Consider the following 72,089-nt stretch of genomic DNA (forward strand, 5'->3'; position numbering starts at 1 on the left):
CCATAATTCCTTTCATCACAATGCTCCATGGCCCCTGTCATCACAATGTCCCATGACCCCTTTTATCTCAATGTTCCATGTCCCCTTTCATCACAATGCTCCATGACCATTGTCATCACAATGCTCTATGCCTCTATCATCACAATGCTACATGACCCCTGACATCGCAATGATCCATGACTCCTTTTATCACAATGCTCCATGATGCCTGTCATCACAATGTTCCATGGCCTTTATCTTCACAATTCTCCATGGCTCCTGTAATTACAGTGTTCCATAAACCCTTTCATCACAATGCTCCATGGCCCTTGTCATCACAATGTCCTATGACCCCTTTTATCTCAATGTTCCGTGTCCCCTTTCTTAACAATGTTCCATGACCACTTTCATCACAATGCTCCATAACCCATTTGATCACAATGCTCCTTGGCCCTTGTCATCACAATGCTCCAATGCGCTTTTCATCACAATGCTGCATGACCACTTGCCTCACAGTGCTCCATGACCACATTCATCAAAATGCCCCATAGCCATTGTCATCAATTTTCCCCTTGACCCCTTTCATCACAATGCTCCATGACCACTTTCATCACAATGTCCCATGCCCCTGTCATCACAATGCTCCATGATCCCTGTAATCACAGTGATCCATTCCCACTGTCATCACAATGTCCCATGCCCCCTTTCATCACAATGCCCCATGACCCCTGTCATCACAATGCTCCATGGCCCTTGTCATCACAATGCTCCATGACCCCTGTCCTCACAATTCTCTAGTACCACTTTCATCACAATGCTCCATGCCCTTTGTCATCACAATACTCCATGCACTTGTCATCAAATGTTCCATGGCCCCTGTAATCACAATGCTCCATACCTTTGTCATCTCAATGCTCCAGAACTCTTCTCATCACAATTCTCCATGCCTGTGTCATAACAATGCTCCATGAAAATGTCATCACTACGCTCCAGGACACTTGTCATCACAATGATCCATGACCACTTTCATCACACCGTTCCATAACCCATTTGATCACAATGTTCCATGGCCCCTGTCATCACAATGCTCCATGATCCCTGTAATCACAATGATCAATTCCCACTGTCATCACAATGTCCCATGCCCCCTTTCATCACAATGCCCCATGACCCCTGTCATCACAATGCTCCATGGCCCCTGTAATCACAATGCTCCATGCCTCTGTCATCACAATGCTCCAGAACTCTTCTCATCACAATTCTCCATGCCCGTGTCATCCCAGTTCTCCATGACAGTGTCATCACAATGCTCCCGGACTCTTGTCATCACAATGCTCCATGGCGCTTTTCATCACAATGCTCCATGACCACTTGCATGACAACGCTCCATAACCCATTTAATAACAATACTCCATGGCTCTTGTCATAACAAGGCACAATGACCCTTTCATCACAATGCTCCATGACCTCTGTCATCACAATGATCCATAACACCTTTCCGCACAATGCTCCATTACCCTTTTCTTCACAGTGCTCCATGCCACTTCTCATCACAATGCACCATGCCCTTGTCATCACGATGCTCCAGAAGTCATGTCATCACCAATGCTCCATGGCCCTTGTCATCAAAATGCTCCAGAAGTTATCTCATCACAAGGCTCCATGACCGTGTCCTCACAATGCTCAATGAGCACTGTCATCACAATGCTCCATGACCACTTTCATCACAATGCTCCACGCACCCTGTCATCACTATGCCCCATGATTCCTGTCATCACAATGCCTCATGGCCCTTGCCATCACAATGCTCCATGACCCTTGTCTTCACAATGCCCCATGACCCCTGCCATCACAATGCTCCATTATCCCTGTAATCACAAACATCCATGACCCCTTTCATCAAAATGCTCCAGTATCACATTCATCAAATTGCTCCATGCCCCTTTTCATCACAATGTTCCATATCCTTGTCATCACAATGCTCTATGGCCCCTGTAATCAATCACAAGGCTCCATGCCCTTGTCATCACAATACTCCAGCACACTTCTCAACACAATTCTCCATGCCCGTGTCATCCCAATGCTCCATGAAAATGTCATCACAATGCTCCAGGACTCTTGTCATCACAATGCTCCATGACACCTTTCATCACAATGCTCCATAGCTTGGTCATCACAATGCTCCATGTCGCCTCTAATCACAGTGCTTCATGAACCCGTTCATTAAAATGCTCCATGCCCACTGTCATCACAGTGCCCCATGACTCCTGTCATCACAATGCTCCATGACCCTTGTCATCACAAAGCTCCCTGGCCCTTGTCATCACAATTTCCGATGACCCCCTTTATCTCAAAGTTCCATGACACTTGTCATCACAATGCTCCATGAACCCTGTAATCACAATGATCCATGACAGTTTTCCTCACAATGCTCCATTACCCCTTTCGTCACAATGCTCCATGGCTTGGTCATCACAATGCACCATGCCTTTGTCATCACAATGCTCCATGATCCCTGTAATCACAATGCTCCATGCCCCCTGTCATCACAATGCCGCATGACTCCGGTTATCACAATGTTACATGCCCCTTGTCATCGCAATGCTCCATGAACCCTGTCATCACAGTGCTTCATGACCCTTGCCATCACAATGCTCCATGAACCCTATAATCTCAATGATCCATGACCCCTTTCATCACAATGCTCCATGACCACTTTCATCACACTTCTCCGTGTCCCTTGTCATCACAATGGTCCATGCCCTTGTCATCAAATGCTCCATGGCCCCTGTAATCACAAATCTCCATGCCCATGTCATCACAATGCTCCATGAAAATGCCATCACAATGCTCCAAGACTCTTGTCATCACAATACTCCATGGTGCTTTTCATCACAATGCTCCATGACCACTTTCTTCACAAAGCTCCATGACCATTGTCATCACAATGCTACATAACCCCTGACATCGCAATGATCCATGACCCCTTTCATCACAATGCTCAATGATGCCTGTCATCACAATGTTCCATGGCCTTTGTCTTCACATTTCTCCATGGCTACTGTAATTACAGTGCTCCATAATTCCTTTCATCACAATGCTCCATGGCCCCTGTCATCACAATGTCCCATGACCCCTTTTATCTCAATGCTCCATGTCCCCTTTCATCACAATGCTCCATGACCATTGTCATCACAATGCTCTATGCCTCTATCATCACAATGCTACATGACCCCTGACATCGCAATGATCCATGACTCCTTTTATCACAATGCTCCATGATGCCTGTCATCACAATGTTCCATGGCCTTTATCTTCACAGTTCTCCATGGCTCCTGTAATTACAGTGTTCCATAAACCCTTTCATCACAATGCTCCATGGCCCTTGTCATCACAATGTCCTATGACCCCTTTTATCTCAATGTTCCGTGTCCCCTTTCTTAACAATGTTCCATGACCACTTTCATCACAATGCTCCATAACCCATTTGATCACAGTGCTCCTTGGCCCTTGTCATCACAATGCTCCAATGCGCTTTTCATCACAATGCTGCATGAACACTTGCCTCACAGTGCTCCAAGACCACATTCATCAAAATGCCCCATAGCCATTGTCATCAATTTTCCCCTTGACCCCTTTCATCACAATGCTCCATGACCATTTTCATCACAATGGTCCATGCCCTTGTCATCAAATGCTCCATGGCCCCTGTAATCACAAATCTCCATGCCCATGTCATCACAATGCTCCATGAAAATGTCATCACAATGCTCCAAGACTCTTGTCATCGCAATACTCCATGGTGCTTTTCATCACAATGCTCCATGACCCCTTTCATCACAATGCTCCATGGCCCTTGTCATCACAATGTCCCTTGACCCCTTTTATCTCAATGCTCTATGTCCCCTTTCATCACAATCCTCCATGACCACATTCATCACAATCCTCGATAACCCATTTGATCACAATGCTCCATGGCTCTTGTCATCACAATGCTCCATAGCACTTTTCATCACAATTCTCCATGACCACTTTCTTCACAATGCTCCATGACCATTGTCATCACAATGCTACATGACCCCTGACATCGAAATGATCCATGACCCCTTTCATCACAATGCTCCATGACGCCTGTCATCACAATGTTCCATGGCCTTTATCTTCACAATTCTCCATGGCTCCTGTAATTACAGTGTTCCATAAACCCTTTCATCACAATGCTCCATGGCCCTTGTCATCACAATGTCCTATGACCCCTTTTATCTCAATGTTCCGTGTCCCCTTTCTTAACAATGTTCCATGACCACTTTCCTCACAATGCTCCATAACCCATTTGATCACAATGCTCCTTGGCCCTTGTCATCACAATGCTCCAATGTGCTTTTCATCACAATGCTGCATGACCACTTGCCTCACAGTGCTCCATGACCACATTCATCAAAATGCCCCATAGCCATTGTCATCAATTTTCCCCTTGACCCCTTTCATCACAATGCTCCATGACCACTTTCATCACAATGTCCCATGCCCCTGTCATCACAATGCTCCATGATCCCTGTAATCACAATGATCCATTCCCACTGTCATCACAATGTCCCATGCCCCCTTTCATCACAATGCCCCATGACCCCTGTCATCACAATGCTCCATGGCCCTTGTCATCACAATGCTCCATGACCCCTGTCATCCCAATTCTCTAGTACCGCTTTCATCACAATGCTCCATGCCCTTTGTCATCACAATACTCCATGCACTTGTCATCAAATGTTCCATGGCCCCTGTAATCACAATGCTCCATACCTTTGTCATCTCAATGCTCCAGAACTCTTCTCATCACAATTCTCCATGCCTGTGTCATAACAATGCTCCATGAAAATGTCATCACTACGCTCCAGGACACTTGTCATCACAATGATCCATGACCACTTTCATCACACCGTTCCATAAACCATTTGATCACAATGTTCCATGGCCCTTGTCATCACAATGCTCCATGACACCTTTCATCACAATGCTCAACGATCCTTGTCATCACAATGTCCCATGACCCATTTTATCTCAATGCTCCATGACCCCTTTTATCACAATGGTCTATGACCATTGTCATCACAATGCTCAATGCCCCTATCATCACAATGCTCCATGACCCCTGTCATCTCAGTGATCCCTGACCCCTTTCATCACAATGCTCCGTGATGCCTGTCATCACAATGTTCCATGGCCTTTGTCATCAGAATGCTCCATGGCCCCTGTAATCACAGTGTTCCATGACCCCTATTATCACAAGTACAGATGACCACTGTCATCACTATTCTCCATGGCCCTTGTCATCTCTATGCTCCATGACCCTGTCATCACAATGCTCCATGACCCTTGTCATCACAATGCTCTTTGATCCCTGTAATCACAATGATCCATGTACCATTTCCTCACAATGCTCCAATACCTCTTTCATCACAATGCTCCATGCCACTTGTCATCACAATGTTCCATGCCCTTGCCATCGCAATGCTCAATGGCCCGTTTCCTCACAACGCTCCAGTCACCCATTTATCTCAAGGCTGCATGCCAATGCTCATCACAATGCTACTTGCCCTTGTAATCACAATGATCCATGATCCCTTTCATCACAATGCTCCATGACACCTTTCATCACAATGCTCCATGGCCCCTGTAATCACAATGCTCCATGACCACTTTCATCACAACGCTCCATAAACCACTTAATCACAATGTTCCATGGCTCTTGTCATAACAAGGCCCAATGAAACTTTTCATCACAATGCTCCATGACCCCTTTCATCAGAATACTCCATGGTTTTGTCATCACAATGCTCCATGTCGTATGTAATCACATTGCTCCATGAACCCGTTCATTACAATGCTCCATGCCCACTGTCATCACAAATCCCCGTGACCACTGTCATCACAATGCTCCATGGCCGTTGTCATCTCAAAGCTCCATGACCCCTGTCATAACAGTGATCCATAACACCTTTCCTCACAATGCTCCATTAACCGTTTCATCACAATTCTCCATGCCACTTGTCATCACAATGCTCCATGCACTTGTCATCACAGTGCTCCATGGCCCATTTCCTAACAATGCTCCAGTACCCCTTTCATCACAGGGCTCCATGCCACTTGTCATCACAATGCCCCAGGACCCCTCTAATCACAATGCTCCATGGTGCTTTTCATCACAATGCCCCATCACCCCTGTCATCACAATGCTCCATGGCCCTTGTCATCATAATGCTATGTGACTTCTGTCATCACAATGCTCCATGAACCTTGTCATCACAAGCTCCATGATCCTTGTAATCACAATGCTCAATGCCCTTGTCATCACAATGCTCCAGAACTCTTCTCATCACAATTCTCCATGCCCGTGTCATCACAATGCTCCATGAAAAAATGTCATCACAATGCTCCAGGACTCTTGTCATCACAATACTCCATGGCGCATTTCATCACAATTATCTATGACCACTTTCATCACAACGCTCCATGAACTCTTTCATCACAATGCTCCATGGCCCTTGTCATTACAATGTCCCATGACCCCATTTATCTCAGTGCTCCATGACCACTTTCATCACAATGCTCCATAACCCATTTGATCACAATGCTCCATGGCCCTTGTCATCACAATGCTACATAACCCCTGACATCGCAATGATCCATGACCCCTTTCATCACAATGCTCAATGATGCCTGTCATCACAATGTTCCATGGCCTTTGTCTTCACATTTCTCCATGGCTACTGTAATTACAGTGCTCCATAATTCCTTTCATCACAATGCTCCATGGCCCCTGTCATCACAATGTCCCATGACCCCTTTTATCTCATTGCTCCATGTCCCCTTTCATCACAATGCTCCATGACCATTGTCATCACAATGCTCTATGCCTCTATCATCACAATGCTACATGACCCCTGACATCGCAATGATCCATGACTCCTTTTATCACAATGCTCCATGATGCCTGTCATCACAATGTCCTATGACCCCTTTTATCTCAATGTTCCGTGTCCCCTTTCTTAACAATGTTCCATGACCACTTTCATCACAATGCTCCATAACCCATTTGATCACAATGCTCCTTGGCCCTTGTCATCACAATGCTCCAATGCGCTTTTCATCACAATGCTGCATGAACACTTGCCTCACAGTGCTCCAAGACCACATTCATCAAAATGCCCCATAGCCATTGTCATCAATTTTCCCCTTGACCCCTTTCATCACAATGCTCCATGACCATTTTCATCACAATGGTCCATGCCCTTGTCATCAAATGCTCCATGGCCCCTGTAATCACAAATCTCCATGCCCATGTCATCACAATGCTCCATGAAAATGTCATCACAATGCTCCAAGACTCTTGTCATCACAATACTCCATGGTGCTTTTCATCACAATGCTCCATGACCCCTTTCATCACAATGCTCCATGGCCCTTGTCATCACAATGTCCCTTGACCCCTTTTATCTCAATGCTCTATGTCCCCTTTCATCACAATCCTCCATGACCACATTCATCACAATCCTCGATAACCCATTTGATCACAATGCTCCATGGCTCTTGTCATCACAATGCTCCATAGCACTTTTCATCACAATTCTCCATGACCACTTTCTTCACAATGCTCCATGACCATTGTCATCACAATGCTACATGACCCCTGACATCGAAATGATCCATGACCCCTTTCATCACAATGCTCCATGACGCCTGTCATCACAATGTTCCATGGCCTTTATCTTCACAATTCTCCATGGCTCCTGTAATTACAGTGTTCCATAAACCCTTTCATCACAATGCTCCATGGCCCTTGTCATCACAATGTCCTATGACCCCTTTTATCTCAATGTTCCGTGTCCCCTTTCTTAACAATGTTCCATGACCACTTTCCTCACAATGCTCCATAACCCATTTGATCACAATGCTCCTTGGCCCTTATCATCACAATGCTCCAATGTGCTTTTCATCACAATGCTGCATGACCACTTGCCTCACAGTGCTCCATGATCACATTCATCAAAATGCCCCATAGCCATTGTCATCAATTTTCCCCTTGACCCCTTTCATCACAATGCTCCATGACCACTTTCATCACAATGTCCCATGCCCCTGTCATTACAATGCTCCATGATCCCTGTAATCACAGTGATCCATTCCCACTGTCATCACAATGTCCCATGCCCCCTTTCATCACAATGCCCCATGACCCCTGTCATCACAATGCTCCATGGCCCTTGTCATCACAATGCTCCATGACCCCTGTCCTCACAATTCTCTAGTACCACTTTCATCACAATGCTCCATGCCCTTTGTCATCACAATACTCCATGCACTTGTCATCAAATGTTCCATGGCCCCTGTAATCACAATGCTCCATACCTTTGTCATCTCAATGCTCCAGAACTCTTCTCATCACAATTCTCCATGCCTGTGTCATAACAATGCTCCATGAAAATGTCATCACTACGCTCCAGGACACTTGTCATCACAATGATCCATGACCACTTTCATCACACCGTTCCATAACCCATTTGATCACAATGTTCCATGGCCCCTGTCATCACAATGCTCCATGATCCCTGTAATCACAATGATCAATTCCCACTGTCATCACAATGTCCCATGCCCCCTTTCATCACAATGCCCCATGACCCCTGTCATCACAATGCTCCATGGCCCCTGTAATCACAATGCTCCATGCCTCTGTCATCACAATGCTCCAGAACTCTTCTCATCACAATTCTCCATGCCCGTGTCATCCCAGTTCTCCATGACAGTGTCATCAGAATGCTCCTGGACTCTTGTCATCACAATGCTCCATGGCGCTTTTCATCACAATGCTCCATGACCACTTGCATCACAACGCTCCATAACCCATTTAATAACAATACTCCATGGCTCTTGTCATAACAAGGCACAATGACCCTTTCATCACAATGCTCCATGACCTCTGTCATCACAATGATCCATAACACCTTTCCGCACAATGCTCCATTACCCTTTTCTTCACAGTGCTCCATGCCACTTCTCATCACAATGCACCATGCCCTTGTCATCACGATGCTCCAGAAGTCATGTCATCACCAATGCTCCATGGCCCTTGTCATCAAAATGCTCCAGAAGTTATCTCATCACAAGGCTCCATGACCGTGTCCTCACAATGCTCAATGAGCACTGTCATCACAATGCTCCATGACCACTTTCATCACAATGCTCCACGCACCCTGTCATCACTATGCCCCATGATTCCTGTCATCACAATGCCTCATGGCCCTTGCCATCACAATGCTCCATGACCCTTGTCTTCACAATGCCCCATGACCCCTGCCATCACAATGCTCCATGATCCCTGTAATCACAAACATCCATGACCCCTTTCATCAAAATGCTCCAGTATCACATTCATCAAATTGCTCCATGCCCCTTTTCATCACAATGTTCCATATCCTTGTCATCACAATGCTCTATGGCCCCTGTAATCACAAGGCTCCATGCCCTTGTCATCACAATACTCCAGCACACTTCTCAACACAATTCTCCATGCCCGTGTCATCCCAATGCTCCATGAAAATGTCATCACAATGCTCCAGGACTCTTGTCATCACAATGCTCCATGACACCTTTCATCACAATGCTCCATGGCTTGGTCATCACAATGCTCCATGTCGCCTCTAATCACAGTGCTTCATGAACCCGTTCATTAAAATGCTCCATGCCCACTGTCATCACAGTGCCCCATGACTCCTGTCATCACAATGCTCCATGACCCTTGTCATCACAAAGCTCCCTGGCCCTTGTCATCACAATTTCCGATGACCCCCTTTATCTCAAAGTTCCATGACACTTGTCATCACAATGCTCCATGAACCCTGTAATCACAATGATCCATGACAGTTTTCCTCACAATGCTCCATTACCCCTTTCGTCACAATGCTCCATGGCTTGGTCATCACAATGCACCATGCCTTTGTCATCACAATGCTCCATGATCCCTGTAATCACAATGATCCATGACCCCTTTCCTCACAATGCTCCAGGACGCCTTTCATCACAATGATCCATGCCGCTTTTCATCACAATGCTCCATGCCCCCTGTCATCACAATGCCGCATGACTCCGGTTATCACAATGTTACATGCCCCTTGTCATCGCAATGCTCCATGAACCCTGTCATCACAGTGCTTCATGACCCTTGCCATCACAATGCTCCATGAACCCTATAATCTCAATGATCCATGACCCCTTTCATCACAATGCTCCATGACCACTTTCATCACACTTCTCCGTGTCCCTTGTCATCACAATGGTCCATGCCCTTGTCATCAAATGCTCCATGGCCCCTGTAATCACAAATCTCCATGCCCATGTCATCACAATGCTCCATGAAAATGCCATCACAATGCTCCAAGACTCTTGTCATCACAATACTCCATGGTGCTTTTCATCACAATGCTCCATGACCACTTTCTTCACAAAGCTCCATGACCATTGTCATCACAATGCTACATAACCCCTGACATCGCAATGATCCATGACCCCTTTCATCACAATGCTCAATGATGCCTGTCATCACAATGTTCCATGGCCTTTGTCTTCACATTTCTCCATGGCTACTGTAATTACAGTGCTCCATAATTCCTTTCATCACAATGCTCCATGGCCCCTGTCATCACAATGTCCCATGACCCCTTTTATCTCAATGCTCCATGTCCCCTTTCATCACAATGCTCCATGACCATTGTCATCACAATGCTCTATGCCTCTATCATCACAATGCTACATGACCCCTGACATCGCAATGATCCATGACTCCTTTTATCACAATGCTCCATGATGCCTGTCATCACAATGTTCCATGGCCTTTATCTTCACAATTCTCCATGGCTCCTGTAATTACAGTGTTCCATAAACCCTTTCATCACAATGCTCCATGGCCCTTGTCATCACAATGTCCTATGACCCCTTTTATCTCAATGTTCCGTGTCCCCTTTCTTAACAATGTTCCATGACCACTTTCATCACAATGCTCCATAACCCATTTGATCACAATGCTCCTTGGCCCTTGTCATCACAATGCTCCAATGCGCTTTTCATCACAATGCTGCATGAACACTTGCCTCACAGTGCTCCAAGACCACATTCATCAAAATGCCCCATAGCCATTGTCATCAATTTTCCCCTTGACCCCTTTCATCACAATGCTCCATGACCATTTTCATCACAATGGTCCATGCCCTTGTCATCAAATGCTCCATGGCCCCTGTAATCACAAATCTCCATGCCCATGTCATCACAATGCTCCATGAAAATGTCATCACAATGCTCCAAGACTCTTGTCATCGCAATACTCCATGGTGCTTTTCATCACAATGCTCCATGACCCCTTTCATCACAATGCTCCATGGCCCTTGTCATCACAATGTCCCTTGACCCCTTTTATCTCAATGCTCTATGTCCCCTTTCATCACAATCCTCCATGACCACATTCATCACAATCCTCGATAACCCATTTGATCACAATGCTCCATGGCTCTTGTCATCACAATGCTCCATAGCACTTTTCATCACAATTCTCCATGACCACTTTCTTCACAATGCTCCATGACCATTGTCATCACAATGCTACATGACCCCTGACATCGAAATGATCCATGACCCCTTTCATCACAATGCTCCATGACGCCTGTCATCACAATGTTCCATGGCCTTTATCTTCACAATTCTCCATGGCTCCTGTAATTACAGTGTTCCATAAACCCTTTCATCACAATGCTCCATGGCCCTTGTCATCACAATGTCCTATGACCCCTTTTATCTCAATGTTCCGTGTCCCCTTTCTTAACAATGTTCCATGACCACTTTCCTCACAATGCTCCATAACCCATTTGATCACAATGCTCCTTGGCCCTTGTCATCACAATGCTCCAATGTGCTTTTCATCACAATGCTGCATGACCACTTGCCTCACAGTGCTCCATGATCACATTCATCAAAATGCCCCATAGCCATTGTCATCAATTTTCCCCTTGACCCCTTTCATCACAATGCTCCATGACCACATTCATCACAATGTCCCATGCCCCTGTCATTACAATGCTCCATGATCCCTGTAATCACAGTGATCCATTCCCACTGTCATCACAATGTCCCATGCCCCCTTTCATCACAATGCCCCATGACCCCTGTCATCACAATGCTCCATGGCCCTTGTCATCACAATGCTCCATGACCCCTGTCCTCACAATTCTCTAGTACCACTTTCATCACAATGCTCCATGCCCTTTGTCATCACAATACTCCATGCACTTGTCATCAAATGTTCCATGGCCCCTGTAATCACAATGCTCCATACCTTTGTCATCTCAATGCTCCAGAACTCTTCTCATCACAATTCTCCATGCCTGTGTCATAACAATGCTCCATGAAAATGTCATCACTACGCTCCAGGACACTTGTCATCACAATGATCCATGACCACTTTCATCACACCGTTCCATAACCCATTTGATCACAATGTTCCATGGCCCCTGTCATCACAATGCTCCATGATCCCTGTAATCACAATGATCAATTCCCACTGTCATCACAATGTCCCATGCCCCCTTTCATCACAATGCCCCATGACCCCTGTCATCACAATGCTCCATGGCCCCTGTAATCACAATGCTCCATGCCTCTGTCATCACAATGCTCCAGAACTCTTCTCATCACAATTCTCCATGCCCGTGTCATCCCAGTTCTCCATGACAGTGTCATCAGAATGCTCCTGGACTCTTGTCATCACAATGCTCCATGGCGCTTTTCATCACAATGCTCCATGACCACTTGCATCACAACGCTCCATAACCCATTTAATAACAATACTCCATGGCTCTTGTCATAACAAGGCACAATGACCCTTTCATCACAATGCTCCATGACCTCTGTCATCACAATGATCCATAACACCTTTCCGCACAATGCTCCATTACCCTTTTCTTCACAGTGCTCCATGCCACTTCTCATCACAATGCACCATGCCCTTGTCATCACGATGCTCCAGAAGTCATGTCATCACCAATGCTCCATGGCCCTTGTCATCAAAATGCTCCAGAAGTTATCTCATCACAAGGCTCCATGACCGTGTCCTCACAATGCTCAATGAGCACTGTCATCACAATGCTCCATGACCACTTTCATCACAATGCTCCACGCACCCTGTCATCACTATGCCCCATGATTCCTGTCATCACAATGCCTCATGGCCCTTGCCATCACAATGCTCCATGACCCTTGTCTTCACAATGCCCCATGACCCCTGCCATCACAATGCTCCATGATCCCTGTAATCACAAACATCCATGACCCCTTTCATCAAAATGCTCCAGTATCACATTCATCAAATTGCTCCATGCCCCTTTTCATCACAATGTTCCATATCCTTGTCATCACAATGCTCTATGGCCCCTGTAATCACAAGGCTCCATGCCCTTGTCATCACAATACTCCAGCACACTTCTCAACACAATTCTCCATGCCCGTGTCATCCCAATGCTCCATGAAAATGTCATCACAATGCTCCAGGACTCTTGTCATCACAATGCTCCATGACACCTTTCATCACAATGCTCCATGGCTTGGTCATCACAATGCTCCATGTCGCCTCTAATCACAGTGCTTCATGAACCCGTTCATTAAAATGCTCCATGCCCACTGTCATCACAGTGCCCCATGACTCCTGTCATCACAATGCTCCATGACCCTTGTCATCACAAAGCTCCCTGGCCCTTGTCATCACAATTTCCGATGACCCCCTTTATCTCAAAGTTCCATGACACTTGTCATCACAATGCTCCATGAACCCTGTAATCACAATGATCCATGACAGTTTTCCTCACAATGCTCCATTACCCCTTTCGTCACAATGCTCCATGGCTTGGTCATCACAATGCACCATGCCTTTGTCATCACAATGCTCCATGATCCCTGTAATCACAATGATCCATGACCCCTTTCCTCACAATGCTCCAGGACGCCTTTCATCACAATGATCCATGCCGCTTTTCATCACAATGCTCCATGCCCCCTGTCATCACAATGCCGCATGACTCCGGTTATCACAATGTTACATGCCCCTTGTCATCGCAATGCTCCATGAACCCTGTCATCACAGTGCTTCATGACCCTTGCCATCACAATGCTCCATGAACCCTATAATCTCAATGATCCATGACCCCTTTCATCACAATGCTCCATGACCACTTTCATCACACTTCTCCGTGTCCCTTGTCATCACAATGGTCCATGCCCTTGTCATCAAATGCTCCATGGCCCCTGTAATCACAAATCTCCATGCCCATGTCATCACAATGCTCCATGAAAATGCCATCACAATGCTCCAAGACTCTTGTCATCACAATACTCCATGGTGCTTTTCATCACAATGCTCCATGACCACTTTCTTCACAAAGCTCCATGACCATTGTCATCACAATGCTACATAACCCCTGACATCGCAATGATCCATGACCCCTTTCATCACAATGCTCAATGATGCCTGTCATCACAATGTTCCATGGCCTTTGTCTTCACATTTCTCCATGGCTACTGTAATTACAGTGCTCCATAATTCCTTTCATCACAATGCTCCATGGCCCCTGTCATCACAATGTCCCATGACCCCTTTTATCTCATTGCTCCATGTCCCCTTTCATCACAATGCTCCATGACCATTGTCATCACAATGCTCTATGCCTCTATCATCACAATGCTACATGACCCCTGACATCGCAATGATCCATGACTCCTTTTATCACAATGCTCCATGATGCCTGTCATCACAATGTTCCATGGCCTTTATCTTCACAATTCTCCATGGCTCCTGTAATTACAGTGTTCCATAAACCCTTTCATCACAATGCTCCATGGCCCTTGTCATCACAATGTCCTATGACCCCTTTTATCTCAATGTTCCGTGTCCCCTTTCTTAACAATGTTCCATGACCACTTTCATCACAATGCTCCATAACCCATTTGATCACAATGCTCCTTGGCCCTTGTCATCACAATGCTCCAATGCGCTTTTCATCACAATGCTGCATGAACACTTGCCTCACAGTGCTCCAAGACCACATTCATCAAAATGCCCCATAGCCATTGTCATCAATTTTCCCCTTGACCCCTTTCATCACAATGCTCCATGACCATTTTCATCACAATGGTCCATGCCCTTGTCATCAAATGCTCCATGGCCCCTGTAATCACAAATCTCCATGCCCATGTCATCACAATGCTCCATGAAAATGTCATCACAATGCTCCAAGACTCTTGTCATCGCAATACTCCATGGTGCTTTTCATCACAATGCTCCATGACCCCTTTCATCACAATGCTCCATGGCCCTTGTCATCACAATGTCCCTTGACCCCTTTTATCTCAATGCTCTATGTCCCCTTTCATCACAATCCTCCATGACCACATTCATCACAATCCTCGATAACCCATTTGATCACAATGCTCCATGGCTCTTGTCATCACAATGCTCCATAGCACTTTTCATCACAATTCTCCATGACCACTTTCTTCACAATGCTCCATGACCATTGTCATCACAATGCTACATGACCCCTGACATCGAAATGATCCATGACCCCTTTCATCACAATGCTCCATGACGCCTGTCATCACAATGTTCCATGGCCTTTATCTTCACAATTCTCCATGGCTCCTGTAATTACAGTGTTCCATAAACCCTTTCATCACAATGCTCCATGGCCCTTGTCATCACAATGTCCTATGACCCCTTTTATCTCAATGTTCCGTGTCCCCTTTCTTAACAATGTTCCATGACCACTTTCCTCACAATGCTCCATAACCCATTTGATCACAATGCTCCTTGGCCCTTGTCATCACAATGCTCCAATGTGCTTTTCATCACAATGCTGCATGACCACTTGCCTCACAGTGCTCCATGACCACATTCATCAAAATGCCCCATAGCCATTGTCATCAATTTTCCCCTTGACCCCTTTCATCACAATGCTCCATGACCACTTTCATCACAATGTCCCATGCCCCTGTCATCACAATGCTCCATGATCCCTGTAATCACAATGATCCATTCCCACTGTCATCACAATGTCCCATGCCCCCTTTCATCACAATGCCCCATGACCCCTGTCATCACAATGCTCCATGGCCCTTGTCATCACAATGCTCCATGACCCCTGTCATCACAATTCTCTAGTACCGCTTTCATCACAATGCTCCATGCCCTTTGTCATCACAATACTCCATGCACTTGTCATCAAATGTTCCATGGCCCCTGTAATCACAATGCTCCATACCTTTGTCATCTCAATGCTCCAGAACTCTTCTCATCACAATTCTCCATGCCTGTGTCATAACAATGCTCCATGAAAATGTCATCACTACGCTCCAGGACACTTGTCATCACAATGATCCATGACCACTTTCATCACACCGTTCCATAAACCATTTGATCACAATGTTCCATGGCCCTTGTCATCACAATGCTCCATGACACCTTTCATCACAATGCTCAACGATCCTTGTCATCACAATGTCCCATGACCCATTTTATCTCAATGCTCCATGACCCCTTTTATCACAATGGTCTATGACCATTGTCATCACAATGCTCAATGCCCCTATCATCACAATGCTCCATGACCCCTGTCATCTCAGTGATCCCTGACCCCTTTCATCACAATGCTCCGTGATGCCTGTCATCACAATGTTCCATGGCCTTTGTCATCAGAATGCTCCATGGCCCCTGTAATCACAGTGTTCCATGACCCCTATTATCACAAGTACAGATGACCACTGTCATCACTATTCTCCATGGCCCTTGTCATCTCTATGCTCCATGACCCTGTCATCACAATGCTCCATGACCCTTGTCATCACAATGCTCTTTGATCCCTGTAATCACAATGATCCATGTACCATTTCCTCACAATGCTCCAATACCTCTTTCATCACAATGCTCCATGCCACTTGTCATCACAATGTTCCATGCCCTTGCCATCGCAATGCTCAATGGCCCGTTTCCTCACAACGCTCCAGTCACCCATTTATCTCAAGGCTGCATGCCAATGCTCATCACAATGCTACTTGCCCTTGTAATCACAATGATCCATGATCCCTTTCATCACAATGCTCCATGACACCTTTCATCACAATGCTCCATGGCCCCTGTAATCACAATGCTCCATGACCACTTTCATCACAACGCTCCATAAACCACTTAATCACAATGTTCCATGGCTCTTGTCATAACAAGGCCCAATGAAACTTTTCATCACAATGCTCCATGACCCCTTTCATCAGAATACTCCATGGTTTTGTCATCACAATGCTCCATGTCGTATGCAATCACATTGCTCCATGAACCCGTTCATTACAATGCTCCATGCCCACTGTCATCACAAATCCCCGTGACCACTGTCATCACAATGCTCCATGGCCGTTGTCATCTCAAAGCTCCATGACCCCTGTCATAACAGTGATCCATAACACCTTTCCTCACAATGCTCCATTAACCGTTTCATCACAATTCTCCATGCCACTTGTCATCACAATGCTCCATGCACTTGTCATCACAGTGCTCCATGGCCCATTTCCTAACAATGCTCCAGTACCCCTTTCATCACAGGGCTCCATGCCACTTGTCATCACAATGCCCCAGGACCCCTCTAATCACAATGCTCCATGGTGCTTTTCATCACAATGCCCCATCACCCCTGTCATCACAATGCTCCATGGCCCTTGTCATCATAATGCTATGTGACTTCTGTCATCACAATGCTCCATGAACCTTGTCATCACAAGCTCCATGATCCTTGTAATCACAATGCTCCATGCCCTTGTCATCACAATGCTCCAGAACTCTTCTCATCACAATTCTCCATGCCCGTGTCATCACAATGCTCCATGAAAAAATGTCATCACAATGCTCCAGGACTCTTGTCATCACAATACTCCATGGCGCATTTCATCACAATTATCTATGACCACTTTCATCACAACGCTCCATGAACTCTTTCATCACAATGCTCCATGGCCCTTGTCATTACAATGTCCCATGACCCCTTTTATCTCAGTGCTCCATGACCACTTTCATCACAATGCTCCATAACCCATTTGATCACAATGCTCCATGGCCCTTGTCATCACAATGTCCCATGACCCACTTTACCTCAATGCTCCATGACCCCTTTCATCACTATGCTCCATGACCATTGTCATCACAATTCTCCATGGCCCTATCATCACAATGCTCCATGACCCCTGTGATCACAATGCTCCATGGCCCTTTTCATCACAATGCTCCATGAACCCTGTCATCACAATGCTCCATGATCGCTGTAATCACAATGATCCATGACATCTTTCCTCACAATTCTCCAGTACGCCTCTCGTCACAATGCTCCACTCCTCTTTTCATCACAATGCTGAATGCAGTTGTCATCACAATGCTCCATGGCCCCTGTAATCACAATTCTCCATGCCCTTGTCATCCAAAAGCTCCAGAAGTCATGTCATCACAATGCTACATTCCCTTGTCATCAAATGCTCCATGACCCTTGTTGTCACAATGTCCCATGACCCATTTTATCTCAAAGCTCCATGACCCCTTTCATCACAATGGTCTATGAGCAGTGTCATCACAATGCTCCATGCCCCTATCATCAAAATGTTCCATGACCCCTGTAATCGCAATGCTCCATGGCTTTTGTCATCACAATGTTCCCTGCCCCTATCATCGCAATGCTCCATGACCACTGTCATCACAATGCCCAATAACCTCTCATCACAATGCTCCATGATACCTGTCATCACAATGCACCATGACCCTTGTCATCACAATGCTCCATGATCCCTGTAATCACAACGATCCATGTACCATTTCCTCACAATGCTCCAATACTACTTTCATCACAATGCTCCATGCCACTTGTCATCACAATGCTCAATGGCCTGTTTCCTCACAATGCTCCAGTATCCCATTCATCACAAGGCTCCATGCCAATGGTCATCACAATGCTACATGCCCTGGTCATCACAATGACCCATGATCCCTTTAATCACAATGCTCCATGACACCTTTCATCACAATGCTCCATGGCCCCTGTAATCACAATGCTCCATGCCTCTGTCATCACAATGCTCCAGAACTCTTCTCATCACAATTCTCCATGCCCGTGTCATCCCAGTTCTCCATGACAGTGTCATCAGAATGCTCCCGGACTCTTGTCATCACAATGCTCCATGGCGCTTTTCATCACAATGCTCCATGACCACTTGCATCACAACGCTCCATAACCCATTTAATAACAATACTCCATGGCTCTTGTCATAACAAGGCACAATGACCCTTTCATCACAATGCTCCATGACCTCTGTCATCACAATGATCCATAACACCTTTCTGCACAATGCTCCATTACCCTTTTCTTCACAGTGCTCCATGCCACTTCTCATCACAATGCACCATGCCCTTGTCATCACGATGCTCCAGAAGTCATGTCATCACCAATGCTCCATGGCCCTTGTCATCAAAATGCTCCAGAAGTTATCTAATCACAAGGCTCCATGACCGTGTCCTCACAATGCTCAATGAGCACTGTCATCACAATGCTCCATGACCACTTTCATCACAATGCTCCACGCACCCTGTCATCACTATGCCCCATGATTCCTGTCATCACAATGCCTCATGGCCCTTGCCATCACAATGCTCCATGACCCTTGTCTTCACAATGCCCCATGACCCCTGCCATCACAATGCTCCATGATCCCTGTAATCACAAACATCCATGACCCCTTTCATCAAAATGCTCCAGTATCACATTCATCAAATTGCTCCATGCCCCTTTTCATCACAATGTTCCATATCCTTGTCATCACAATGCTCTATGGCCCCTGTAATCACAAGGCTCCATGCCCTTGTCATCACAATACTCCAGCACACTTCTCAACACAATTCTCCATGCCCGTGTCATCCCAATGCTCCATGAAAATGTCATCACAATGCTCCAGGACTCTTGTCATCACAATGCTCCATGACACCTTTCATCACAATGCTCCATGGCTTGGTCATCACAATGCTCCATGTCGCCTCTAATCACAGTGCTTCATGAACCCGTTCATTAAAATGCTCCATGCCCACTGTCATCACAGTGCCCCATGACTCCTGTCATCACAATGCTCCATGACCCTTGTCATCACAAAGCTCCCTGGCCCTTGTCATCACAATTTCCGATGACCCCCTTTATCTCAAAGTTCCATGACACTTGTCATCACAATGCTCCATGAACCCTGTAATTACAATGCTCCATGAACCCTTTAATCACAATGATCCATGACAGTTTTCCTCACAATGCTCCATTACCCCTTTCGTCACAATGCTCCATGGCTTGGTCATCACAATGCACCATGCCTTTGTCATCACAATGCTCCATGATCCCTGTAATCACAATGATCCATGACCCCTTTCCTCACAATGCTCCAGGACGCCTTTCATCACAATGATCCATGCCACGTTTCATCACAATGCTCCATGCCCCCTGTCATCACAATGCCGCATGACTCCGGTTATCACAATGTTACATGCCCCTTGTCATCGCAATGCTCCATGAACCCTGTCATCACAGTGCTTCATGACCCTTGCCATCACAATGCTCCATGAACCCTATAATCTCAATGATCCATGACCCCTTTCATCACAATGCTCCATGACCACTTTCATCACACTTCTCCGTGTCCCTTGTCATCACAATGGTCCATGTCCTTGTCATCAAATGCTCCATGGCCCCTGTAATCACAAATCTCCATGCCCATGTCATCACAATGCTCCATGAAAATGCCATCAAAATGCTCCAAGACTCTTGTCATCACAATACTCCATGGTGCTTTTCATCACAATGCTCCATGACCACTTTCTTCACAAAGCTCCATGACCATTGTCATCACAATGCTACATAACCCCTGATATCGCAATGATCCATGACCCCTTTCATCACAATGCTCAATGATGCCTGTCATCACAATGTTCCATGGCCTTTGTCTTCACATTTCTCCATGGCTACTGTAATTACAGTGCTCCATAATTCCTTTCATCACAATGCTCCATGGCCCCTGTCATCACAATGTCCCATGACCCCTTTTATCTCAATGCTCCATGTCCCCTTTCATCACAATGCTCCATGACCATTGTCATCACAATGCTCTATGCCTCTATCATCACAATGCTACATGACCCCTGACATCGCAATGATCCATGACTCCTTTTATCACAATGCTCCATGATGCCTGTCATCACAATGTTCCATGGCCTTTATCTTCACAATTCTCCATGGCTCCTGTAATTACAGTGTTCCATAAACCCTTTCATCACAATGCTCCATGGCCCTTGTCATCACAATGTCCTATGACCCCTTTTATCTCAATGTTCCGTGTCCCCTTTCTTAACAATGTTCCATGACCACTTTCATCACAATGCTCCATAACCCATTTGATCACAGTGCTCCTTGGCCCTTGTCATCACAATGCTCCAATGCGCTTTTCATCACAATGCTGCATGAACACTTGCCTCACAGTGCTCCAAGACCACATTCATCAAAATGCCCCATAGCCATTGTCATCAATTTTCCCCTTGACCCCTTTCATCACAATGCTCCATGACCATTTTCATCACAATGGTCCATGCCCTTGTCATCAAATGCTCCATGGCCCCTGTAATCACAAATCTCCATGCCCATGTCATCACAATGCTCCATGAAAATGTCATCACAATGCTCCAAGACTCTTGTCATCGCAATACTCCATGGTGCTTTTCATCACAATGCTCCATGACCCCTTTCATCACAATGCTCCATGGCCCTTGTCATCACAATGTCCCTTGACCCCTTTTATCTCAATGCTCTATGTCCCCTTTCATCACAATCCTCCATGACCACATTCATCACAATCCTCGATAACCCATTTGATCACAATGCTCCATGGCTCTTGTCATCACAATGCTCCATAGCACTTTTCATCACAATTCTCCATGACCACTTTCTTCACAATGCTCCATGACCATTGTCATCACAATGCTACATGACCCCTGACATCGAAATGATCCATGACCCCTTTCATCACAATGCTCCATGACGCCTGTCATCACAATGTTCCATGGCCTTTATCTTCACAATTCTCCATGGCTCCTGTAATTACAGTGTTCCATAAACCCTTTCATCACAATGCTCCATGGCCCTTGTCATCACAATGTCCTATGACCCCTTTTATCTCAATGTTCCGTGTCCCCTTTCTTAACAATGTTCCATGACCACTTTCCTCACAATGCTCCATAACCCATTTGATCACAATGCTCCTTGGCCCTTGTCATCACAATGCTCCAATGTGCTTTTCATCACAATGCTGCATGACCACTTGCCTCACAGTGCTCCATGACCACATTCATCAAAATGCCCCATAGCCATTGTCATCAATTTTCCCCTTGACCCCTTTCATCACAATGCTCCATGACCACTTTCATCACAATGTCCCATGCCCCTGTCATCACAATGCTCCATGATCCCTGTAATCACAATGATCCATTCCCACTGTCATCACAATGTCCCATGCCCCCTTTCATCACAATGCCCCATGACCCCTGTCATCACAATGCTCCATGGCCCTTGTCATCACAATGCTCCATGACCCCTGTCATCCCAATTCTCTAGTACCGCTTTCATCACAATGCTCCATGCCCTTTGTCATCACAATACTCCATGCACTTGTCATCAAATGTTCCATGGCCCCTGTAATCACAATGCTCCATACCTTTGTCATCTCAATGCTCCAGAACTCTTCTCATCACAATTCTCCATGCCTGTGTCATAACAATGCTCCATGAAAATGTCATCACTACGCTCCAGGACACTTGTCATCACAATGATCCATGACCACTTTCATCACACCGTTCCATAACCCATTTGATCACAATGTTCCATGGCCCTTGTCATCACAATGCTCCATGACACCTTTCATCACAATGCTCAACGATCCTTGTCATCACAATGTCCCATGACCCATTTTATCTCAATGCTCCATGACCCCTTTTATCACAATGGTCTATGACCATTGTCATCACAATGCTCAATGCCCCTATCATCACAATGCTCCATGACCCCTGTCATCTCAGTGATCCCTGACCCCTTTCATCACAATGCTCCGTGATGCCTGTCATCACAATGTTCCATGGCCTTTGTCATCAGAATGCTCCATGGCCCCTGTAATCACAGTGTTCCATGACCCCTATTATCACAAGTACAGATGACCACGGTCATCACTATTCTCCATGGCCCTTGTCATCTCTATGCTCCATGACCCTGTCATCACAATGCTCCATGACCCTTGTCATCACAATGCTCTTTGATCCCTGTAATCACAATGATCCATGTACCATTTCCTCACAATGCTCCAATACCTCTTTCATCACAATGCTCCATGCCACTTGTCATCACAATGTTCCATGCCCTTGCCATCGCAATGCTCAATGGCCCGTTTCCTCACAACGCTCCAGTCACCCATTTATCTCAAGGCTGCATGCCAATGCTCATCACAATGCTACTTGCCCTTGTAATCACAATGATCCATGATCCCTTTCATCACAATGCTCCATGACACCTTTCATCACAATGCTCCATGGCCCCTGTAATCACAATGCTCCATGACCACTTTCATCACAACGCTCCATAAACCACTTAATCACAATGTTCCATGGCTCTTGTCATAACAAGGCCCAATGAAACTTTTCATCACAATGCTCCATGACCCCTTTCATCAGAATACTCCATGGTTTTGTCATCACAATGCTCCATGTCGTATGTAATCACATTGCTCCATGAACCCGTTCATTACAATGCTCCATGCCCACTGTCATCACAAATCCCCGTGACCACTGTCATCACAATGCTCCATGGCCGTTGTCATCTCAAAGCTCCATGACCCCTGTCATAACAGTGATCCATAACACCTTTCCTCACAATGCTCCATTAACCGTTTCATCACAATTCTCCATGCCACTTGTCATCACAATGCTCCATGCACTTGTCATCACAGTGCTCCATGGCCCATTTCCTAACAATGCTCCAGTACCCCTTTCATCACAGGGCTCCATGCCACTTGTCATCACAATGCCCCAGGACCCCTCTAATCACAATGCTCCATGGTGCTTTTCATCACAATGCCCCATCACCCCTGTCATCACAATGCTCCATGAACCTTGTCATCACAAGCTCCATGATCCTTGTAATCACAATGCTCCATGCCCTTGTCATCACAATGCTCCAGAACTCTTCTCATCACAATTCTCCATGCCCGTGTCATCACAATGCTCCATGAAAATGTCATCACAATGCTCCAGGACTCTTGTCATCACAATACTCCATGGCGCATTTCATCACAATTATCTATGACCACTTTCATTACAACGCTCCATGAACTCTTTCATCACAATGCTCCATGGCCCTTGTCATTACAATGTCCCATGACCCCTTTTATCTCAGTGCTCCATGACCACTTTCATCACAATGTTCCATAACCCATTTGATCACAATGCTCCATGGCCCTTGTCATAACAATGTCCCATGACCCACTTTACCTCAATGCTCCATGACCCCTTTCATCACTATGCTCCATGACCATTGTCATCACAATTCTCCATGGCCCTATCATCACAATGCTCCATGACCCCTGTGATCACAATGCTCCATGGCCCTTTTCATCACAATGCTCCATGAACCCTGTCATCACAATGCTCCATGATCGCTGTAATCACAATGGTCCATGACATCTTTCCTCACAATTCTCCAGTACGCCTCTCGTCACAATGCTCCACTCCTCTTTTCATCACAATGCTGAATGCAGTTGTCATCACAATGCTCCATGGCCCCTGTAATCACAATTCTCCATGCCCTTGTCATCCAAAAGCTCCAGAAGTCATGTCATCACAATGCTACATTCCCTTGTCATCAAATGCTCCATGACCCTTGTTGTCACAATGTCCCATGACCCATTTTATCTCAAAGCTCCATGACCCCTTTCATCACAATGGTCTATGAGCAGTGTCATCACAATGCTCCATGCCCCTATCATCAAAATGTTCCATGACCCCTGTAATCGCAATGCTCCATGGCTTTTGTCATCACAATGTTCCCTGCCCCTATCATCGCAATGCTCCATGACCACTGTCATCACAATGCCCAATAACCTCTCATCACAATGCTCCATGATACCTGTCATCACAATGCACCATGACCCTTGTCATCACAATGCTCCATGATCCCTGTAATCACAACGATCCATGTACCATTTCCTCACAATGCTCCAATACTACTTTCATCACAATGCTCCATGCCACTTGTCATCACAATGCTCAATGGCCTGTTTCCTCACAATGCTCCAGTATCCCATTCATCACAAGGCTCCATGCCAATGGTCATCACAATGCTACATGCCCTGGTCATCACAATGACCCATGATCCCTTTAATCACAATGCTCCATGACACCTTTCATCACAATGCTCCATGGCCCCTGTAATCACAATGCTCCATGCCTCTGTCATCACAATGCTCCAGAACTCTTCTCATCACAATTCTCCATGCCCGTGTCATCCCAGTTCTCCATGACAGTGTCATCAGAATGCTCCCGGACTCTTGTCATCACAATGCTCCATGGCGCTTTTCATCACAATGCTCCATGACCACTTGCATCACAACGCTCCATAACCCATTTAATAACAATACTCCATGGCTCTTGTCATAACAAGGCACAATGACCCTTTCATCACAATGCTCCATGACCTCTGTCATCACAATGATCCATAACACCTTTCCGCACAATGCTCCATTACCCTTTTCTTCACAGTGCTCCATGCCACTTCTCATCACAATGCACCATGCCCTTGTCATCACGATGCTCCAGAAGTCATGTCATCACCAATGCTCCATGGCCCTTGTCATCAAAATGCTCCAGAAGTTATCTCATCACAAGGCTCCATGACCGTGTCCTCACAATGCTCAATGAGCACTGTCATCACAATGCTCCATGACCACTTTCATCACAATGCTCCACGCACCCTGTCATCACTATGCCCCATGATTCCTGTCATCACAATGCCTCATGGCCCTTGCCATCACAATGCTCCATGACCCTTGTCTTCACAATGCCCCATGACCCCTGCCATCACAATGCTCCATGATCCCTGTAATCACAAACATCCATGACCCCTTTCATCAAAATGCTCCAGTATCACATTCATCAAATTGCTCCATGCCCCTTTTCATCACAATGTTCCATATCCTTGTCATCACAATGCTCTATGGCCCCTGTAATCACAAGGCTCCATGCCCTTGTCATCACAATACTCCAGCACACTTCTCAACACAATTCTCCATGCCCGTGTCATCCCAATGCTCCATGAAAATGTCATCACAATGCTCCAGGACTCTTGTCATCACAATGCTCCATGACACCTTTCATCACAATGCTCCATGGCTTGGTCATCACAATGCTCCATGTCGCCTCTAATCACAGTGCTTCATGAACCCGTTCATTAAAATGCTCCATGCCCACTGTCATCACAGTGCCCCATGACTCCTGTCATCACAATGCTCCATGACCCTTGTCATCACAAAGCTCCCTGGCCCTTGTCATCACAATTTCCGATGACCCCCTTTATCTCAAAGTTCCATGACACTTGTCATCACAATGCTCCATGAACCCTGTAATCACAATGATCCATGACAGTTTTCCTCACAATGCTCCATTACCCCTTTCGTCACAATGCTCCATGGCTTGGTCATCACAATGCACTATGCCTTTGTCATCACAATGCTCCATGATCCCTGTAATCACAATGCTCCATGCCCCCTGTCATCACAATGCCGCATGACTCCGGTTATCACAATGTTACATGCCCCTTGTCATCGCAATGCTCCATGAACCCTGTCATCACAGTGCTTCATGACCCTTGCCATCACAATGCTCCATGAACCCTATAATCTCAATGATCCATGACCCCTTTCATCACAATGCTCCATGACCACTTTCATCACACTTCTCCGTGTCCCTTGTCATCACAATGGTCCATGCCCTTGTCATCAAATGCTCCATGGCCCCTGTAATCACAAATCTCCATGCCCATGTCATCACAATGCTCCATGAAAATGCCATCACAATGCTCCAAGACTCTTGTCATCACAATACTCCATGGTGCTTTTCATCACAATGCTCCATGACCACTTTCTTCACAAAGCTCCATGACCATTGTCATCACAATGCTACATAACCCCTGACATCGCAATGATCCATGACCCCTTTCATCACAATGCTCAATGATGCCTGTCATCACAATGTTCCATGGCCTTTGTCTTCACATTTCTCCATGGCTACTGTAATTACAGTGCTCCATAATTCCTTTCATCACAATGCTCCATGGCCCCTGTCATCACAATGTCCCATGACCCCTTTTATCTCATTGCTCCATGTCCCCTTTCATCACAATGCTCCATGACCATTGTCATCACAATGCTCTATGCCTCTATCATCACAATGCTACATGACCCCTGACATCGCAATGATCCATGACTCCTTTTATCACAATGCTCCATGATGCCTGTCATCACAATGTTCCATGGCCTTTATCTTCACAATTCTCCATGGCTCCTGTAATTACAGTGTTCCATAAACCCTTTCATCACAATGCTCCATGGCCCTTGTCATCACAATGTCCTATGACCCCTTTTATCTCAATGTTCCGTGTCCCCTTTCTTAACAATGTTCCATGACCACTTTCATCACAATGCTCCATAACCCATTTGATCACAGTGCTCCTTGGCCCTTGTCATCACAATGCTCCAATGCGCTTTTCATCACAATGCTGCATGAACACTTGCCTCACAGTGCTCCAAGACCACATTCATCAAAATGCCCCATAGCCATTGTCATCAATTTTCCCCTTGACCCCTTTCATCACAATGCTCCATGACCATTTTCATCACAATGGTCCATGCCCTTGTCATCAAATGCTCCATGGCCCCTGTAATCACAAATCTCCATGCCCATGTCATCACAATGCTCCATGAAAATGTCATCACAATGCTCCAAGACTCTTGTCATCGCAATACTCCATGGTGCTTTTCATCACAATGCTCCATGACCCCTTTCATCACAATGCTCCATGGCCCTTGTCATCACAATGTCCCTTGACCCCTTTTATCTCAATGCTCTATGTCCCCTTTCATCACAATCCTCCATGACCACATTCATCACAATCCTCGATAACCCATTTGATCACAATGCTCCATGGCTCTTGTCATCACAATGCTCCATAGCACTTTTCATCACAATTCTCCATGACCACTTTCTTCACAATGCTCCATGACCATTGTCATCACAATGCTACATGACCCCTGACATCGAAATGATCCATGACCCCTTTCATCACAATGCTCCATGACGCCTGTCATCACAATGTTCCATGGCCTTTATCTTCACAATTCTCCATGGCTCCTGTAATTACAGTGTTCCATAAACCCTTTCATCACAATGCTCCATGGCCCTTGTCATCACAATGTCCTATGACCCCTTTTATCTCAATGTTCCGTGTCCCCTTTCTTAACAATGTTCCATGACCACTTTCCTCACAATGCTCCATAACCCATTTGATCACAATGCTCCTTGGCCCTTGTCATCACAATGCTCCAATGTGCTTTTCATCACAATGCTGCATGACCACTTGCCTCACAGTGCTCCATGACCACATTCATCAAAATGCCCCATAGCCATTGTCATCAATTTTCCCCTTGACCCCTTTCATCACAATGCTCCATGACCACTTTCATCACAATGTCCCATGCCCCTGTCATCACAATGCTCCATGATCCCTGTAATCACAATGATCCATTCCCACTGTCATCACAATGTCCCATGCCCCCTTTCATCACAATGCCCCATGACCCCTGTCATCACAATGCTCCATGGCCCTTGTCATCACAATGCTCCATGACCCCTGTCATCCCAATTCTCTAGTACCGCTTTCATCACAATGCTCCATGCCCTTTGTCATCACAATACTCCATGCACTTGTCATCAAATGTTCCATGGCCCCTGTAATCACAATGCTCCATACCTTTGTCATCTCAATGCTCCAGAACTCTTCTCATCACAATTCTCCATGCCTGTGTCATAACAATGCTCCATGAAAATGTCATCACTACGCTCCAGGACACTTGTCATCACAATGATCCATGACCACTTTCATCACACCGTTCCATAACCCATTTGATCACAATGTTCCATGGCCCTTGTCATCACAATGCTCCATGACACCTTTCATCACAATGCTCAACGATCCTTGTCATCACAATGTCCCATGACCCATTTTATCTCAATGCTCCATGACCCCTTTTATCACAATGGTCTATGACCATTGTCATCACAATGCTCAATGCCCCTATCATCACAATGCTCCATGACCCCTGTCATCTCAGTGATCCCTGACCCCTTTCATCACAATGCTCCGTGATGCCTGTCATCACAATGTTCCATGGCCTTTGTCATCAGAATGCTCCATGGCCCCTGTAATCACAGTGTTCCATGACCCCTATTATCACAAGTACAGATGACCACGGTCATCACTATTCTCCATGGCCCTTGTCATCTCTATGCTCCATGACCCTGTCATCACAATGCTCCATGACCCTTGTCATCACAATGCTCTTTGATCCCTGTAATCACAATGATCCATGTACCATTTCCTCACAATGCTCCAATACCTCTTTCATCACAATGCTCCATGCCACTTGTCATCACAATGTTCCATGCCCTTGCCATCGCAATGCTCAATGGCCCGTTTCCTCACAACGCTCCAGTCACCCATTTATCTCAAGGCTGCATGCCAATGCTCATCACAATGCTACTTGCCCTTGTAATCACAATGATCCATGATCCCTTTCATCACAATGCTCCATGACACCTTTCATCACAATGCTCCATGGCCCCTGTAATCACAATGCTCCATGACCACTTTCATCACAACGCTCCATAAACCACTTAATCACAATGTTCCATGGCTCTTGTCATAACAAGGCCCAATGAAACTTTTCATCACAATGCTCCATGACCCCTTTCATCAGAATACTCCATGGTTTTGTCATCACAATGCTCCATGTCGTATGTAATCACATTGCTCCATGAACCCGTTCATTACAATGCTCCATGCCCACTGTCATCACAAATCCCCGTGACCACTGTCATCACAATGCTCCATGGCCGTTGTCATCTCAAAGCTCCATGACCCCTGTCATAACAGTGATCCATAACACCTTTCCTCACAATGCTCCATTAACCGTTTCATCACAATTCTCCATGCCACTTGTCATCACAATGCTCCATGCACTTGTCATCACAGTGCTCCATGGCCCATTTCCTAACAATGCTCCAGTACCCCTTTCATCACAGGGCTCCATGCCACTTGTCATCACAATGCCCCAGGACCCCTCTAATCACAATGCTCCATGGTGCTTTTCATCACAATGCCCCATCACCCCTGTCATCACAATGCTCCATGGCCCTTGTCATCATAATGCTATGTGACTTCTGTCATCACAATGCTCCATGAACCTTGTCATCACAAGCTCCATGATCCTTGTAATCACAATGCTCCATGCCCTTGTCATCACAATGCTCCAGAACTCTTCTCATCACAATTCTCCATGCCCGTGTCATCACAATGCTCCATGAAAAAATGTCATCACAATGCTCCAGGACTCTTGTCATCACAATACTCCATGGCGCATTTCATCACAATTATCTATGACCACTTTCATCACAACGCTCCATGAACTCTTTCATCACAATGCTCCATGGCCCTTGTCATTACAATGTCCCATGACCCCTTTTATCTCAGTGCTCCATGACCACTTTCATCACAATGATCCATAACCCATTTGATCACAATGCTCCATGGCCCTTGTCATCACAATGTCCCATGACCCACTTTACCTCAATGCTCCATGACCCCTTTCATCACTATGCTCCATGACCATTGTCATCACAATTCTCCATGGCCCTATCATCACAATGCTCCATGGCCCTTTTCATCACAATGCTCCATGAACCCTGTCATCACAATGCTCCATGATCGCTGTAATCACAATGATCCATGACATCTTTCCTCACAATTCTCCAGTACGCCTCTCGTCACAATGCTCCACTCCTCTTTTCATCACAATGCTGAATGCAGTTGTCATCACAATGCTCCATGGCCCCTGTAATCACAATTCTCCATGCCCTTGTCATCCAAAAGCTCCAGAAGTCATGTCATCACAATGCTACATTCCCTTGTCATCAAATGCTCCATGACCCTTGTTGTCACAATGTCCCATGACCCATTTTATCTCAAAGCTCCATGACCCCTTTCATCACAATGGTCTATGAACAGTGTCATCACAATGCTCCATGCCCCTATCATCAAAATGTTCCATGACCCCTGTAATCGCAATGCTCCATGGCTTTTGTCATCACAATGTTCCCTGCCCCTATCATCGCAATGCTCCATGACCACTGTCATCACAATGCCCAATAACCTCTCATCACAATGCTCCATGATACCTGTCATCACAATGCACCATGACCCTTGTCATCACAATGCTCCATGATCCCTGTAATCACAACGATCCATGTACCATTTCCTCACAATGCTCCAATACTACTTTCATCACAATGCTCCATGCCACTTGTCATCACAATGCTCAATGGCCTGTTTCCTCACAATGCTCCAGTATCCCATTCATCACAAGGCTCCATGCCAATGGTCATCACAATGCTACATGCCCTGGTCATCACAATGACCCATGATCCCTTTAATCACAATGCTCCATGACACCTTTCATCACAATGCTCCATGGCCCCTGTAATCACAATGCTCCATGCCTCTGTCATCACAATGCTCCAGAACTCTTCTCATCACAATTCTCCATGCCCGTGTCATCCCAGTTCTCCATGACAGTGTCATCACAATGCTCCATGGCGCTTTTCATCACAATGCTCCATGACCACTTGCATCACAACGCTCCATAACCCATTTAAAAACAATACTCCATGGCTCTTGTCATAACAAGGCACAATGACCCTTTCATCACAATGCTCCATGACCTCTGTCATCACAATGATCCATAACACCTTTCCGCACAATGCTCCATTACCCTTTTCTTCACAGTGCTCCATGCCACTTCTCATCACAATGCACCATGCCCTTGTCATCACGATGCTCCAGAAGTCATGTCATCACCAATGCTCCATGGCCCTTGTCATCAAAATGCTCCAGAAGTTATCTCATCACAAGGCTCCATGACCGTGTCCTCACAATGCTCAATGAGCACTGTCATCACAATGCTCCATGACCACTTTCATCACAATGCTCCACGCACCCTGTCATCACTATGCCCCATGATTCCTGTCATCACAATGCCTCATGGCCCTTGCCATCACAATGCTCCATGACCCTTGTCTTCACAATGCCCCATGACCCCTGCCATCACAATGCTCCATGATCCCTGTAATCACAAACATCCATGACCCCTTTCATCAAAATGCTCCAGTATCACATTCATCAAATTGCTCCATGCCCCTTTTCATCACAATGTTCCATATCCTTGTCATCACAATGCTCTATGGCCCCTGTAATCAATCACAAGGCTCCATGCCCTTGTCATCACAATACTCCAGCACACTTCTCAACACAATTCTCCATGCCCGTGTCATCCCAATGCTCCATGAAAATGCCATCACAATGCTCCAGGACTCTTGTCATCACAATGCTCCATGACACCTTTCATCACAATGCTCCATGGCTTGGTCATCACAATGCTCCATGTCGCCTCTAATCACAGTGCTTCATGAACCCGTTCATTAAAATGCTCCATGCCCACTGTCATCACAGTGCCCCATGACTCCTGTCATCACAATGCTCCATGACCCTTGTCATCACAAAGCTCCCTGGCCCTTGTCATCACAATTTCCGATGACCCCCTTTATCTCAAAGTTCCATGACACTTGTCATCACAATGCTCCATGAACCCTGTAATCACAATGATCCATGACAGTTTTCCTCACAATGCTCCATTACCCCTTTCGTCACAATGCTCCATGGCTTGGTCATCACAATGCACCATGCCTTTGTCATCACAATGCTCCATGATCCCTGTAATCACAATGCTCCATGCCCCCTGTCATCACAATGCCGCATGACTCCGGTTATCACAATGTTACATGCCCCTTGTCATCGCAATGCTCCATGAACCCTGTCATCACAGTGCTTCATGACCCTTGCCATCACAATGCTCCATGAACCCTATAATCTCAATGATCCATGACCCCTTTCATCACAATGCTCCATGACCACTTTCATCACACTTCTCCGTGTCCCTTGTCATCACAATGGTCCATGCCCTTGTCATCAAATGCTCCATGGCCCCTGTAATCACAAATCTCCATGCCCATGTCATCACAATGCTCCATGAAAATGCCATCACAATGCTCCAAGACTCTTGTCATCACAATACTCCATGGTGCTTTTCATCACAATGCTCCATGACCACTTTCTTCACAAAGCTCCATGACCATTGTCATCACAATGCTACATAACCCCTGACATCGCAATGATCCATGACCCCTTTCATCACAATGCTCAATGATGCCTGTCATCACAATGTTCCATGGCCTTTGTCTTCACATTTCTCCATGGCTACTGTAATTACAGTGCTCCATAATTCCTTTCATCACAATGCTCCATGGCCCCTGTCATCACAATGTCCCATGACCCCTTTTATCTCATTGCTCCATGTCCCCTTTCATCACAATGCTCCATGACCATTGTCATCACAATGCTCTATGCCTCTATCATCACAATGCTACATGACCCCTGACATCGCAATGATCCATGACTCCTTTTATCACAATGCTCCATGATGCCTGTCATCACAATGTTCCATGGCCTTTATCTTCACAATTCTCCATGGCTCCTGTAATTACAGTGTTCCATAAACCCTTTCATCACAATGCTCCATGGCCCTTGTCATCACAATGTCCTATGACCCCTTTTATCTCAATGTTCCGTGTCCCCTTTCTTAACAATGTTCCATGACCACTTTCATCACAATGCTCCATAACCCATTTGATCACAGTGCTCCTTGGCCCTTGTCATCACAATGCTCCAATGCGCTTTTCATCACAATGCTGCATGAACACTTGCCTCACAGTGCTCCAAGACCACATTCATCAAAATGCCCCATAGCCATTGTCATCAATTTTCCCCTTGACCCCTTTCATCACAATGCTCCATGACCATTTTCATCACAATGGTCCATGCCCTTGTCATCAAATGCTCCATGGCCCCTGTAATCACAAATCTCCATGCCCATGTCATCACAATGCTCCATGAAAATGTCATCACAATGCTCCAAGACTCTTGTCATCGCAACACTCCATGGTGCTTTTCATCACAATGCTCCATGACCCCTTTCATCACAATGCTCCATGGCCCTTGTCATCACAATGTCCCTTGACCCCTTTTATCTCAATGCTCTATGTCCCCTTTCATCACAATCCTCCATGACCACATTCATCACAATCCTCGATAACCCATTTGATCACAATGCTCCATGGCTCTTGTCATCACAATGCTCCATAGCACTTTTCATCACAATTCTCCATGACCACTTTCTTCACAATGCTCCATGACCATTGTCATCACAATGCTACATGACCCCTGACATCGAAATGATCCATGACCCCTTTCATCACAATGCTCCATGACGCCTGTCATCACAATGTTCCATGGCCTTTATCTTCACAATTCTCCATGGCTCCTGTAATTACAGTGTTCCATAAACCCTTTCATCACAATGCTCCATGGCCCTTGTCATCACAATGTCCTATGACCCCTTTTATCTCAATGTTCCGTGTCCCCTTTCTTAACAATGTTCCATGACCACTTTCCTCACAATGCTCCATAACCCATTTGATCACAATGCTCCTTGGCCCTTGTCATCACAATGCTCCAATGTGCTTTTCATCACAATGCTGCATGACCACTTGCCTCACAGTGCTCCATGACCACATTCATCAAAATGCCCCATAGCCATTGTCATCAATTTTCCCCTTGACCCCTTTCATCACAATGCTCCATGACCACTTTCATCACAATGTCCCATGCCCCTGTCATCACAATGCTCCATGATCCCTGTAATCACAATGATCCATTCCCACTGTCATCACAATGTCCCATGCCCCCTTTCATCACAATGCCCCATGACCCCTGTCATCACAATGCTCCATGGCCCTTGTCATCACAATGCTCCATGACCCCTGTCATCCCAATTCTCTAGTACCGCTTTCATCACAATGCTCCATGCCCTTTGTCATCACAATACTCCATGCACTTGTCATCAAATGTTCCATGGCCCCTGTAATCACAATGCTCCATACCTTTGTCATCTCAATGCTCCAGAACTCTTCTCATCACAATTCTCCATGCCTGTGTCATAACAATGCTCCATGAAAATGTCATCACTACGCTCCAGGACACTTGTCATCACAATGATCCATGACCACTTTCATCACACCGTTCCATAACCCATTTGATCACAATGTTCCATGGCCCTTGTCATCACAATGCTCCATGACACCTTTCATCACAATGCTCAACGATCCTTGTCATCACAATGTCCCATGACCCATTTTATCTCAATGCTCCATGACCCCTTTTATCACAATGGTCTATGACCATTGTCATCACAATGCTCAATGCCCCTATCATCACAATGCTCCATGACCCCTGTCATCTCAGTGATCCCTGACCCCTTTCATCACAATGCTCCGTGATGCCTGTCATCACAATGTTCCATGGCCTTTGTCATCAGAATGCTCCATGGCCCCTGTAATCACAGTGTTCCATGACCCCTATTATCACAAGTACAGATGACCACGGTCATCACTATTCTCCATGGCCCTTGTCATCTCTATGCTCCATGACCCTGTCATCACAATGCTCCATGACCCTTGTCATCACAATGCTCTTTGATCCCTGTAATCACAATGATCCATGTACCATTTCCTCACAATGCTCCAATACCTCTTTCATCACAATGCTCCATGCCACTTGTCATCACAATGTTCCATGCCCTTGCCATCGCAATGCTCAATGGCCCGTTTCCTCACAACGCTCCAGTCACCCATTTATCTCAAGGCTGCATGCCAATGCTCATCACAATGCTACTTGCCCTTGTAATCACAATGATCCATGATCCCTTTCATCACAATGCTCCATGACACCTTTCATCACAATGCTCCATGGCCCCTGTAATCACAATGCTCCATGACCACTTTCATCACAACGCTCCATAAACCACTTAATCACAATGTTCCATGGCTCTTGTCATAACAAGGCCCAATGAAACTTTTCATCACAATGCTCCATGACCCCTTTCATCAGAATACTCCATGGTTTTGTCATCACAATGCTCCATGTCGTATGTAATCACATTGCTCCATGAACCCGTTCATTACAATGCTCCATGCCCACTGTCATCACAAATCCCCGTGACCACTGTCATCACAATGCTCCATGGCCGTTGTCATCTCAAAGCTCCATGACCCCTGTCATAACAGTGATCCATAACACCTTTCCTCACAATGCTCCATTAACCGTTTCATCACAATTCTCCATGCCACTTGTCATCACAATGCTCCATGCACTTGTCATCACAGTGCTCCATGGCCCATTTCCTAACAATGCTCCAGTACCCCTTTCATCACAGGGCTCCATGCCACTTGTCATCACAATGCCCCAGGACCCCTCTAATCACAATGCTCCATGGTGCTTTTCATCACAATGCCCCATCACCCCTGTCATCACAATGCTCCATGGCCCTTGTCATCATAATGCTATGTGACTTCTGTCATCACAATGCTCCATGAACCTTGTCATCACAAGCTCCATGATCCTTGTAATCACAATGCTCCATGCCCTTGTCATCACAATGCTCCAGAACTCTTCTCATCACAATTCTCCATGCCCGTGTCATCACAATGCTCCATGAAAAAATGTCATCACAATGCTCCAGGACTCTTGTCATCACAATACTCCATGGCGCATTTCATCACAATTATCTATGACCACTTTCATCACAACGCTCCATGAACTCTTTCATCACAATGCTCCATGGCCCTTGTCATTACAATGTCCCATGACCCCTTTTATCTCAGTGCTCCATGACCACTTTCATCACAATGATCCATAACCCATTTGATCACAATGCTCCATGGCCCTTGTCATCACAATGTCCCATGACCCACTTTACCTCAATGCTCCATGACCCCTTTCATCACTATGCTCCATGACCATTGTCATCACAATTCTCCATGGCCCTATCATCACAATGCTCCATGGCCCTTTTCATCACAATGCTCCATGAACCCTGTCATCACAATGCTCCATGATCGCTGTAATCACAATGATCCATGACATCTTTCCTCACAATTCTCCAGTACGCCTCTCGTCACAATGCTCCACTCCTCTTTTCATCACAATGCTGAATGCAGTTGTCATCACAATGCTCCATGGCCCCTGTAATCACAATTCTCCATGCCCTTGTCATCCAAAAGCTCCAGAAGTCATGTCATCACAATGCTACATTCCCTTGTCATCAAATGCTCCATGACCCTTGTTGTCACAATGTCCCATGACCCATTTTATCTCAAAGCTCCATGACCCCTTTCATCACAATGGTCTATGAGCAGTGTCATCACAATGCTCCATGCCCCTATCATCAAAATGTTCCATGACCCCTGTAATCGCAATGCTCCATGGCTTTTGTCATCACAATGTTCCCTGCCCCTATCATCGCAATGCTCCATGACCACTGTCATCACAATGCCCAATAACCTCTCATCACAATGCTCCATGATACCTGTCATCACAATGCACCATGACCCTTGTCATCACAATGCTCCATGATCCCTGTAATCACAACGATCCATGTACCATTTCCTCACAATGCTCCAATACTACTTTCATCACAATGCTCCATGCCACTTGTCATCACAATGCTCAATGGCCTGTTTCCTCACAATGCTCCAGTATCCCATTCATCACAAGGCTCCATGCCAATGGTCATCACAATGCTACATGCCCTGGTCATCACAATGACCCATGATCCCTTTAATCACAATGCTCCATGACACCTTTCATCACAATGCTCCATGGCCCCTGTAATCACAATGCTCCATGCCTCTGTCATCACCAATGCTCCATGGCCCTTGTCATCAAAATGCTCCAGAAGTTATCTCATCACAAGGCTCCATGACCGTGTCCTCACAATGCTCAATGAGCACTGTCATCACAATGCTCCATGACCACTTTCATCACAATGCTCCACGCACCCTGTCATCACTATGCCCCATGATTCCTGTCATCACAATGCCTCATGGCCCTTGCCATCACAATGCTCCATGACCCTTGTCTTCACAATGCCCCATGACCCCTGCCATCACAATGCTCCATGATCCCTGTAATCACAAACATCCATGACCCCTTTCATCAAAATGCTCCAGTATCACATTCATCAAATTGCTCCATGCCCCTTTTCATCACAATGTTCCATATCCTTGTCATCACAATGCTCTATGGCCCCTGTAATCACAAGGCTCCATGCCCTTGTCATCACAATACTCCAGCACACTTCTCAACACAATTCTCCATGCCCGTGTCATCCCAATGCTCCATGAAAATGTCATCACAATGCTCCAGGACTCTTGTCATCACAATGCTCCATGACACCTTTCATCACAATGCTCCATGGCTTGGTCATCACAATGCTCCATGTCGCCTCTAATCACAGTGCTTCATGAACCCGTTCATTAAAATGCTCCATGCCCACTGTAATCACAGTGCCCCATGACTCCTGTCATCACAATGCTCCATGACCCTTGTCATCACAAAGCTCCCTGGCCCTTGTCATCACAATTTCCGATGACCCTCTTTATCTCAAAGTTCCATGACACTTGTCATCACAATGCTCCATGAACCCTGTAATCACAATGATCCATGACAGTTTTCCGCACAATGCTCCATTACCCCTTTCATCACAATGCTCCATGGCTTGGTCATCACAATGCACCATGCCTTTGTCATCACAATGCTCCATGATCCCTGTAATCACAATGATCCATGACCCCTGTCATCACAATGCCGCATGACTCCGGTTATCACAATGTTACATGCCCCTTGTCATCGCAATGCTCCATGAACCCTGTCATCACAGTGCTCATGACCCTTGCCATCACAATGCTCCATGAACCCTATAATCTCAATGATCCATGACCCCTTTCATCACAATGCTCCATGACCACTTTCATCACACTTCTCCGTGTCCCTTGTCATCACAATGGTCCATGCCCTTGTCATCAAATGCTCCATGGCCCCTGTAATCACAAATCTCCATGCCCATGTCATCACAATGCTCCATGAAAATGCCATCACAATGCTCCAAGACTCTTGTCATCACAATACTCCATGGTGCTTTTCATCACAATGCTCCATGACCACTTTCTTCACAAAGCTCCATGACCATTGTCATCACAATGCTACATAACCCCTGACATCGCAATGATCCATGACCCCTTTCATCACAATGCTCAATGATGCCTGTCATCACAATGTTCCATGGCCTTTGTCTTCACATTTCTCCATGGCTACTGTAATTACAGTGCTCCATAATTCCTTTCATCACAATGCTCCATGGCCCCTGTCATCACAATGTCCCATGACCCCTTTTATCTCATTGCTCCATGTCCCCTTTCATCACAATGCTCCATGACCATTGTCATCACAATGCTCTATGCCTCTATCATCACAATGCTACATGACCCCTGACATCGCAATGATCCATGACTCCTTTTATCACAATGCTCCATGATGCCTGTCATCACAATGTCCCTTGACCCCTTTTATCTCAATGCTCTATGTCCCCTTTCATCACAATCCTCCATGACCACATTCATCACAATCCTCGATAACCCATTTGATCACAATGCTCCATGGCTCTTGTCATCACAATGCTCCATAGCACTTTTCATCACAATTCTCCATGACCACTTTCTTCACAATGCTCCATGACCATTGTCATCACAATGCTACATGACCCCTGACATTGAAATGATCCATGACCCCTTTCATCACAATGCTCCATGACGCCTGTCATCACAATGTTCCATGGCCTTTATCTTCACAATTCTCCATGGCTCCTGTAATTACAGTGTTCCATAAACCCTTTCATCACAATGCTCCATGGCCCTTGTCATCACAATGTCCTATGACCCCTTTTATCTCAATGTTCCGTGTCCCCTTTCTTAACAATGTTCCATGACCACTTTCCTCACAATGCTCCATAACCCATTTGATCACAATGCTCCTTGGCCCTTATCATCACAATGCTCCAATGTGCTTTTCATCACAATGCTGCATGACCACTTGCCTCACAGTGCTCCATGACCACATTCATCAAAATGCCCCATAGCCATTGTCATCAATTTTCCCCTTGACCCCTTTCATCACAATGCTCCATGACCACTTTCATCACAATGTCCCATGCCCCTGTCATCACAATGCTCCATGATCCCTGTAATCACAGTGATCCATTCCCACTGTCATCACAATGTCCCATGCCCCCTTTCATCACAATGCCCCATGACCCCTGTCATCACAATGCTCCATGGCCCTTGTCATCACAATGCTCCATGACCCCTGTCCTCACAATTCTCTAGTACCACTTTCATCACAATGCTCCATGCCCTTTGTCATCACAATACTCCATGCACTTGTCATCAAATGTTCCATGGCCCCTGTAATCACAATGCTCCATACCTTTGTCATCTCAATGCTCCAGAACTCTTCTCATCACAATTCTCCATGCCTGTGTCATAACAATGCTCCATGAAAATGTCATCACTACGCTCCAGGACACTTGTCATCACAATGATCCATGACCACTTTCATCACACCGTTCCATAACCCATTTGATCACAATGTTCCATGGCCCCTGTCATCACAATGCTCCATGATCCCTGTAATCACAATGATCAATTCCCACTGTCATCACAATGTCCCATGCCCCCTTTCATCACAATGCCCCATGACCCCTGTCATCACAATGCTCCATGGCCCCTGTAATCACAATGCTCCATGCCTCTGTCATCACAATGCTCCAGAACTCTTCTCATCACAATTCTCCATGCCCGTGTCATCCCAGTTCTCCATGACAGTGTCATCAGAATGCTCGCGGACTCTTGTCATCACAATGCTCCATGGCGCTTTTCATCACAATGCTCCATGACCACTTGCATCACAACGCTCCATAACCCATTTAATAACAATACTCCATGGCTCTTGTCATAACAAGGCACAATGACCCTTTCATCACAATGCTCCATGACCTCTGTCATCACAATGATCCATAACACCTTTCCGCACAATGCTCCATTACCCTTTTCTTCACAGTGCTCCATGCCACTTCTCATCACAATGCACCATGCCCTTGTCATCACGATGCTCCAGAAGTCATGTCATCACCAATGCTCCATGGCCCTTGTCATCAAAATGCTCCAGAAGTTATCTCATCACAAGGCTCCATGACCGTGTCCTCACAATGCTCAATGAGCACTGTCATCACAATGCTCCATGACCACTTTCATCACAATGCTCCACGCACCCTGTCATCACTATGCCCCATGATTCCTGTCATCACAATGCCTCATGGCCCTTGCCATCACAATGCTCCATGACCCTTGTCTTCACAATGCCCCATGACCCCTGCCATCACAATGCTCCATGATCCCTGTAATCACAAACATCCATGACCCCTTTCATCAAAATGCTCCAGTATCACATTCATCAAATTGCTCCATGCCCCTTTTCATCACAATGTTCCATATCCTTGTCATCACAATGCTCTATGGCCCCTGTAATCAATCACAAGGCTCCATGCCCTTGTCATCACAATACTCCAGCACACTTCTCAACACAATTCTCCATGCCCGTGTCATCCCAATGCTCCATGAAAATGTCATCACAATGCTCCAGGACTCTTGTCATCACAATGCTCCATGACACCTTTCATCACAATGCTCCATAGCTTGGTCATCACAATGCTCCATGTCGCCTCTAATCACAGTGCTTCATGAACCCGTTCATTAAAATGCTCCATGCCCACTGTCATCACAGTGCCCCATGACTCCTGTCATCACAATGCTCCATGACCCTTTTCATCACAAAGCTCCCTGGCCCTTGTCATCACAATTTCCGATGACCCCCTTTATCTCAAAGTTCCATGACACTTGTCATCACAATGCTCCATGAACCCTGTAATCACAATGATCCATGACAGTTTTCCTCACAATGCTCCATTACCCCTTTCGTCACAATGCTCCATGGCTTGGTCATCACAATGCACCATGCCTTTGTCATCACAATGCTCCATGATCCCTGTAATCACAATGCTCCATGCCCCCTGTCATCACAATGCCGCATGACTCCGGTTATCACAATGTTACATGCCCCTTGTCATCGCAATGCTCCATGAACCCTGTCATCACAGTGCTTCATGACCCTTGCCATCACAATGCTCCATGAACCCTATAATCTCAATGATCCATGACCCCTTTCATCACAATGCTCCATGACCACTTTCATCACACTTCTCCGTGTCCCTTGTCATCACAATGGTCCATGCCCTTGTCATCAAATGCTCCATGGCCCCTGTAATCACAAATCTCCATGCCCATGTCATCACAATGCTCCATGAAAATGCCATCACAATGCTCCAAGACTCTTGTCATCACAATACTCCATGGTGCTTTTCATCACAATGCTCCATGACCACTTTCTTCACAAAGCTCCATGACCATTGTCATCACAATGCTACATAACCCCTGACATCGCAATGATCCATGACCCCTTTCATCACAATGCTCAATGATGCCTGTCATCACAATGTTCCATGGCCTTTGTCTTCACATTTCTCCATGGCTACTGTAATTACAGTGCTCCATAATTCCTTTCATCACAATGCTCCATGGCCCCTGTCATCACAATGTCCCATGACCCCTTTTATCTCATTGCTCCATGTCCCCTTTCATCACAATGCTCCATGACCATTGTCATCACAATGCTCTATGCCTCTATCATCACAATGCTACATGACCCCTGACATCGCAATGATCCATGACTCCTTTTATCACAATGCTCCATGATGCCTGTCATCACAATGTTCCATGGCCTTTATCTTCACAGTTCTCCATGGCTCCTGTAATTACAGTGTTCCATAAACCCTTTCATCACAATGCTCCATGGCCCTTGTCATCACAATGTCCTATGACCCCTTTTATCTCAATGTTCCGTGTCCCCTTTCTTAACAATGTTCCATGACCACTTTCATCACAATGCTCCATAACCCATTTGATCACAGTGCTCCTTGGCCCTTGTCATCACAATGCTCCAATGCGCTTTTCATCACAATGCTGCATGAACACTTGCCTCACAGTGCTCCAAGACCACATTCATCAAAATGCCCCATAGCCATTGTCATCAATTTTCCCCTTGACCCCTTTCATCACAATGCTCCATGACCATTTTCATCACAATGGTCCATGCCCTTGTCATCAAATGCTCCATGGCCCCTGTAATCACAAATCTCCATGCCCATGTCATCACAATGCTCCATGAAAATGTCATCACAATGCTCCAAGACTCTTGTCATCGCAATACTCCATGGTGCTTTTCATCACAATGCTCCATGACCCCTTTCATCACAATGCTCCATGGCCCTTGTCATCACAATGTCCCTTGACCCCTTTTATCTCAATGCTCTATGTCCCCTTTCATCACAATCCTCCATGACCACATTCATCACAATCCTCGATAACCCATTTGATCACAATGCTCCATGGCTCTTGTCATCACAATGCTCCATAGCACTTTTCATCACAATTCTCCATGACCACTTTCTTCACAATGCTCCATGACCATTGTCATCACAATGCTACATGACCCCTGACATCGAAATGATCCATGACCCCTTTCATCACAATGCTCCATGACGCCTGTCATCACAATGTTCCATGGCCTTTATCTTCACAATTCTCCATGGCTCCTGTAATTACAGTGTTCCATAAACCCTTTCATCACAATGCTCCATGGCCCTTGTCATCACAATGTCCTATGACCCCTTTTATCTCAATGTTCCGTGTCCCCTTTCTTAACAATGTTCCATGACCACTTTCCTCACAATGCTCCATAACCCATTTGATCACAATGCTCCTTGGCCCTTGTCATCACAATGCTCCAATGTGCTTTTCATCACAATGCTGCATGACCACTTGCCTCACAGTGCTCCATGACCACATTCATCAAAATGCCCCATAGCCATTGTCATCAATTTTCCCCTTGACCCCTTTCATCACAATGCTCCATGACCACTTTCATCACAATGTCCCATGCCCCTGTCATCACAATGCTCCATGATCCCTGTAATCACAATGATCCATTCCCACTGTCATCACAATGTCCCATGCCCCCTTTCATCACAATGCCCCATGACCCCTGTCATCACAATGCTCCATGGCCCTTGTCATCACAATGCTCCATGACCCCTGTCATCCCAATTCTCTAGTACCGCTTTCATCACAATGCTCCATGCCCTTTGTCATCACAATACTCCATGCACTTGTCATCAAATGTTCCATGGCCCCTGTAATCACAATGCTCCATACCTTTGTCATCTCAATGCTCCAGAACTCTTCTCATCACAATTCTCCATGCCTGTGTCATAACAATGCTCCATGAAAATGTCATCACTACGCTCCAGGACACTTGTCATCACAATGATCCATGACCACTTTCATCACACCGTTCCATAAACCATTTGATCACAATGTTCCATGGCCCTTGTCATCACAATGCTCCATGACACCTTTCATCACAATGCTCAACGATCCTTGTCATCACAATGTCCCATGACCCATTTTATCTCAATGCTCCATGACCCCTTTTATCACAATGGTCTATGACCATTGTCATCACAATGCTCAATGCCCCTATCATCACAATGCTCCATGACCCCTGTCATCTCAGTGATCCCTGACCCCTTTCATCACAATGCTCCGTGATGCCTGTCATCACAATGTTCCATGGCCTTTGTCATCAGAATGCTCCATGGCCCCTGTAATCACAGTGTTCCATGACCCCTATTATCACAAGTACAGATGACCACTGTCATCACTATTCTCCATGGCCCTTGTCATCTCTATGCTCCATGACCCTGTCATCACAATGCTCCATGACCCTTGTCATCACAATGCTCTTTGATCCCTGTAATCACAATGATCCATGTACCATTTCCTCACAATGCTCCAATACCTCTTTCATCACAATGCTCCATGCCACTTGTCATCACAATGTTCCATGCCCTTGCCATCGCAATGCTCAATGGCCCGTTTCCTCACAACGCTCCAGTCACCCATTTATCTCAAGGCTGCATGCCAATGCTCATCACAATGCTACTTGCCCTTGTAATCACAATGATCCATGATCCCTTTCATCACAATGCTCCATGACACCTTTCATCACAATGCTCCATGGCCCCTGTAATCACAATGCTCCATGACCACTTTCATCACAACGCTCCATAAACCACTTAATCACAATGTTCCATGGCTCTTGTCATAACAAGGCCCAATGAAACTTTTCATCACAATGCTCCATGACCCCTTTCATCAGAATACTCCATGGTTTTGTCATCACAATGCTCCATGTCGTATGTAATCACATTGCTCCATGAACCCGTTCATTACAATGCTCCATGCCCACTGTCATCACAAATCCCCGTGACCACTGTCATCACAATGCTCCATGGCCGTTGTCATCTCAAAGCTCCATGACCCCTGTCATAACAGTGATCCATAACACCTTTCCTCACAATGCTCCATTAACCGTTTCATCACAATTCTCCATGCCACTTGTCATCACAATGCTCCATGCACTTGTCATCACAGTGCTCCATGGCCCATTTCCTAACAATGCTCCAGTACCCCTTTCATCACAGGGCTCCATGCCACTTGTCATCACAATGCCCCAGGACCCCTCTAATCACAATGCTCCATGGTGCTTTTCATCACAATGCCCCATCACCCCTGTCATCACAATGCTCCATGGCCCTTGTCATCATAATGCTATGTGACTTCTGTCATCACAATGCTCCATGAACCTTGTCATCACAAGCTCCATGATCCTTGTAATCACAATGCTCAATGCCCTTGTCATCACAATGCTCCAGAACTCTTCTCATCACAATTCTCCATGCCCGTGTCATCACAATGCTCCATGAAAAAATGTCATCACAATGCTCCAGGACTCTTGTCATCACAATACTCCATGGCGCATTTCATCACAATTATCTATGACCACTTTCATCACAACGCTCCATGAACTCTTTCATCACAATGCTCCATGGCCCTTGTCATTACAATGTCCCATGACCCCATTTATCTCAGTGCTCCATGACCACTTTCATCACAATGCTCCATAACCCATTTGATCACAATGCTCCATGGCCCTTGTCATCACAATGCTACATAACCCCTGACATCGCAATGATCCATGACCCCTTTCATCACAATGCTCAATGATGCCTGTCATCACAATGTTCCATGGCCTTTGTCTTCACATTTCTCCATGGCTACTGTAATTACAGTGCTCCATAATTCCTTTCATCACAATGCTCCATGGCCCCTGTCATCACAATGTCCCATGACCCCTTTTATCTCATTGCTCCATGTCCCCTTTCATCACAATGCTCCATGACCATTGTCATCACAATGCTCTATGCCTCTATCATCACAATGCTACATGACCCCTGACATCGCAATGATCCATGACTCCTTTTATCACAATGCTCCATGATGCCTGTCATCACAATGTCCTATGACCCCTTTTATCTCAATGTTCCGTGTCCCCTTTCTTAACAATGTTCCATGACCACTTTCATCACAATGCTCCATAACCCATTTGATCACAATGCTCCTTGGCCCTTGTCATCACAATGCTCCAATGCGCTTTTCATCACAATGCTGCATGAACACTTGCCTCACAGTGCTCCAAGACCACATTCATCAAAATGCCCCATAGCCATTGTCATCAATTTTCCCCTTGACCCCTTTCATCACAATGCTCCATGACCATTTTCATCACAATGGTCCATGCCCTTGTCATCAAATGCTCCATGGCCCCTGTAATCACAAATCTCCATGCCCATGTCATCACAATGCTCCATGAAAATGTCATCACAATGCTCCAAGACTCTTGTCATCACAATACTCCATGGTGCTTTTCATCACAATGCTCCATGACCCCTTTCATCACAATGCTCCATGGCCCTTGTCATCACAATGTCCCTTGACCCCTTTTATCTCAATGCTCTATGTCCCCTTTCATCACAATCCTCCATGACCACATTCATCACAATCCTCGATAACCCATTTGATCACAATGCTCCATGGCTCTTGTCATCACAATGCTCCATAGCACTTTTCATCACAATTCTCCATGACCACTTTCTTCACAATGCTCCATGACCATTGTCATCACAATGCTACATGACCCCTGACATCGAAATGATCCATGACCCCTTTCATCACAATGCTCCATGACGCCTGTCATCACAATGTTCCATGGCCTTTATCTTCACAATTCTCCATGGCTCCTGTAATTACAGTGTTCCATAAACCCTTTCATCACAATGCTCCATGGCCCTTGTCATCACAATGTCCTATGACCCCTTTTATCTCAATGTTCCGTGTCCCCTTTCTTAACAATGTTCCATGACCACTTTCCTCACAATGCTCCATAACCCATTTGATCACAATGCTCCTTGGCCCTTATCATCACAATGCTCCAATGTGCTTTTCATCACAATGCTGCATGACCACTTGCCTCACAGTGCTCCATGACCACATTCATCAAAATGCCCCATAGCCATTGTCATCAATTTTCCCCTTGACCCCTTTCATCACAATGCTCCATGACCACTTTCATCACAATGTCCCATGCCCCTGTCATCACAATGCTCCATGATCCCTGTAATCACAGTGATCCATTCCCACTGTCATCACAATGTCCCATGCCCCCTTTCATCACAATGCCCCATGACCCCTGTCATCACAATGCTCCATGGCCCTTGTCATCACAATGCTCCATGACCCCTGTCCTCACAATTCTCTAGTACCACTTTCATCACAATGCTCCATGCCCTTTGTCATCACAATACTCCATGCACTTGTCATCAAATGTTCCATGGCCCCTGTAATCACAATGCTCCATACCTTTGTCATCTCAATGCTCCAGAACTCTTCTCATCACAATTCTCCATGCCTGTGTCATAACAATGCTCCATGAAAATGTCATCACTACGCTCCAGGACACTTGTCATCACAATGATCCATGACCACTTTCATCACACCGTTCCATAACCCATTTGATCACAATGTTCCATGGCCCCTGTCATCACAATGCTCCATGATCCCTGTAATCACAATGATCAATTCCCACTGTCATCACAATGTCCCATGCCCCCTTTCATCACAATGCCCCATGACCCCTGTCATCACAATGCTCCATGGCCCCTGTAATCACAATGCTCCATGCCTCTGTCATCACAATGCTCCAGAACTCTTCTCATCACAATTCTCCATGCCCGTGTCATCCCAGTTCTCCATGACAGTGTCATCAGAATGCTCCTGGACTCTTGTCATCACAATGCTCCATGGCGCTTTTCATCACAATGCTCCATGACCACTTGCATCACAACGCTCCATAACCCATTTAATAACAATACTCCATGGCTCTTGTCATAACAAGGCACAATGACCCTTTCATCACAATGCTCCATGACCTCTGTCATCACAATGATCCATAACACCTTTCCGCACAATGCTCCATTACCCTTTTCTTCACAGTGCTCCATGCCACTTCTCATCACAATGCACCATGCCCTTGTCATCACGATGCTCCAGAAGTCATGTCATCACCAATGCTCCATGGCCCTTGTCATCAAAATGCTCCAGAAGTTATCTCATCACAAGGCTCCATGACCGTGTCCTCACAATGCTCAATGAGCACTGTCATCACAATGCTCCATGACCACTTTCATCACAATGCTCCACGCACCCTGTCATCACTATGCCCCATGATTCCTGTCATCACAATGCCTCATGGCCCTTGCCATCACAATGCTCCATGACCCTTGTCTTCACAATGCCCCATGACCCCTGCCATCACAATGCTCCATGATCCCTGTAATCACAAACATCCATGACCCCTTTCATCAAAATGCTCCAGTATCACATTCATCAAATTGCTCCATGCCCCTTTTCATCACAATGTTCCATATCCTTGTCATCACAATGCTCTATGGCCCCTGTAATCACAAGGCTCCATGCCCTTGTCATCACAATACTCCAGCACACTTCTCAACACAATTCTCCATGCCCGTGTCATCCCAATGCTCCATGAAAATGTCATCACAATGCTCCAGGACTCTTGTCATCACAATGCTCCATGACACCTTTCATCACAATGCTCCATGGCTTGGTCATCACAATGCTCCATGTCGCCTCTAATCACAGTGCTTCATGAACCCGTTCATTAAAATGCTCCATGCCCACTGTCATCACAGTGCCCCATGACTCCTGTCATCACAATGCTCCATGACCCTTGTCATCACAAAGCTCCCTGGCCCTTGTCATCACAATTTCCGATGACCCCCTTTATCTCAAAGTTCCATGACACTTGTCATCACAATGCTCCATGAACCCTGTAATCACAATGATCCATGACAGTTTTCCTCACAATGCTCCATTACCCCTTTCGTCACAATGCTCCATGGCTTGGTCATCACAATGCACCATGCCTTTGTCATCACAATGCTCCATGATCCCTGTAATCACAATGCTCCATGCCCCCTGTCATCACAATGCCGCATGACTCCGGTTATCACAATGTTACATGCCCCTTGTCATCGCAATGCTCCATGAACCCTGTCATCACAGTGCTTCATGACCCTTGCCATCACAATGCTCCATGAACCCTATAATCTCAATGATCCATGACCCCTTTCATCACAATGCTCCATGACCACTTTCATCACACTTCTCCGTGTCCCTTGTCATCACAATGCTCCAATGCGCTTTTCATCACAATGCTGCATGAACACTTGCCTCACAGTGCTCCAAGACCACATTCATCAAAATGCCCCATAGCCATTGTCATCAATTTTCCCCTTGACCCCTTTCATCACAATGCTCCATGACCATTTTCATCACAATGGTCCATGCCCTTGTCATCAAATGCTCCATGGCCCCTGTAATCACAAATCTCCATGCCCATGTCATCACAATGCTCCAAGACTCTTGTCATCGCAATACTCCATGGTGCTTTTCATCACAATGCTCCATGACCCCTTTCATCACAATGCTCCATGGCCCTTGTCATCACAATGTCCCTTGACCCCTTTTATCTCAATGCTCTATGTCCCCTTTCATCACAATCCTCCATGACCACATTCATCACAATCCTCGATAACCCATTTGATCACAATGCTCCATGGCTCTTGTCATCACAATGCTCCATAGCACTTTTCATCACAATTCTCCATGACCACTTTCTTCACAATGCTCCATGACCATTGTCATCACAATGCTACATGACCCCTGACATCGAAATGATCCATGACCCCTTTCATCACAATGCTCCATGACGCCTGTCATCACAATGTTCCATGGCCTTTATCTTCACAATTCTCCATGGCTCCTGTAATTACAGTGTTCCATAAACCCTTTCATCACAATGCTCCATGGCCCTTGTCATCACAATGTCCTATGACCCCTTTTATCTCAATGTTCCGTGTCCCCTTTCTTAACAATGTTCCATGACCACTTTCCTCACAATGCTCCATAACCCATTTGATCACAATGCTCCTTGGCCCTTGTCATCACAATGCTCCAATGTGCTTTTCATCACAATGCTGCATGACCACTTGCCTCACAGTGCTCCATGACCACATTCATCAAAATGCCCCATAGCCATTGTCATCAATTTTCCCCTTGACCCCTTTCATCACAATGCTCCATGACCACTTTCATCACAATGTCCCATGCCCCTGTCATCACAATGCTCCATGATCCCTGTAATCACAATGATCCATTCCCACTGTCATCACAATGTCCCATGCCCCCTTTCATCACAATGCCCCATGACCCCTGTCATCACAATGCTCCATGGCCCTTGTCATCACAATGCTCCATGACCCCTGTCATCCCAATTCTCTAGTACCGCTTTCATCACAATGCTCCATGCCCTTTGTCATCACAATACTCCATGCACTTGTCATCAAATGTTCCATGGCCCCTGTAATCACAATGCTCCATACCTTTGTCATCTCAATGCTCCAGAACTCTTCTCATCACAATTCTCCATGCCTGTGTCATAACAATGCTCCATGAAAATGTCATCACTACGCTCCAGGACACTTGTCATCACAATGATCCATGACCACTTTCATCACACCGTTCCATAAACCATTTGATCACAATGTTCCATGGCCCTTGTCATCACAATGCTCCATGACACCTTTCATCACAATGCTCAACGATCCTTGTCATCACAATGTCCCATGACCCATTTTATCTCAATGCTCCATGACCCCTTTTATCACAATGGTCTATGACCATTGTCATCACAATGCTCAATGCCCCTATCATCACAATGCTCCATGACCCCTGTCATCTCAGTGATCCCTGACCCCTTTCATCACAATGCTCCGTGATGCCTGTCATCACAATGTTCCATGGCCTTTGTCATCAGAATGCTCCATGGCCCCTGTAATCACAGTGTTCCATGACCCCTATTATCACAAGTACAGATGACCACTGTCATCACTATTCTCCATGGCCCTTGTCATCTCTATGCTCCATGACCCTGTCATCACAATGCTCCATGACCCTTGTCATCACAATGCTCTTTGATCCCTGTAATCACAATGATCCATGTACCATTTCCTCACAATGCTCCAATACCTCTTTCATCACAATGCTCCATGCCACTTGTCATCACAATGTTCCATGCCCTTGCCATCGCAATGCTCAATGGCCCGTTTCCTCACAACGCTCCAGTCACCCATTTATCTCAAGGCTGCATGCCAATGCTCATCACAATGCTACTTGCCCTTGTAATCACAATGATCCATGATCCCTTTCATCACAATGCTCCATGACACCTTTCATCACAATGCTCCATGGCCCCTGTAATCACAATGCTCCATGACCACTTTCATCACAACGCTCCATAAACCACTTAATCACAATGTTCCATGGCTCTTGTCATAACAAGGCCCAATGAAACTTTTCATCACAATGCTCCATGACCCCTTTCATCAGAATACTCCATGGTTTTGTCATCACAATGCTCCATGTCGTATGTAATCACATTGCTCCATGAACCCGTTCATTACAATGCTCCATGCCCACTGTCATCACAAATCCCCGTGACCACTGTCATCACAATGCTCCATGGCCGTTGTCATCTCAAAGCTCCATGACCCCTGTCATAACAGTGATCCATAACACCTTTCCTCACAATGCTCCATTAACCGTTTCATCACAATTCTCCATGCCACTTGTCATCACAATGCTCCATGCACTTGTCATCACAGTGCTCCATGGCCCATTTCCTAACAATGCTCCAGTACCCCTTTCATCACAGGGCTCCATGCCACTTGTCATCACAATGCCCCAGGACCCCTCTAATCACAATGCTCCATGGTGCTTTTCATCACAATGCCCCATCACCCCTGTCATCACAATGCTCCATGGCCCTTGTCATCATAATGCTATGTGACTTCTGTCATCACAATGCTCCATGAACCTTGTCATCACAAGCTCCATGATCCTTGTAATCACAATGCTCAATGCCCTTGTCATCACAATGCTCCAGAACTCTTCTCATCACAATTCTCCATGCCCGTGTCATCACAATGCTCCATGAAAAAATGTCATCACAATGCTCCAGGACTCTTGTCATCACAATACTCCATGGCGCATTTCATCACAATTATCTATGACCACTTTCATCACAACGCTCCATGAACTCTTTCATCACAATGCTCCATGGCCCTTGTCATTACAATGTCCCATGACCCCATTTATCTCAGTGCTCCATGACCACTTTCATCACAATGCTCCATAACCCATTTGATCACAATGCTCCATGGCCCTTGTCATCACAATGCTACATAACCCCTGACATCGCAATGATCCATGACCCCTTTCATCACAATGCTCAATGATGCCTGTCATCACAATGTTCCATGGCCTTTGTCTTCACATTTCTCCATGGCTACTGTAATTACAGTGCTCCATAATTCCTTTCATCACAATGCTCCATGGCCCCTGTCATCACAATGTCCCATGACCCCTTTTATCTCATTGCTCCATGTCCCCTTTCGTCACAATGCTCCATGACCATTGTCATCACAATGCTCTATGCCTCTATCATCACAATGCTACATGACCCCTGACATCGCAATGATCCATGACTCCTTTTATCACAATGCTCCATGATGCCTGTCATCACAATGTCCTATGACCCCTTTTATCTCAATGTTCCGTGTCCCCTTTCTTAACAATGTTCCATGACCACTTTCATCACAATGCTCCATAACCCATTTGATCACAATGCTCCTTGGCCCTTGTCATCACAATGCTCCAATGCGCTTTTCATCACAATGCTGCATGAACACTTGCCTCACAGTGCTCCAAGACCACATTCATCAAAATGCCCCATAGCCATTGTCATCAATTTTCCCCTTGACCCCTTTCATCACAATGCTCCATGACCATTTTCATCACAATGGTCCATGCCCTTGTCATCAAATGCTCCATGGCCCCTGTAATCACAAATCTCCATGCCCATGTCATCACAATGCTCCATGAAAATGTCATCACAATGCTCCAAGACTCTTGTCATCACAATACTCCATGGTGCTTTTCATCACAATGCTCCATGACCCCTTTCATCACAATGCTCCATGGCCCTTGTCATCACAATGTCCCTTGACCCCTTTTATCTCAATGCTCTATGTCCCCTTTCATCACAATCCTCCATGACCACATTCATCACAATCCTCGATAACCCATTTGATCACAATGCTCCATGGCTCTTGTCATCACAATGCTCCATAGCACTTTTCATCACAATTCTCCATGACCACTTTCTTCACAATGCTCCATGACCATTGTCATCACAATGCTACATGACCCCTGACATCGAAATGATCCATGACCCCTTTCATCACAATGCTCCATGACGCCTGTCATCACAATGTTCCATGGCCTTTATCTTCACAATTCTCCATGGCTCCTGTAATTACAGTGTTCCATAAACCCTTTCATCACAATGCTCCATGGCCCTTGTCATCACAATGTCCTATGACCCCTTTTATCTCAATGTTCCGTGTCCCCTTTCTTAACAATGTTCCATGACCACTTTCCTCACAATGCTCCATAACCCATTTGATCACAATGCTCCTTGGCCCTTATCATCACAATGCTCCAATGTGCTTTTCATCACAATGCTGCATGACCACTTGCCTCACAGTGCTCCATGACCACATTCATCAAAATGCCCCATAGCCATTGTCATCAATTTTCCCCTTGACCCCTTTCATCACAATGCTCCATGACCACTTTCATCACAATGTCCCATGCCCCTGTCATCACAATGCTCCATGATCCCTGTAATCACAGTGATCCATTCCCACTGTCATCACAATGTCCCATGCCCCCTTTCATCACAATGCCCCATGACCCCTGTCATCACAATGCTCCATGGCCCTTGTCATCACAATGCTCCATGACCCCTGTCCTCACAATTCTCTAGTACCACTTTCATCACAATGCTCCATGCCCTTTGTCATCACAATACTCCATGCACTTGTCATCAAATGTTCCATGGCCCCTGTAATCACAATGCTCCATACCTTTGTCATCTCAATGCTCCAGAACTCTTCTCATCACAATTCTCCATGCCTGTGTCATAACAATGCTCCATGAAAATGTCATCACTACGCTCCAGGACACTTGTCATCACAATGATCCATGACCACTTTCATCACACCGTTCCATAACCCATTTGATCACAATGTTCCATGGCCCCTGTCATCACAATGCTCCATGATCCCTGTAATCACAATGATCAATTCCCACTGTCATCACAATGTCCCATGCCCCCTTTCATCACAATGCCCCATGACCCCTGTCATCACAATGCTCCATGGCCCCTGTAATCACAATGCTCCATGCCTCTGTCATCACAATGCTCCAGAACTCTTCTCATCACAATTCTCCATGCCCGTGTCATCCCAGTTCTCCATGACAGTGTCATCAGAATGCTCCTGGACTCTTGTCATCACAATGCTCCATGGCGCTTTTCATCACAATGCTCCATGACCACTTGCATCACAACGCTCCATAACCCATTTAATAACAATACTCCATGGCTCTTGTCATAACAAGGCACAATGACCCTTTCATCACAATGCTCCATGACCTCTGTCATCACAATGATCCATAACACCTTTCCGCACAATGCTCCATTACCCTTTTCTTCACAGTGCTCCATGCCACTTCTCATCACAATGCACCATGCCCTTGTCATCACGATGCTCCAGAAGTCATGTCATCACCAATGCTCCATGGCCCTTGTCATCAAAATGCTCCAGAAGTTATCTCATCACAAGGCTCCATGACCGTGTCCTCACAATGCTCAATGAGCACTGTCATCACAATGCTCCATGACCACTTTCATCACAATGCTCCACGCACCCTGTCATCACTATGCCCCATGATTCCTGTCATCACAATGCCTCATGGCCCTTGCCATCACAATGCTCCATGACCCTTGTCTTCACAATGCCCCATGACCCCTGCCATCACAATGCTCCATGATCCCTGTAATCACAAACATCCATGACCCCTTTCATCAAAATGCTCCAGTATCACATTCATCAAATTGCTCCATGCCCCTTTTCATCACAATGTTCCATATCCTTGTCATCACAATGCTCTATGGCCCCTGTAATCACAAGGCTCCATGCCCTTGTCATCACAATACTCCAGCACACTTCTCAACACAATTCTCCATGCCCGTGTCATCCCAATGCTCCATGAAAATGTCATCACAATGCTCCAGGACTCTTGTCATCACAATGCTCCATGACACCTTTCATCACAATGCTCCATGGCTTGGTCATCACAATGCTCCATGTCGCCTCTAATCACAGTGCTTCATGAACCCGTTCATTAAAATGCTCCATGCCCACTGTCATCACAGTGCCCCATGACTCCTGTCATCACAATGCTCCATGACCCTTGTCATCACAAAGCTCCCTGGCCCTTGTCATCACAATTTCCGATGACCCCCTTTATCTCAAAGTTCCATGACACTTGTCATCACAATGCTCCATGAACCCTGTAATCACAATGATCCATGACAGTTTTCCTCACAATGCTCCATTACCCCTTTCGTCACAATGCTCCATGGCTTGGTCATCACAATGCACCATGCCTTTGTCATCACAATGCTCCATGATCCCTGTAATCACAATGCTCCATGCCCCCTGTCATCACAATGCCGCATGACTCCGGTTATCACAATGTTACATGCCCCTTGTCATCGCAATGCTCCATGAACCCTGTCATCACAGTGCTTCATGACCCTTGCCATCACAATGCTCCATGAACCCTATAATCTCAATGATCCATGACCCCTTTCATCACAATGCTCCATGACCACTTTCATCACACTTCTCCGTGTCCCTTGTCATCACAATGGTCCATGCCCTTGTCATCAAATGCTCCATGGCCCCTGTAATCACAAATCTCCATGCCCATGTCATCACAATGCTCCATGAAAATGCCATCACAATGCTCCAAGACTCTTGTCATCACAATACTCCATGGTGCTTTTCATCACAATGCTCCATGACCACTTTCTTCACAAAGCTCCATGACCATTGTCATCACAATGCTACATAACCCCTGACATCGCAATGATCCATGACCCCTTTCATCACAATGCTCAATGATGCCTGTCATCACAATGTTCCATGGCCTTTGTCTTCACATTTCTCCATGGCTACTGTAATTACAGTGCTCCATAATTCCTTTCATCACAATGCTCCATGGCCCCTGTCATCACAATGTCCCATGACCCCTTTTATCTCATTGCTCCATGTCCCCTTTCATCACAATGCTCCATGACCATTGTCATCACAATGCTCTATGCCTCTATCATCACAATGCTACATGACCCCTGACATCGCAATGATCCATGACTCCTTTTATCACAATGCTCCATGATGCCTGTCATCACAATGTTCCATGGCCTTTATCTTCACAGTTCTCCATGGCTCCTGTAATTACAGTGTTCCATAAACCCTTTCATCACAATGCTCCATGGCCCTTGTCATCACAATGTCCTATGACCCCTTTTATCTCAATGTTCCGTGTCCCCTTTCTTAACAATGTTCCATGACCACTTTCATCACAATGCTCCATAACCCATTTGATCACAGTGCTCCTTGGCCCTTGTCATCACAATGCTCCAATGCGCTTTTCATCACAATGCTGCATGAACACTTGCCTCACAGTGCTCCAAGACCACATTCATCAAAATGCCCCATAGCCATTGTCATCAATTTTCCCCTTGACCCCTTTCATCACAATGCTCCATGACCATTTTCATCACAATGGTCCATGCCCTTGTCATCAAATGCTCCATGGCCCCTGTAATCACAAATCTCCATGCCCATGTCATCACAATGCTCCATGAAAATGTCATCACAATGCTCCAAGACTCTTGTCATCGCAATACTCCATGGTGCTTTTCATCACAATGCTCCATGACCCCTTTCATCACAATGCTCCATGGCCCTTGTCATCACAATGTCCCTTGACCCCTTTTATCTCAATGCTCTATGTCCCCTTTCATCACAATCCTCCATGACCACATTCATCACAATCCTCGATAACCCATTTGATCACAATGCTCCATGGCTCTTGTCATCACAATGCTCCATAGCACTTTTCATCACAATTCTCCATGACCACTTTCTTCACAATGCTCCATGACCATTGTCATCACAATGCTACATGACCCCTGACATCGAAATGATCCATGACCCCTTTCATCACAATGCTCCATGACGCCTGTCATCACAATGTTCCATGGCCTTTATCTTCACAATTCTCCATGGCTCCTGTAATTACAGTGTTCCATAAACCCTTTCATCACAATGCTCCATGGCCCTTGTCATCACAATGTCCTATGACCCCTTTTATCTCAATGTTCCGTGTCCCCTTTCTTAACAATGTTCCATGACCACTTTCCTCACAATGCTCCATAACCCATTTGATCACAATGCTCCTTGGCCCTTGTCATCACAATGCTCCAATGTGCTTTTCATCACAATGCTGCATGACCACTTGCCTCACAGTGCTCCATGACCACATTCATCAAAATGCCCCATAGCCATTGTCATCAATTTTCCCCTTGACCCCTTTCATCACAATGCTCCATGACCACTTTCATCACAATGTCCCATGCCCCTGTCATCACAATGCTCCATGATCCCTGTAATCACAATGATCCATTCCCACTGTCATCACAATGTCCCATGCCCCCTTTCATCACAATGCCCCATGACCCCTGTCATCACAATGCTCCATGGCCCTTGTCATCACAATGCTCCATGACCCCTGTCATCCCAATTCTCTAGTACCGCTTTCATCACAATGCTCCATGCCCTTTGTCATCACAATACTCCATGCACTTGTCATCAAATGTTCCATGGCCCCTGTAATCACAATGCTCCATACCTTTGTCATCTCAATGCTCCAGAACTCTTCTCATCACAATTCTCCATGCCTGTGTCATAACAATGCTCCATGAAAATGTCATCACTACGCTCCAGGACACTTGTCATCACAATGATCCATGACCACTTTCATCACACCGTTCCATAAACCATTTGATCACAATGTTCCATGGCCCTTGTCATCACAATGCTCCATGACACCTTTCATCACAATGCTCAACGATCCTTGTCATCACAATGTCCCATGACCCATTTTATCTCAATGCTCCATGACCCCTTTTATCACAATGGTCTATGACCATTGTCATCACAATGCTCAATGCCCCTATCATCACAATGCTCCATGACCCCTGTCATCTCAGTGATCCCTGACCCCTTTCATCACAATGCTCCGTGATGCCTGTCATCACAATGTTCCATGGCCTTTGTCATCAGAATGCTCCATGGCCCCTGTAATCACAGTGTTCCATGACCCCTATTATCACAAGTACAGATGACCACTGTCATCACTATTCTCCATGGCCCTTGTCATCTCTATGCTCCATGACCCTGTCATCACAATGCTCCATGACCCTTGTCATCACAATGCTCTTTGATCCCTGTAATCACAATGATCCATGTACCATTTCCTCACAATGCTCCAATACCTCTTTCATCACAATGCTCCATGCCACTTGTCATCACAATGTTCCATGCCCTTGCCATCGCAATGCTCAATGGCCCGTTTCCTCACAACGCTCCAGTCACCCATTTATCTCAAGGCTGCATGCCAATGCTCATCACAATGCTACTTGCCCTTGTAATCACAATGATCCATGATCCCTTTCATCACAATGCTCCATGACACCTTTCATCACAATGCTCCATGGCCCCTGTAATCACAATGCTCCATGACCACTTTCATCACAACGCTCCATAAACCACTTAATCACAATGTTCCATGGCTCTTGTCATAACAAGGCCCAATGAAACTTTTCATCACAATGCTCCATGACCCCTTTCATCAGAATACTCCATGGTTTTGTCATCACAATGCTCCATGTCGTATGTAATCACATTGCTCCATGAACCCGTTCATTACAATGCTCCATGCCCACTGTCATCACAAATCCCCGTGACCACTGTCATCACAATGCTCCATGGCCGTTGTCATCTCAAAGCTCCATGACCCCTGTCATAACAGTGATCCATAACACCTTTCCTCACAATGCTCCATTAACCGTTTCATCACAATTCTCCATGCCACTTGTCATCACAATGCTCCATGCACTTGTCATCACAGTGCTCCATGGCCCATTTCCTAACAATGCTCCAGTACCCCTTTCATCACAGGGCTCCATGCCACTTGTCATCACAATGCCCCAGGACCCCTCTAATCACAATGCTCCATGGTGCTTTTCATCACAATGCCCCATCACCCCTGTCATCACAATGCTCCATGGCCCTTGTCATCATAATGCTATGTGACTTCTGTCATCACAATGCTCCATGAACCTTGTCATCACAAGCTCCATGATCCTTGTAATCACAATGCTCAATGCCCTTGTCATCACAATGCTCCAGAACTCTTCTCATCACAATTCTCCATGCCCGTGTCATCACAATGCTCCATGAAAAAATGTCATCACAATGCTCCAGGACTCTTGTCATCACAATACTCCATGGCGCATTTCATCACAATTATCTATGACCACTTTCATCACAACGCTCCATGAACTCTTTCATCACAATGCTCCATGGCCCTTGTCATTACAATGTCCCATGACCCCATTTATCTCAGTGCTCCATGACCACTTTCATCACAATGCTCCATAACCCATTTGATCACAATGCTCCATGGCCCTTGTCATCACAATGCTACATAACCCCTGACATCGCAATGATCCATGACCCCTTTCATCACAATGCTCAATGATGCCTGTCATCACAATGTTCCATGGCCTTTGTCTTCACATTTCTCCATGGCTACTGTAATTACAGTGCTCCATAATTCCTTTCATCACAATGCTCCATGGCCCCTGTCATCACAATGTCCCATGACCCCTTTTATCTCATTGCTCCATGTCCCCTTTCATCACAATGCTCCATGACCATTGTCATCACAATGCTCTATGCCTCTATCATCACAATGCTACATGACCCCTGACATCGCAATGATCCATGACTCCTTTTATCACAATGCTCCATGATGCCTGTCATCACAATGTCCTATGACCCCTTTTATCTCAATGTTCCGTGTCCCCTTTCTTAACAATGTTCCATGACCACTTTCATCACAATGCTCCATAACCCATTTGATCACAATGCTCCTTGGCCCTTGTCATCACAATGCTCCAATGCGCTTTTCATCACAATGCTGCATGAACACTTGCCTCACAGTGCTCCAAGACCACATTCATCAAAATGCCCCATAGCCATTGTCATCAATTTTCCCCTTGACCCCTTTCATCACAATGCTCCATGACCATTTTCATCACAATGGTCCATGCCCTTGTCATCAAATGCTCCATGGCCCCTGTAATCACAAATCTCCATGCCCATGTCATCACAATGCTCCATGAAAATGTCATCACAATGCTCCAAGACTCTTGTCATCACAATACTCCATGGTGCTTTTCATCACAATGCTCCATGACCCCTTTCATCACAATGCTCCATGGCCCTTGTCATCACAATGTCCCTTGACCCCTTTTATCTCAATGCTCTATGTCCCCTTTCATCACAATCCTCCATGACCACATTCATCACAATCCTCGATAACCCATTTGATCACAATGCTCCATGGCTCTTGTCATCACAATGCTCCATAGCACTTTTCATCACAATTCTCCATGACCACTTTCTTCACAATGCTCCATGACCATTGTCATCACAATGCTACATGACCCCTGACATCGAAATGATCCATGACCCCTTTCATCACAATGCTCCATGACGCCTGTCATCACAATGTTCCATGGCCTTTATCTTCACAATTCTCCATGGCTCCTGTAATTACAGTGTTCCATAAACCCTTTCATCACAATGCTCCATGGCCCTTGTCATCACAATGTCCTATGACCCCTTTTATCTCAATGTTCCGTGTCCCCTTTCTTAACAATGTTCCATGACCACTTTCCTCACAATGCTCCATAACCCATTTGATCACAATGCTCCTTGGCCCTTATCATCACAATGCTCCAATGTGCTTTTCATCACAATGCTGCATGACCACTTGCCTCACAGTGCTCCATGACCACATTCATCAAAATGCCCCATAGCCATTGTCATCAATTTTCCCCTTGACCCCTTTCATCACAATGCTCCATGACCACTTTCATCACAATGTCCCATGCCCCTGTCATCACAATGCTCCATGATCCCTGTAATCACAGTGATCCATTCCCACTGTCATCACAATGTCCCATGCCCCCTTTCATCACAATGCCCCATGACCCCTGTCATCACAATGCTCCATGGCCCTTGTCATCACAATGCTCCATGACCCCTGTCCTCACAATTCTCTAGTACCACTTTCATCACAATGCTCCATGCCCTTTGTCATCACAATACTCCATGCACTTGTCATCAAATGTTCCATGGCCCCTGTAATCACAATGCTCCATACCTTTGTCATCTCAATGCTCCAGAACTCTTCTCATCACAATTCTCCATGCCTGTGTCATAACAATGCTCCATGAAAATGTCATCACTACGCTCCAGGACACTTGTCATCACAATGATCCATGACCACTTTCATCACACCGTTCCATAACCCATTTGATCACAATGTTCCATGGCCCCTGTCATCACAATGCTCCATGATCCCTGTAATCACAATGATCAATTCCCACTGTCATCACAATGTCCCATGCCCCCTTTCATCACAATGCCCCATGACCCCTGTCATCACAATGCTCCATGGCCCCTGTAATCACAATGCTCCATGCCTCTGTCATCACAATGCTCCAGAACTCTTCTCATCACAATTCTCCATGCCCGTGTCATCCCAGTTCTCCATGACAGTGTCATCAGAATGCTCCTGGACTCTTGTCATCACAATGCTCCATGGCGCTTTTCATCACAATGCTCCATGACCACTTGCATCACAACGCTCCATAACCCATTTAATAACAATACTCCATGGCTCTTGTCATAACAAGGCACAATGACCCTTTCATCACAATGCTCCATGACCTCTGTCATCACAATGATCCATAACACCTTTCCGCACAATGCTCCATTACCCTTTTCTTCACAGTGCTCCATGCCACTTCTCATCACAATGCACCATGCCCTTGTCATCACGATGCTCCAGAAGTCATGTCATCACCAATGCTCCATGGCCCTTGTCATCAAAATGCTCCAGAAGTTATCTCATCACAAGGCTCCATGACCGTGTCCTCACAATGCTCAATGAGCACTGTCATCACAATGCTCCATGACCACTTTCATCACAATGCTCCACGCACCCTGTCATCACTATGCCCCATGATTCCTGTCATCACAATGCCTCATGGCCCTTGCCATCACAATGCTCCATGACCCTTGTCTTCACAATGCCCCATGACCCCTGCCATCACAATGCTCCATGATCCCTGTAATCACAAACATCCATGACCCCTTTCATCAAAATGCTCCAGTATCACATTCATCAAATTGCTCCATGCCCCTTTTCATCACAATGTTCCATATCCTTGTCATCACAATGCTCTATGGCCCCTGTAATCACAAGGCTCCATGCCCTTGTCATCACAATACTCCAGCACACTTCTCAACACAATTCTCCATGCCCGTGTCATCCCAATGCTCCATGAAAATGTCATCACAATGCTCCAGGACTCTTGTCATCACAATGCTCCATGACACCTTTCATCACAATGCTCCATGGCTTGGTCATCACAATGCTCCATGTCGCCTCTAATCACAGTGCTTCATGAACCCGTTCATTAAAATGCTCCATGCCCACTGTCATCACAGTGCCCCATGACTCCTGTCATCACAATGCTCCATGACCCTTGTCATCACAAAGCTCCCTGGCCCTTGTCATCACAATTTCCGATGAACCCTTTATCTCAAAGTTCCATGACACTTGTCATCACAATGCTCCATGAACCCTGTAATCACAATGATCCATGACAGTTTTCCTCACAATGCTCCATTACCCCTTTCGTCACAATGCTCCATGGCTTGGTCATCACAATGCACCATGCCTTTGTCATCACAATGCTCCATGATCCCTGTAATCACAATGATCCATGACCCCTTTCCTCACAATGCTCCAGGACGCCTTTCATCACAATGATCCATGCCGCTTTTCATCACAATGCTCCATGCCCCCTGTCATCACAATGCCGCATGACTCCGGTTATCACAATGTTACATGCCCCTTGTCATCGCAATGCTCCATGAACCCTGTCATCACAGTGCTTCATGACCCTTGCCATCACAATGCTCCATGAACCCTATAATCTCAATGATCCATGACCCCTTTCATCACAATGCTCCATGACCACTTTCATCACACTTCTCCGTGTCCCTTGTCATCACAATGGTCCATGCCCTTGTCATCAAATGCTCCATGGCCCCTGTAATCACAAATCTCCATGCCCATGTCATCACAATGCTCCATGAAAATGCCATCACAATGCTCCAAGACTCTTGTCATCACAATACTCCATGGTGCTTTTCATCACAATGCTCCATGACCACTTTCTTCACAAAGCTCCATGACCATTGTCATCACAATGCTACATAACCCCTGACATCGCAATGATCCATGACCCCTTTCATCACAATGCTCAATGATGCCTGTCATCACAATGTTCCATGGCCTTTGTCTTCACATTTCTCCATGGCTACTGTAATTACAGTGCTCCATAATTCCTTTCATCACAATGCTCCATGGCCCCTGTCATCACAATGTCCCATGACCCCTTTTATCTCAATGCTCCATGTCCCCTTTCATCACAATGCTCCATGACCATTGTCATCACAATGCTCTATGCCTCTATCATCACAATGCTACATGACCGCTGACATCGCAATGATCCATGACTCCTTTTATCACAATGCTCCATGATGCCTGTCATCACAATGTTCCATGGCCTTTATCTTCACAATTCTCCATGGCTCCTGTAATTACAGTGTTCCATAAACCCTTTCATCACAATGCTCCATGGCCCTTGTCATCACAATGTCCTATGACCCCTTTTATCTCAATGTTCCGTGTCCCCTTTCTTAACAATGTTCCATGACCACTTTCATCACAATGCTCCATAACCCATTTGATCACAATGCTCCTTGGCCCTTGTCATCACAATGCTCCAATGCGCTTTTCATCACAATGCTGCATGAACACTTGCCTCACAGTGCTCCAAGACCACATTCATCAAAATGCCCCATAGCCATTGTCATCAATTTTCCCCTTGACCCCTTTCATCACAATGCTCCATGACCATTTTCATCACAATGGTCCATGCCCTTGTCATCAAATGCTCCATGGCCCCTGTAATCACAAATCTCCATGCCCATGTCATCACAATGCTCCATGAAAATGTCATCACAATGCTCCAAGACTCTTGTCATCACAATACTCCATGGTGCTTTTCATCACAATGCTCCATTACCCCTTTCATCACAATGCTCCATGGCCCTTGTCATCACAATGTCCCTTGACCCCTTTTATCTCAATGCTCTATGTCCCCTTTCATCACAATCCTCCATGACCACATTCATCACAATCCTCGATAACCCATTTGATCACAATGCTCCATGGCTCTTGTCATCACAATGCTCCATAGCACTTTTCATCACAATTCTCCATGACCACTTTCTTCACAATGCTCCATGACCATTGTCATCACAATGCTACATGACCCCTGACATCGAAATGATCCATGACCCCTTTCATCACAATGCTCCATGACGCCTGTCATCACAATGTTCCATGGCCTTTATCTTCACAATTCTCCATGGCTCCTGTAATTACAGTGTTCCATAAACCCTTTCATCACAATGCTCCATGGCCCTTGTCATCACAATGTCCTATGACCCCTTTTATCTCAATGTTCCGTGTCCCCTTTCTTAACAATGTTCCATGACCACTTTCCTCACAATGCTCCATAACCCATTTGATCACAATGCTCCTTGGCCCTTATCATCACAATGCTCCAATGTGCTTTTCATCACAATGCTGCATGACCACTTGCCTCACAGTGCTCCATGACCACATTCATCAAAATGCCCCATAGCCATTGTCATCAATTTTCCCCTTGACCCCTTTCATCACAATGCTCCATGACCACTTTCATCACAATGTCCCATGCCCCTGTCATCACAATGCTCCATGATCCCTGTAATCACAGTGATCCATTCCCACTGTCATCACAATGTCCCATGCCCCCTTTCATCACAATGCCCCATGACCCCTGTCATCACAATGCTCCATGGCCCTTGTCATCACAATGCTCCATGACCCCTGTCCTCACAATTCTCTAGTACCACTTTCATCACAATGCTCCATGCCCTTTGTCATCACAATACTCCATGCACTTGTCATCAAATGTTCCATGGCCCCTGTAATCACAATGCTCCATACCTTTGTCATCTCAATGCTCCAGAACTCTTCTCATCACAATTCTCCATGCCTGTGTCATAACAATGCTCCATGAAAATGTCATCACTACGCTCCAGGACACTTGTCATCACAATGATCCATGACCACTTTCATCACACCGTTCCATAACCCATTTGATCACAATGTTCCATGGCCCTTGTCATCACAATGCTCCATGACACCTTTCATCACAATGCTCAATGATCCTTGTCATCACAATGTCCCATGACCCATTTTATCTCAATGCTCCATGACCCCTTTTATCACAATGGTCTATGACCATTGTCATCACAATGCTCAATGCCCCTATCATCACAATGCTCCATGACCCCTGTCATCTCAGTGATCCCTGACCCCTTTCATCACAATGCTCCGTGATGCCTGTCATCACAATGTTCCATGGCCTTTGTCATCAGAATGCTCCATGGCCCCTGTAATCACAGTGTTCCATGACCCCTATTATCACAAGTACAGATGACCACTGTCATCACTATTCTCCATGGCCCTTGTCATCTCTATGCTCCATGACCCTGTCATCACAATGCTCCATGACCCTTGTCATCACAATGCTCTTTGATCCCTGTAATCACAATGATCCATGTACCATTTCCTCACAATGCTCCAATACCTCTTTCATCACAATGCTCCATGCCACTTGTCATCACAATGTTCCATGCCCTTGCCATCGCAATGCTCAATGGCCCGTTTCCTCACAACGCTCCAGTCACCCATTTATCTCAAGGCTGCATGCCAATGCTCATCACAATGCTACTTGCCCTTGTAATCACAATGATCCATGATCCCTTTCATCACAATGCTCCATGACACCTTTCATCACAATGCTCCATGGCCCCTGTAATCACAATGCTCCATGACCACTTTCATCACAACGCTCCATAAACCACTTAATCACAATGTTCCATGGCTCTTGTCATAACAAGGCCCAATGAAACTTTTCATCACAATGCTCCATGACCCCTTTCATCAGAATACTCCATGGTTTTGTCATCACAATGCTCCATGTCGTATGTAATCACATTGCTCCATGAACCCGTTCATTACAATGCTCCATGCCCACTGTCATCACAAATCCCCGTGACCACTGTCATCACAATGCTCCATGGCCGTTGTCATCTCAAAGCTCCATGACCCCTGTCATAACAGTGATCCATAACACCTTTCCTCACAATGCTCCATTAACCGTTTCATCACAATTCTCCATGCCACTTGTCATCATAATGCTCCATGCACTTGTCATCACAGTGCTCCATGGCCCATTTCCTAACAATGCTCCAGTACCCCTTTCATCACAGGGCTCCATGCCACTTGTCATCACAATGACCCAGGACCCCTGTAATCACAATGCTCCATGGCCCTTGCCATCACAATGCTCCAAGAACCCTGTCATCACAATGATCCTTGATCGCTGTAATCACAATGATCCATGACACCTTTCCTCACAAAGCTCCACGCAACTTGTCATCACAATGATCAAGCAGTTGTCATCACAATGCTCCATAGTCCTTGTAATCACAATTCTCCATGACCTTGTCATCAAAATGCTCCAGAATTCATGTCGTCACAATGCTCCATTCCCTTGTCATCACAATGCTCCATGACCCCTTTCATCACTTCTCCATGACCCTTGTCTAAAATGCTACATGCCTGTGAAATCACAAAGCTCCATGCCCCCTGTCATCACAAGTCTCCGTGACTCTTGTTATCACAATGCTCCATGGCCCTTGTCATCACAATGCCCCATGATCCTTGTAATCAAAATGTTCCTTGACCCATTCTTCACAATGTTACAGTACCCCTTTCTTCACAATGCTCCATGCCACTGGTCACCACAATGCTCCATGACTTCTGTCATCACAATGCTCCATGTCTCTTGTCATTGAAATGCTCCATGGCCCCTGTCATCACAATGCTGCATGATGCTTATAATCTCAATGTTCCATGGTCCTCGTCATCACAAATCTCCACACATTTGTCATCACAATGCTCCATGACCCCTGTCATCCCAATGCTCCATAGCACTTTTCATCACAATGCTACATGACCACTTTTATAACAATGTTCCATGACCACTTTAATCACAATGCTCCATGACCACTTTCATCACAATGTTCCATGACCACTTTAATCACAATGCTCCATGACCACTGTAATCAAAATGCTCCATGGCCCTTGTCACCACAATGCTCCAGGACCCGTCATCACAATTCTCCATGGCCCTTGTCATCCCAATGCTCCATGGTGCTTGTCATCACAATGATCCAGAGCCTTAGTGCTTGAGTTGGGAGTAGTGTCATTGCCTCAGTTAGGGACACTGTCATTGCCTGAATTGGGAGTAGTGTCAGAGCCTTAGTTAGGGACAGTGCCAGGGCGAGTTGGGAGTAGTGCCAGTGCCTTAGTTAGGGACAGCACCAGTGCTTGCGTTGGGAGTAGTGTCAGGGCCATAGTTAGGGACAGTGTTAGTGGCTGAGATGGGAATAGTGTCAGGGCCTTAGTTACGGACATTGTCAGTGCCTAAGTTGGGATTTTTGTCAGGGTCTTTATTATGGACAGTGTCAGGGCCTGAGATAAGACTAGTGTCAAGGCCTTAATTTGGAAGAGTGTCAGTGTCTCAGTTTGGAGTAGTGTCAGACCCTTAGTTAGGAACAGCGTCAGTGCCTGAGTTGGGAGTAGTGACATGGCCTAAGTTATGGACAGTGTCAGGGTCTGAGTTAGGAATAGTCTCAGGACCTTAGTTAGGGACAGTGTCAGTGACTGTGTTAGGAATAGTGTCAGGGCCTTAGTTAGGAGTAGTCTGAGACCGGTAGGTAGGAACAGTGTCAGGGCCTGAGTTGTGAGTAGTTTCAGGGCCTTAGTTAGAGAAAGTGTCAGTGCCAGAGTTGGGAGTTATGTCGGGGCCTTAGTTAGGGACAGTGTAAGTGCGTGAGTTGGGAGTAGTGTCAGGACCTAGTTAGGGACAGTGTCAGTGCCTGAGTTGGAAGTAGTGTCAGGGCATTAGGGACAGTGTCAGTGGCTGCGATGGGAGTACTGTCAGGGTCTTAGTTAGGGAGAGTGTCAGTGCCTGAGTTGGGAATAGTCTCAGGGTCTTTTATGGGGACAGCATCAGGGCATGAGTTAAAAATAGTGTCAAGGCCTTAGTTAGGGAGAGTGTCAGTGCCTGTGTTGGGAGTAGTATCAGGCCCTTCGTTAGGGACAGTGTCAGGGTCTGAGGTAGAAGTAGTGTCAGGGCCTTAGGTAGCGTATCAGTGCCTAAGTAAGTAGTAGTGTGAGGGCCTTAGTTAGGGACAATATCAATGCCTGTGTTGGGAGTAGTGTCAGATACTTAGTTAGGGATAGCGTCAGTGCCTGAGTTGGGAGTAGGTCAGGGCCTTGCTTAGGGACAGCGTCAGTGACTGAGTAAGGCGTAGTGTGACGGCCATAGTTAGGGACACTCTCAGTGCCCGAGTTCGGGGTAGTGGCAAGCCTTTGTTAGGGACAATGCCAGGGCATGAGTTAAGAGTAGTGTCAAGTCCTTAGGTAGGGACAGTGTTAGTGCCTGAGTTGAGAATAATGTCAAGGCCTTAGTTAGAGACAATGTCAGTGCCTAGTTAGAGAGTAGTGTCAGGGCCTTAGTTAGGGACAGTGTCAGTGCCTGAGTTGGGAGTACTGTCAGGGCGTAGTTCGAGACCGTCTCAGTGCCTATGTTAGGATTAGTGTCAGGGCCTTTGTTAGGAACAATGTCAGTGCCTGAGTTGGGAGTTGTGTCAGGATATTAGTAAGGGACAGTGTCAGTGCCTGAGTTAGGAGAAGTGTCAGGGCTGTAGTTAGGGATAGTGTCAGTGCCTGAGTTGGAGGTAGTGTCAGGGCCTTAGAGACAGTGTCAGTGGCTGAGATGGGAGTAGTGTCACGGTCTTAGTTAGGGAGAGTGACAGCGCCTGAGTTGGGAATAGTGTCAGGGTCTTTGTTAGGGACAGTGTCAGGGTATTAGTTAAGAGTAGTGTCAAGGCCTTTGTTAGGGAGAGTGTCAGTGTCTGAGTTGGTAGTAGTGTCAGACCCTTAGTTAGGGACAGCGTCAGTGTCTGAGTTAGGAATAGTGCCAGAGCCTAAGTTACGGACAGTGCAAGGGCCTGAGTTAGGACTAGTCTGAGACCGGTAGTTAGTAACAGTGTAAGGGCGTGAGTTGTGAGTCGTTTCAGGGTCTTAGCTAGCGAAAGTGTAATTGCCGGAATTGGGAGTAATGTCAGGGCTTACTTAGGGAAAGTGTAAGTGCCTGAGGTGGAAGTAGTATCAGGGCCTTAGTTAAGGACAGTGTCAGTGCCTGAGTTCGGAGTACTGTCAGGGCATATTTAGGGACAGTCTCAGTGCCTATTTTGGGAGTAGTGTCACGGCCTTAGTGACATTGTCAGTGCCTGAGTAAGGAGTAGTGTCCGGCCCTTCGTTAGGGACAGTGTCAGTTGCTTAGTTAGGAGTAGTGTCAGGGCCTAAGTTAGGGCCAGTGTCAGTGCCTGAGTCAGGAGTAGAGTCAGGGCCTAAGTTAGGGACAGTGTCATTGCTAGAGGTAGGAGTAGTGTCAGGGCCTTAGTTAGGAGTAGCATCAGTGCCTTCGTTAGGTATTGTATCAGCGCCACAGTTAGGAATAGTTTCAGGGCCTTACTTAGGGACAGAGTTAGTGCCTGAGTTAGGAGTTGTGTCGGCCTCAGTTAGGGACCTTCTCGGGTCCTGAGTTAGGAGTAATGTCAGGGCCTTCCTTAAGTATTGTTTCAGCGCCTCAGTTAGGAATAGTGTCAGGGCCTTACTTAGGGACATTGTCAGGGCATGATTTAGGAGTTGTGTTAGGGCGTGAGCTATGAATAGTGTCAGGGCCTTAGTTAGTGACAGTGTCAGTGCTGAGTTTGGAGTAGTATCAGGGCCTTAGTTAGAGACAGTGTCAGGGCCTGAGTTAGGTGTATGTCAGGGCCTTAGTTAGGGACAGTGTCAGTGCCTGATTTAGGAGTAGTGTCAGAGGCTTTGTTAGGGACAGTGTCAGGGCCTGAGTTAAGAGTAGTGTCACAGCTTTAGTTAGGACCAGTGTCAGGGCCTTAGTTAAGTCCAACATCAGCGCCTATGATAGGAATCAGATCAGGACCTGTGTTCCAGGTAATGTCAGGGCCTTATTTAAGAACAGTGTCAGGGCCTGAGTCCTGACTTACTCCTTACTCTCCTCACTAAGGACTTTGGACACTACTGCTAATTCAGGCCCTGATATTGTCCCTAACTAAGGCCCTGACACTTTCCTTGGCTAAGGCCCTGAACTTCTCCTAAGTCAGGCCCTGATACTGTCCCTAACAATGGCCCTGACACTACACCTAACTGAGGCCCCGACATGATACCTAACAAAGGCTTTGTTGCTAGTCCA

This window comes from Balaenoptera borealis, assembly GCF_965194805.1.
Source record: "Balaenoptera borealis genome assembly, chromosome: 10".
NCBI classification, from domain to species: Eukaryota; Metazoa; Chordata; class Mammalia; order Artiodactyla; family Balaenopteridae; genus Balaenoptera; species Balaenoptera borealis.